At 45.5% G+C, this 71650-nt stretch overlaps 1 protein-coding gene across 2 annotated transcripts; it reads right to left on the bottom strand.

Moving 5' to 3' along the window:
- Positions 1-42347: 42347 nt before the first annotated feature.
- Positions 42348-49139, bottom strand: NKX2-1 (NK2 homeobox 1). Of its 2 annotated transcripts, XM_005243852.2 has the most exons (3): positions 49087-49139; positions 43981-44357; positions 42348-43157 (listed from the first exon to the last, which is right to left on the bottom strand). In XM_005243852.2, the coding sequence occupies exons 1-3, from the start codon at positions 49137-49139 to the stop codon at positions 42487-42489; spliced, it is 1101 nt and encodes a 366-aa protein (XP_005243909.2). In that variant the 3' UTR covers positions 42348-42486. The 2 variants fall into 2 exon arrangements, with proteins under 2 accessions (XP_005243909.2, XP_005243910.2); XM_005243853.2 differs by lacking the exon at positions 49087-49139 and having other exon boundaries at positions 43981-44369.
- Between the last annotated feature and the right edge of the window lie 22511 nt (positions 49140-71650).

The raw sequence follows: 71650 nt of genomic DNA, 5'->3' as shown, positions 1-71650 counted from the left end.
GATTCTGAAGGATTCCTGGTAGGATTGTGAAGGCCTTTGTAAATCAAACAACTCCAGGGCTAACACCACCACATGTTCACATGGAAAGTAGTGAGATGTTGGTATATTCCATGATTCTTTTTGTGTTATTTAGCTGACAATAGTAACAAAGAGAATTAGAACTTTGTGACCTGCTGAGTTTCCACAGACTGCCACCAAGAGCTCCACAGACAACCAGTGGCCATGAACCAATGATTGGGAGCCCAACTGCTAAGAGTAAGTCATAGTAATTTTTCCAAAAAGTTGGGATGATCCTACCATCTACTAGTGTAAGAAAGCCTTAATACCTTCACTGTGGTCCCAAGCTCTCAAGTAAGATGAGAAGTCCTTACTCTACAGAAGAATCGTGTATTTCTTGAACAATACAAAGTTGAGAATAAAAACAAATTTGTTCCTTAGAAATTGCCTAGTGAAGCAGTTGTTTCATACTGCCTGTTGAACATTTGGGTAGACTGATTCAAATGTTAAAGCTGTGTTCAAACCAGAAAAAATAAAAATAATAAGCTGTCAGAATAATTACTAAGAACATACAAGGATTATACAAAGTAAACTGCAGCCTGCAAAAAGAGAATTGCATGTTAGCTAATTGTTAATTTTAGCAATTGCAATGGCTAATTACTGTGGCACACATTGACTATTAGCATGATGCCCCAGCACCTGCTTTCTCCAATGAACAGATTTCTTCATTGCTCGTGCAGGAGCAAAATGTGTAATTATTGGCCATCATTGGGGCGATTTTTCAGTGATTCTTTTGTGTGATGTGAATGACGCATAATGACATATTTTATTAGAGGGCAAATAGCTGTTTGTTAATGGAAATGATTCGAAATCCAAGAAACTAGGAGCTAGGAGCATGTTTTCAGTATCAGCATGAATTCAAATGTATTTTCTTTTAACTCTTTATAAAAGAAGCATAGAAATCAAATCTAAACTTAGTATAATATATTTAATGATATGTGCAAACACAGCATTGATTAATTGCCTCAAATGTTTTCAATGCTACACCATTTCATTTGTTACAGCAGTCTGCTAAATTTATGCATTTCTTATTTAAACTCTTCTTTCCTGGGCATATAGTGTTAGCAAGATTATGTGGCTTGTTCCTCATTTACTGGGAAAAAAAATCATCTTTGTAACTTAAGCAACAATTATGGGCTTTATGAGGCACATTTTCATTGCACACATTGTAGAACACAGTGCACTGGCATTATTATTCCTCAAAGTACATGCTTGAATGTATCTATCAAGACCCAAATGTCAGCTACTGAATAGATTATGCATAGTTATCCAAAACAGAATATAGATACATAAAATCTCAGCCACAGAATACTCAATTTCTGAGAAAAGATTTTTATTAGATAATCTGCACGACACTTCTGAAGAACAATGCAAATGAAAAAATCACATATGAACCTTAGACCACAGTGGTGGTTAAAATATCAAACTGCTTTGTCATTCTTGAAGGACAGGTTATGGTTAGAATAAGAAAGCTGGCCTTTTCATTTTGCTTTTATTTGAATGCTGTTCAAAGTTGGAAAAAAAAAAAGGTTACTAGGGGACACGGTTTGCTGAATTCCACTGACACAAATCTAGACTAACTTGATGAAAAACAATGAAGTAACTTTGGATATCCAAGGAAAGTATCCTTGTGAAATTCTGTAAAACTTTTAACAATAAGTAGGAAACCTAAGCCTCTCCTAGACTCTTCAGATAACTAAGCCAAAAATTTAACACTACCTTACAAGTATAGTAATAAGAGATTTTTTTGGCACGACTGCTTTCGTTCCATCTTGACAAAGAACCAGTCACTGAACTTTGCTTAAATTTGACCCAATTTACAAACACATGGGTTAGATGAAGATTCAGACCTAATGGATGCATATGAAAAGACAGATTGACGTAAACTCGGTTTTAAAAGCATGTTCAAATAAATAAATAAATAAATAGATAGATAGATAAATAAATAAATAAATAAATAAGACACGCACATAGTAGGTGTAATAGGAAAATATAGTAAAGGATGATATCTTTTACATTTATTCTGCAGTTGCATATGATACAGGTATTGCATTTTAAAACCACAGCTTCAAAGGCCACCATAAGGAAAAATTAAGCCAGCGCTACATACACTGAAAATCTGGCTTGTCCCATATACTGAGTCTGAGTTATTTACAAACTTGAGGAAGAAACTATGAATGGGCACTTCCTCCTCTCACCCAGAGCCTATAGCTTCTCTGCTGTTGCAAGATGTAGATAAGTTTGGTATTCAGGTTCACTGTTTGACCCATTAAACTGGTATTGAGGTATAATTTGTGTGTTTTCCCAGTACGGTTGCACATAGAATGGGGTTCATTTCCACAAGTTTGAATAAATTTATCCAGTTCAGTGAACCTGTTGTTAAGCTTAGCAAAACTCAGTAGGTGGCTTTAAAGTCCTGTAATTAGCCCATTACATAAAATCTGTACTTTAGATTTTTGCACATTGATTAATAAGTATAACGTGCTTCGTATATATAAATAACATTACATTAAATGATGCAATATAAAGGAATTAAAGGCCAAAGTAGTTAAATAAAATACTTGAAGGAGATCTCAAATTAGCATGTTTAATTCCAACTCATTGAACAGGAAAAGGCTTTAGCCTTACTGTACCAGTTCCATACAATGTGCAAAACAGCAGATATTTAGTCTCCATTTTACATAAGGTCGCTGTCATCCCTGACCTCTGTGTGACTTTGGAAAAATGTTCTAATTAGCTTGTTTCTTTTAAAATCTAATCATTACAATGTCTAAATATAGTCATGAATTACCAAGACAGCACTTGCCTCAACAATTTTTCATAGTTTGTACATAGCTAATTAATTCTTGATCCTTAATTTTTGCTTTCCAAATGAAATATGTGAGGAAAATGAAGTCTACAGCTAATTAACCCATGCAATGCTTACTGTTTCATAGCAAAAACCCTTACCTTAAAGTTCAAGCTTTTTAGTAGCTGTAAAAGTAAAACACATCTTTGAATCCTATTGCAATAGGTCAAAGTTCCACTAAAATCTGACAGATGATTATGTTTGCTATTTTAAAAGTTGAAAAAATTATGCAACCAAAATCCCAGACTTCAAGTTTTCTTCAAATCTATTGATGAATTCCATATGAATTAGTATATTGAAAGGTAATGTTACATATATAACCATCATCTTTTTATATTTTTTTCCTGTTTATATATAATGAATACTATGTAACATATACCCTCTTCAAAGATTCAGTTATCAGCGCATGAAGAAATACATTTGAGAAGTTTTGTATAAATGCACATATGCATACATACATCTAGTTATCCATATATATATATATATATATCTACACACACAAACACATATATATATGGGGAAAAATAGTATTTTGGAGTTATATGAACTACTAAGAGTTAGTACTACGGCTAAAGGAAAGTTGCTCAGATTTGATCTCATGAAAAACTCAAGAGTCTTGGATAGTTTGTCAAGGTTCATAAATACACAGATTCTAGTGGATGAACCTGTCCTTATTTGTGTGTAAATTAATAGTAAATCAATGGTTTCACTTGATCTCAACCTAAAGCCAGATCTCATTCAAAACCCAGATCTCATTCATTTGTAATTTTAGGATTCATCGGCAAAATCACAGAAAAAGCCTGGATAAACATCTTTATGATGCTCCACAAAAAGAAAAAAAGACTGAAAGTGATGAATTTCACACATCTTATGCTTATTGGGACACGGCAAATAAAACTACCCCAGTTTCCAGTTGGGTTCTGTTTATCTTATGCCGTTTTATACCATCATCTTTGAGTGCCTTTGACTTTTTTCCCCATTTCATTTATTACAGCTGCCCTCTATACTGCTCTACAGTTGTTGCTAAATTTTTCATTTTACTGACAATCTCAGTTTAAAACTAATGTGATTGCTTCTTTATATATCTCTCTACATTGTCTCCTTTTTTCTCATATACGTTGACATCCAGAGGACTTTTGTCCTTTGGGACATACCCAGCCTTGGAGCTAATTCTATTCTCCTGTCATACAGATACATTTCCTGCTGGTTTCATACAGAGCTGGCACCGTAAAATTGGAGCAAAATTTGACCTTTGGTATAAGCAATTATATTTCTCATAGAACTACCTGGGCTATGTTTGGGGGTAACAGAAATGTTGAAGAAAATACCACATACGGTATTAATACATCAGAAAGTAAGACTAGGAGTGCAATGACTCACATTGATTGAGTCTTCCATACCTCGTGAAAAATGAATCAATCCAACAGTTCAATGGTTAAAAAAAAAAGAAGAAGAAATTGCAGGAAGGAAAACGATCAGTAGAAGACACAAGACAAGCCAGGTGGATCTTCCTTCAACTTGTTTCATCCTGATATATTCCCAACCCTCCATGCTGCCTTGTACAACACATGTCCTTTGGTTACCTCTGAAAGTGGGTTAATGTCCTGTTATGCTGTTTTCCAACACTTGTTTAGACTTTTTTTTTCTGACAAATTTGAATTGAATCTGTTAAGTACACCATCAATTACACTTCTTTACACTATGGATCTGCTTGAGTGAAAGAGTTAGGAGGTCACAGCATATGGGTTATTTTTGTGAATGGAATACTTGATTCAGTCTCTTAATTGGACATGTACATGAAATCTACTGGTGGGGAAAAGTTACACATGAGGGTGAGACCACAAGAACACTGAAGGGAGGCAGTTATGGACAGCAATTACAAAGGTGTCTTTTTCTCCCTCTAAATTTAAAATTTCTCATTAATACCTAGCACTAAGTTAATGAACCAAAGAACAACATCTTGCCTACCAGCCATAACTCTTTTTTACAAGAAGCATGAGCCACTAGTGTATAGAACACACTGAATCAAATATTTTTCTACATGTACAAAATTACTAGATGGAAGATGAGGAAAACTATTTCTGTTTCTAAGTAATTTTGTAAACATACTATCAGGAAATGCTTGACCACATTCATCCTTGCATCATCATCAGTCCTTGGAAAGAAACTCAATTTAATTTACAAGATAGACAGATGTGTCTTACCATAGTTGAAGAGGGTTGGTTTTTTTTCTCAGCAAAGAAATTGACCTCAACAGAGGACATAGTTCTCTCTTTCTCTTTCTAGAAATGGGTGAGCAATACTACCAATGGCTGTTAGGGCTTGCTTTAGCTAAAGCCCTTAGTTTTCTTACATACATACACTGATTTGAAAGTATGGGCTTTTAGAAATCCTTTACTACTTTTCCTTATATACTGCATTAAAGATTAACAAGCACAACAAAGCAAAGATGCTGAAGAAGTGGTATGTTCTCTGTTGCTCTATTGATTGTGCTTTCCCAAAGCTGATGAAATCAAAAGTCCATTACAAACTTCCTCTTCATACTGGACCTTTTGCAATATATATTGAAAACATGTTACCTAGAAGCATGTGTAGAACTAACACCAAAGACAGATTTTTTTCTTATAACTACTTTTATGAAAGCACTAGTCACGACTGGATAATAAAAATGAGTTGACCTCATAAGAGACTACAGTGCTCTAGTATAACCAGTCATCATCACATTCCCCAGCAGCTGGCAAAGAAAAAAAGTAAAATACAGAAGATAGGTTGCATGAGTTTATGTGATGTAGGTGATCATTATTGTTTGATCGTTTGAATTTTTATTATGAATTGTAGAAGTTTTAAGCATGCTGGGGAATGTTGAGTAATTTACTGAGTCTGCTGTGTTCCCTATCTTCTCCTGCTAAGACAAGCTTTCTTTATACTGTGAATCTAATTATGTATACATTGAAAAATCGAATGACATATAGCTCACATAGCAATTACCTCACCTGATTTCATCTCATATCTCAGGACAGTTGAGAAGCTAGTCCCATGGATTCCATTGGAGCAACTAGAATTTTTACTTTCTAGTAATATAAATCTCTGGAGACAAAAGTTTGCTGGTGCAAAGTAATGGGCTTCAGAGAATATAGCTCAGCAGAGAACCTAGCCAAAGATTTTTTTTCTAGACATTTGCACAATGTGAGAACTGCAGGCTTCAAGGCAACTAAACAGTCCTCTCCAACCCAAATGAGGACACACTGGTACTCAAAGGAATACAAAGCTTGAGTTAGAAAGGATGCTTCTGTGGTAGGTAAGTTTCTTTCAAAAGTACAAAGCCCATCAGAACTTTCACAGAAAATATGATGGTAGCCAGAGAGCATGTCAGGCTGACAGAAATAGGTGGTTAAATATGACACGGCAGTGTAATATGTTATTACTATCACTGATGTGGAGCCTATGCTTCTACCACGACATAAACTCAAAGAATCTGTTTCTAATATCATTAAGTAAGTTAAGAGGAAAATTTAAGTATACAGCATTAATAGCAATACTTTCGATTTACAAAATAATCATTCTAGAAGCTGCTCAAGATCTAAAACTACAGTTTTGTTCATTGTTAATTTCTACATTTGTTCTACTCATTTTGTGGGCTAGTTGTTAATCTTCTATCTAAAAGATCCATTAAAAAATAGATACTAGAGGATAAGAAAAAAGAAAGGTTACTAAAAAGAGTATGACTCCTTAACAGAGAATATGATGTAACTGTATTTCTTGCAGTCACCAGCAAATTTTATTTTATAGTAATTCCTTCTAAAGGTATATGAAGTACAAACTGACTGCATTTTGCTCAGGATTGCAACCAAAAATCCCTGCAGAGAAGACACCTTAATGAAGTGGAAAGACTTATGAAACACACAGTGACTGCAGGATCAGGCATAAATACGATACCAGGATGGCACTATTAATTTTAACCTATTATTGCATATAATCAAAAAGAAAATATATTTATTGCAAAAAAAAAAAAAAAGATCCCCAAACACTATTAAAGTATAAAAACTGAAGAAAATATTTACCATTATTATGAGAATATGAACAACTTCTGTGAAACAATGTATTTTGGAGGGCCATTCAGTTTTGTGGACTGGGTAAGAGACCAGTGTTTGTCTTCAGATTATGTCATTCCACTACTCAAGCAACATTTCAGAGGCAATCCTGCTAACATGCAATTTAGAGAAAGGAGACTAGGTGGCTAGGGGGGATAAGGGTGCAGGGAGAGAACTCACACAGCAGAGGAAAGTTTTAGATCAAATAGGAAGTTACATATTCTAAATTAATTATCTAAGCTTTTTTCTCGGTCAAATGTGTAAACAGTTATACTGGATGTTCCGTTATTCAGGGTACAGACTTCCAGTACTGCTCTAGTGAAATGTGCAATGAAGCTTATAAATTTTTCTGAAACAAACTGTTCCTAATAGGTTCTAGCTGTCGGAACTTCCCATGCTTTCTCTGAAAGTGTTTTAATTTCATATTCACAAAACTTCTCCCACTTTAGCAAGTGAAGCACAAAAATTTCAATCCACTTCAAACTCAATGTAGGAATCTGGAAGGCCCAAGAAAAAGAATTTTGCATCTCTTTTTTCAGAGCACAAAACCTTTAAAATGTGTAAATAAAGCCCCAATTAGGTTTACCATTCTAGAGGATAATGAGAAGTACCCATGAAATATGCTACATTCTTAAAATGTTTTGATTTAGCAGGCTAAATTCAAAACACCGTAGTAGCTTCCAGAGTAAAACCTGATTGCACTTACATGTCACATTCATTAAAAAAGCAACTAAAAAAAAAAAAAAAGAAAAGAAAAAATAAGGAATTAACCCCCCCCCAACACACACACAACACCCCACACCACCCAACCATAAAGCTCTAATTGGAAAGCTTCCATCATCTGAGTACTTGCTTCCTGGCATACGTGAAATGATCAGTGGGGAAAGCAGGGTCAATCGAGACAGACTGAGAGTGAAATTAAAATAATAAAATGTCTAAACATTTAACTGCAAATAGGAAATCTTTATACCCACCCACACCCTATTCTGTAGCATAAAACTAAGGCGACAATTATTCATATACCTCCAAGTAATTTGCAGGCTCCATACAAAAATCTCATTTAAAATAAGAAATTGCTATTTCTGCACATTTATTCTCCCCAAATGCTGGCTAATTGCTGCAATGGCCATTATAAAGAATAATTTTCGCTTAGTGAAAAAAAAAAAAAAAAAAAGGAATGAAGAGAACATTTTCTGGTTTTGTTCCTCTGCGGAGGCTCTATTCAGCGAATCCTGAATGCACAGCGTTTCACTGCTACATTTATTATGCTGAGAGGTCAAGTATTACACAGCATCTTGTATTACGCTTTGCATGCTAAGTATTTCACTTCACAAATTGACCCTTCGGTGTACTTACTACATAATGCTCTAAAAACCCAGCTAAAACGCAGGACAATTAGCAATACTTTGGCTCCCGCTTAACAATGGGGACACCAATGTAGGTGATTGCATTTACAGTGTTGCTTTCTTCACAAAACATTTTTGACACATTAAAGGTACTTTGAAATTGTGCAGTACCAGTCGCCTCTCTCCTGAATGGCTTTTCCAGCGTGTACCGAAAGAAACAGTTACTGTAGTTTAGGGCTTAATTGAAAAGAATTCAGGCACGGCCCTATGAAGCACCAATTAGAGAGATATTATATCATAAAAAGCTGTAATATCCATTTTCAGGCTTGTTCAGCAGCCAATACAAAGTAGGGCACGGCTTAAAAAGGGGACGGAGCCGCAGCGGCGGAGCGCGGGGTGTTCGGGGAGGCGGCAGCGGCCGGCGGGAGCGGCGCCAGGTGCGGCCGCCGCGGGGGCGCGGAGCCGGGCACCGGGCACCGGGCACCGAGCGCGGGCGCGGCGCCGGGACAGCAGCGCGGCGGCGGGGCCGGCCGGTGGCGGCGGCGCCGCGCACCGGGAGCGCTGCCGGGGAAACCCCGGGACGCGGGGAATGAAAACACCCGAAGTTGTCGGGGTTGTGTGGTTTGGTGTTTTGTTTTGTTTTTTTTTAAAAAAAAACTATTATTATTTATAGCTGTAATCATGGAAACAAACAGAACCCTCCATTAGCGCCGGCGGCTCGGCGCGTTCCCGCGCCTCCCGCTCCCACCCCCCCGCCTGGCAATCCCGAGAGCGGCAATTTCTTTGGGTTCATTGTGAGCGGAAAACAAACAAACATAAACTTATCGCCCCGAAAATTTTGGATTTCTCGCGTCAAGCTGCTAATAAAGCGACATTAATGGCTCAGCCCCGCGAAGTGTCTCTTCACCGCCTTTAAAGTATCTCTCGAGTGCCTCGGGGAAGCCGAGGCGGCCCCGCTCCCCGCCGCGGACACCCCGGGCAGCGCCTGCCCGCCGAAAACGCCCATCCGCCGGGGTAGCCCGAAATTCACTGCCCGCCCTCGCCGAAAAGGCTTATTTTATTTTTAACTGGGAGGAAACGGATCGCACAGAAGGGGAGGGCAGGCGGACGGCAGCCTTCTGCGGTGCCCCAGCCCCTGTACTGCCGCAGCCCTGCCGCCGCCCCCGCTCCTCCCCGGGGCCCCTTTCCCGCCTCCGGCGCGGCCGGCCGCTGGGCGGGGGCCCGCCGGGCGCCATTTTGCTGCCCGAGGCAGGGCAACACCTCACGGCCACCATTTTGCAGCCCCACAAGGGTGTCGTTCCATTGCCTTAGAGGCAGGTCACAGGCCTGCCAGGCGCCAACCACTGAGTCTGTCAGCAGATGAAGCAATAGGAGCCCCAAATTTTCTGTGTCCTGCCCAGGAGAGAGTGCCCTCCCAACATTTCCTTTTCACCTACCTAACAGTGACACTCTTTGCTGGCAGGGTGGGCCCTTTGCAGTGCGTTGTACCACTCTGTGAGTCTGGGAGCGAGCACTGGAGGAGCCTACACACAGCTGTAGACAAACCGCCGGGACACACTGGCTTTTCAGCTAAGCTGTGGGTAGGATGCGGGCTGCTGATGAGCTTCCCTTCGTTCAGTCCCGTACCACTCCTCTGCACCTGGAGGTGCTCAGAGGGCACCCTTGGGGCCAGCTGCTCACAGACCTGCCTTCGGCCTGCGAGACACATGTCATTGCTGCAGCTGCGCGATTTCCTAACCTGACCATCTCTAAGGGTTGCCAGAGAGTTTTCTAACGTAAATCTCTTCATAGTCAATGAAAAGTAAACATAGGGGAGAGAGAAAACTCGGGTGTAATAGGATTTATTTTATGCACCGGCAAGCATGGATTTGGCTGGGGCATGCAGTGCATCTCTTCATGGTCACAATAGCCTGTTCCTGGCTCCTTCACAGCCAGCAATGAAAGGATGAAGTCCAGTGTGAACACAACTGGTAGAAAAAAGATTTTCACTGCGGCTTCCAGAAAACATGGTGAATGTGTACCTCAGGTTGTGTACCTGTGAAAACACATGCCCTTGAGAGGAACAACAAAGACTGCTGTCAAGGAAGACAGCGCAGAGTTACAACACATCTGATGCCTCTACTGCCAGCTTTTCTCCATCTACGTAGTCTCTTCCTTTCTCTTTTTCCTGGCATCAGGTCTTTAGCACTGTCCTAGCAACACAAGTGGTGGTAGGATCATGGTAGGAGGGAGGAGGAAGAGTAAAAGCAGGAAACTAAATCTAAATGGTGCAGAGGGAGGGGACTGCTGGGGGCAGGGAGCGGTTGGACAAGTGTACAGTCTGGGGAGCGCTATCCCCCTGCAATCCCAGCTCCTGTTACGTGTGCTTCATGTGCTTAAGAGACATCCTGTAAATGATAAAACAGAATTTTTCCTCTGAAGTGAACTGATAAAATAGCACATTTCTATGGAATATGGTTCCATCAGAGCTCCTCTGTCTTCCTCTCGAGACAGTCTTCATGCATAAAGAGCTGTTGTTTGTGAAGAGGAAGAGCTCTGAGGGCTCATAGCAGCTGTAAACTCTAGAGTGGCCCTGCTTTAGCAAGTGCAAAGTCACATGTTTTCCTCTACTAAGGGCTTTTCGGAACTGCACATAGCAGTGAGTCATGCTTTTTTGCCATACTTAAATTTGTGACAGCTCACTTCAGGTCAGGCAACTTAATACTTCCACATGAATGGCCTGTGGTTCAACTTTGGCTGTACATCTGACAGCAAACCTTTGAGCATCTGTGCATGGCCCTACCTGTCTTAACCCCGAATTAAATCCTTTGAAAAAGCTATAAACAAACGTAAGGAAGCAAACCTACAAGACTGACTGACTGGCTGAATGTCCTTTCTCTGTGGGCAGATGGTATTAGGTGATGATACCGGTGGGCAGCGTGTGATGATGGTTTTCATACTCTGCTTAATTAGAAATCAATTAGAAATTAGGGATATTCACCATGGCCACAGACTGCAGCTGTTTTAGTTCGTTCTTCTTGGTATACTATTAGATAGACTGTTGCAAGTATGCAGCAGTTACGTGTTTCATCAGCCAAAGCAGCACGAAGCTGCTCTGCTGCATGTGCAGGAGTAACCAAATGTGCAGCAATCGGCTAAAGCCAGATTTGAGGGGTATATGTATGGTACAAAACACGTATTTTCAGGGACCTGCTACAAGACACTTGCTGGGAGGGGCTATGTGACATGCAATGATCCAGTGTGGTTATAAAATGTGGCAGAACAGTCATTAACCAAAACATGTTTTTCATATGCCTTCCTGAGGAAAACATTATTCTATAGATCGGTTAATGCCATCACATAGCTGATGAGATGTGGCTGGTCTTGATAGAAAAAAAAGTATTTGATACTACATCAGTACACCTCTATCAATCTGATATGGCATATATCTCATTGCACCTTGTCTGTACTTTTGAATCCCTGGTTTAAAGTTACTCTAAGATTTAAGGTTAACTTTATTCCTAAGAGAAGAATTACTTAAACATTGGGAGAGGTTGGTTTGCACCATGACAAGCTAGCTACATCAGTTGGCAATAGCTGCAACACGGTGTTGAATAGGTAAATGCCTTAGCAACACAACATTTCACAGAATGATGCCACATGCTGACGAGTCCATTGAAAATTACAGGCTAGTTGTATCATAGAGCTTGAGGAAACCATGAAGAAATATTTTTGAGACACTATTTTCATGCCTGCCATGTTACAATCAAGTTTTAATGCGCAAGCAAGATAGGTGTATGCTAAATGGTATGTAGACTTATCTTCCCTTAGGTGTTTTGCAAATCCCAAACCAAACAAGCTAAAGACACAAAAAGAGGAGAACAAAAATATCCAAAAAAGAAATTATAAGAAGGAACAAGCTTGTGACAATCAGCAAAAGTGAAAAAAAAAGTCAGAGAATTAAGTATCATTGTACAGTCAATCAAACTTCTATATTATGTATATATTGTTGGTTGCTAAGTTTGCGATTTTTATTTATAAAGTATTTCAATTACTTATAAAGACTAACACAGCTAATCAGTTAGAACTGACATACATTTTGGCTAAATACCTATAATTACAGTTGTTTTATACCTGAGCCCCTGTTACTGATGTTGTGTAACAAGCAGTCCTGATTGCTGACATCAGCCCACTTAATGTTCCTGCATTTATGTGATAATTAGATAAAATCAAATAAAGAGTTTCTAGTAACTCCATAAAATACAGTAAATATATTTACTGAGATTAGTGTACATCTAAAATATTATTTATGGTTTCATCTTTTTCTGACAGTGAAAAGGAGCATGAAAATACGTGTTTTAGCTAGGAAATGTTACTTCTTAAAAGTATGTTTTCCAGTGTAACAGTGTACAGGTCTGTGATATGTGAAGTGGATTTGTACAGATGGTATCTTCGATTAGACCCACTATTAAAAAAAACCCCAACAATTCAAGGTTTTGTGCTTAGAAGCTTTCTGCTTTTCCCAGCTCCATCACCTCTCACTTGAACCCTTAGACCACCACTGCTTCAACATGAACATTACATGTTTGTGTTGGCCTAAAATATACAGAGGACCAAACTAACATGCCCTTGTAAATGAACATCTGGAAATAATGGTCTGTATAGCAATGAAGTTACAAAGATATTGTAGAATGTCAGCTTATTCAGAAGATCCTTAAAATGTGCGAGGTTAGAAAAGTTAACAAAAAGATCCTCCAGTCATTTTAAATAAGGCATGACTGAGCGGCAGATTTGGACTGAGTTGCAGATCTTTCTATTTGAGTGGAAAACCTCGCAGCATCGGTTATTCAGTACATGCTACAAGTAAAACATGTGGGTAGTGTACGTGTTACAGAATATCAATTTTAACGTTAGAGCGATGAAAACACATTTGTTTACTCCAAGGGGAAATTCATTGCAGAGCAGAGGGTCTGTGGAGTTTTTTCCTACATTAACCTGACAGCCTGGATGCACAGGGAGCATGAGCAGAGTGACTGCTCTGCAGCGGTCATTCCGTGCCCAGTGGAAGCCAGCGGGGAGGGTGCTCTCTTCCAGCATTGATCATGCACACCGAGGGTGACCACTGAATCCAAGAACAGTTAGTAATGGCTTGCATTTTCTCCATCAGTCAGTAGGCTAGAGGAGATTAGTGCTGCAGCCTGTCAGGCTGTATACAAACAGGCAGTTGAATTCCAGTCCTCAAAGCTTTCTGCTCTCCCTTGTTCAAATCTTTATTTCACTAACTCTGTCACTCAGTCCTGCTAAAGCTCATCCCGCTAGACACTCTGTGATTGGGTCCTAGCCTTTTGGATCAGTTTGCTCTTAAGCTTCCCTTAGTCTGAGTAAGCTGCAGCACTGCTTCTTTCCTTGACATCTCTGACATGTATCCTAGGCATCTGCTTTCCGTCTTTAATCCCTTTACAAAAACGGGTTCTTGCTGGCCAGCTGCCATAAGCCTGCAAGAGCAGCTTTGGCTTACCAGGCTTCTCATTAAAGTGAGTACCTCGAGCTCCAACTTTCCAGGCTCTGGTTTATCACTTCCTGGACATATGTAACAGTTAAAGACAACACAAAGTTTGTGAAGATTTCAAAATCATTCACTCTATACCTGACCTAACACAGCTGTAGACAAAAATAACAAACATTTACAGGTGTTTCTTCACCTCATCAGTCTTGTGTGTCCTCCACATTCAGATGAGAGTACCTCTACAGAAATCTTTGCCTTTCCTATGCTGCCCTCATAAGCTTTTCCCTGTACTGTAGAATTTCCCTTCTGTATATCCAACTTCTTTTCCCTTCAAATGATCTTGCAGTTAAACAGAACCATTCTGCTTTGGAAGTATGCCCATCTTTGTCTGTCTGCAAGTTACCTTGGAGTGATCCTGCAGTCTTTCTAACAGTGTGGTGTAAAAGTAGTCCTGTTAGCTCCTGTTCTCTTTCCACGTCCTTCAGAAAGGCTGGAAATAAATGCTTTCAGCCAGGATACAGCCATTCCATTGCTTCAAAATTACTTTTGATTGTTTCTCATTAGGTAGATGCATGGCAGAGCCATGATGAAAAATAACCAGTTCTGCAGCCTTTGAGGTAAAGCAACGGTATAGTGGCTTAAAAAAATCAATGAGAATTTTTACATTCTGTACAGATTATCCAGGCTGTCACATGGACATTTTCACATCTTGTGATTTTATCAGGAAACTCCTAATATTTATGTTTACCCTAAATTTCTCTTTCCTGGAAGCATGTGGCTACATGAAAATACCAGCTATCATTTTTTTCAGAAAATTCTCTTGTGAATGTAACCAGAGATTGTCTGTGTTGGATCAGATCTAGCTAATCCAGGATACAGTGACAATGTCCAATAGCAAACTCTCAGAATCTAATAGATAGCACAGTGTGGTACTGCTGTGGTGTCATTGCCACAGCTAAGCAATCAATGGTTTAATAATTTCCTGAGCAGAAAGTTGCACTGAGGTCATGTTGTGGCTAGCAACCACATGAAAAGTTCCTTTCCATAAATCAGTTTAGGGGTTTTTTAACCTCTGTGTTTCTGGCCCCACAAAATCCTGCATCAATGAGTTCCACAATAAGATTATGCAGTGTTTCTTCTTGTAACTTTTAAACCTGCTACTTCATGCTGTCACTGAATGCCCTATAGTTCTTCCTTATTCACCTTCTTCATATCATTCTTTACAGGTATTGGTTTCCAGGCTGAAGAGTCATTTGTTAAACTAAGACTTGGTAGGAACTATGTTATCCTTCTGACAATTCTGACTCCTTTTTTCCTGCTCTGAATGTATTGTAGCCTTGCTATATTCCTTTGTGGTGGGTTCACAGTTAATATGTGGCTACAGTATGGATTCTTTCGTTGACATGAAGATATTTTCCATATTCTTCTTTATCCCCTCCAGTAATTTCTAACATAATCATGTACTGCATGTATCATTACTGACCACTAGGCTGATATTTTCAGACAACTATACAAAAAGAACCAAGAGCTCCTTCCTGCACAGCTAGTTAATTTGGAGCCCATCTTTTTGTATGTAGAACTCTCTGTAAGGGGATTGTTTTTCTTCAGGTCTGTTACTTTGCATATATCAACATTAGGTTCATCAGCCATTTTAGTGGCCACTTACTAAATGTCTTGAGATCTTTCTACAACTCTCCATAATCAACTTTAGTTTTGAAGAGCTTGACTATTGGCAACGGTTTTTCTTTTCTTATGGCAGCCCCCCTTTTCTTGTCATTTATGAGTATTCTGGACAGAGAAGTAGAATGTACTGGTAACCTACTTCCAGATTTTTCATTAGCATGGTAAAAGCTAGGCATGTATTCCTGTCCCTTAAGCAGAGAATCTACCTTCTTATGCCAGGACAGCTTCATTTTAGAGTCTTCAGTGAAGAACCTTATCAAAAACTTTATATAAAACGTGCCATGCACTGTGTAGCCAATATACAAGCATTGATTTTTTTTTTTCCCCTCAAAGTAATCCTGGAGTTACTAACTGCTGTTTGCTTAGAAAAACTGGGGGGAGGGAAACCAAACACTCAAAATTTGGTACATGCAAAAACAGGATCCTACACATGTATTAAAAATTGTTATTTTAAAGCCTGTTTTGTAACTTTTCAATGATTAGTGTTGGCAATGCAACTAATTGCATGTAATTGGTAGTACTTTAGTATTTATTTCCCTTCCCATTCTGTATGGCTTTTATTATGCATGGCTACTTGTAGTTAGGGAGGAGGTGCCTCACTGAAAACCCATTTCACTGAAATAAACCCTAAGATTTACTCTGAAATTGAAGGGGATTTCCAAAGTTCCTGGGCTTTGCGTTAGTCTGGTGCAGAAGGCAGAGTATCAGGCACTGTAAGCCAAAGCTATTTTTCCTATGCAAAGAATCGAATGGTGTGGAATGCTATCATTAATAGGCAGTCATAGTATTGGAGATAAATGTGGAGTGGGAAATTCTAAGCATACTTGCACAGAAAGCTTAACTGTACCATTAATCCAGTCACCAACAAAGGAACTGCGTTGAATCAGAGAATGTGCAGATACTCTACTTCCAAAAGTACCAGGCAATATAGCAGCTAACCATTTGACCTTCCAGCAAGAGATCCTCTCTGTGTCCATATCCTGTTCCAGATTTCCTGTATGTCTTGTGTAACACCAAGTGAGATGGACAGAAGTATCACGAAAATGCAAGGACTGAGATGGTATCTGCTACCCATATTGAGTCACCGATGTGAGTAGTCTATGTGCCATGACATTCATTAGCCATTGTGTCCTGGCTATGGAAGTGCTGATCCTGACATTATTTTAGTAAGTGGAGGTGCACAAATGTCATAAGAGCTATACCATATGTCTTTTAGAAGCAGTCCTGAAATTAGGGCTATAGAGAATACAAGTTTGCTTTCTTAGTGTTTGTGCCTTCTCTGCTATTGCTTTTGTATCGCAAATTTAAAATACCAATATCTATACTTCACTACAGCTTGCTACTTTGATAGAGAAATGTACTTGACTCCCTACAGTTATTGCAATTGGAGGGGGATCTGATTAGGATGCTTTTCCTAATTAAGTGATATCACCTAAAGTGCGTTTCCCTACCATTGTCTCACTGCAGTGTAAAAATAACAACAGAAGAGAATCATTTGGTTATTTTATTTTGCTGATTCAAATGTCTTCACTCATTTGTATTTTATAGGGTAAAATTCCATCTTAATGAAAGACTGAGGGTCAGTTTTCTAACACAGCTAATTATGTGTCCTCATATCCCAATCACAGTTAGAGCTCAGTTTCATTGAATTCAGGAGCAGCACATCTCAGTAGATCCATCTATAAGGAGAAAGCCTGAGGTGGATACTCAGCCACCAGAGATCAAATGAAGGGTCCTTCAGAGGGGGTTTTGTCCACAGCCAAGTCAGCAAAAAAGCTACGTATCATCCTCTCCCCAACTAAATGCAACATAAAAGTGAGTCTTCACAATGTGCCCGAACTTCTTTGACTTCAGCTGATTCTGTAAGATCTGTGTATTTCAGATTAATTTTTTGTGTTTCTGCTTTGGCAATAAACCACTCTGTCTCTGGAGGAAACACTTATCTAGAGTTTTCTCCTTTTCTGTGCTTTTTTTAAAGGGTCAGCTGAGCCTATATTTGACCATAATTCTGCTCTCCTAACCAATGCAGGTAGTTCCATTGCACTGGTTGGCCAAATACAGGGGGTTTGGAGCATCTTTCCATGTGTTTTTTGTTAATAAATACAAACAAGGTAGCTGAGCTCTGTATTTCATCAGTACACTGGCTTTGGTTCTGCATCTTCTTTAGGCATCTGTTGATGAAGTTGCATAAGAAATCCTAAAACCTTAACAGTTAAAATGCATGGTCTTAAAAGAGATGTTTCTCCCAGAAAGGGAAATAGTTCATTATGGCAAAAGACCTGTTTTATTTAAGCAGATTTAAAAAGTTAAATATATTAATTTGTCTTTTTAATTAAAGAATTGCAGGCACAGCTGTTGGATCCAAGTCCTGCCGTTCTTACAGCCGAAAACCGTATTTACAGAAATCTTGCCCGAAACAGGCTTCAGGATCAAGCCCAGTTAGACAGATTTTCTAAACAGATTATCATGTAATGTTCAGTCATTCATTTATTGATGGTTTACTTGTAAAACTAAAATATATGTTGCTTCAGTTTCTTCTCATAACTGTATTCAGCACACTTTAAAAAGCACTTTTCTTTATACTAACATAAAATTTGAAGCAGGATTTAATATGGCTCACTCATTTCATTCTGCCTAGTAGTACCCTGTATAGAATATTTCATCCCTGCGCTGCTGTCTTCTGCGCCTTTGTGCCTGCATGCTCAGCCATTAATGGAAAAAGACTTTCCTGCAGTTCTGAGTTTTCTTTCTTCTACTTCCTTTCCCAGTTCTGTTGTTTTTATTGATTCTATTACAATAAGTAACACACAAAAGAGAAGATTAGAGCAGAAAGATTTCCCCAGACCATCAATAAATTTCCTAGGCTTCATTAGCTGTAATTTCATGAAAAGCCTTAGTGTTACATTTACATGATGTAAATAAAATGTATAATCTAAGGGATCAGCTCTTTCACATTCAATAATATGCACCAAAAATAATTCAGCTGAAGCCAGTGGCTTAAAATTTGTACGAGAGAGCAGAAAACCAGGCTGGTGTACAAAATGGCAAATTCTTGTCACTTCTGCTTAGGCAAAAATCTAGAGAAAGACAGCTGTGAGAGTTTTGTCCAAATAAGAATTTTGATCCTCAGCCAAGGAGCATGAAGAAGACCAGAATTAAGTACCAGTATTTTCTAGATAGAAGTGTTTGATAGACTGCTTTGTGCTTGCGAATTTTTTTTCTTCAACTGTTTTTTCTTTTCAGTTGTACACGCTGCACCAGTTTCTCTCCTCATTAGCAGAAGACAGTTTCGCCTGTTGAAAATGGTAAGTGATGTGGTTGAAACTTCTGTTTAACAAATTGCTCATACAGTATATCCTCTTGAGCGAAAGTCTAATCTCAACTTTCCAGAAGTTCACACCATTCCCTTTACAACTTTGTCTATCCAAAGGATTAAAATATTTTTACCTAAACCGTTTGACCTTTCCCTGAGATATATTTGCTTTAAGAAACAATGAGTTCAGAGACAATTCTGTGACTACTTTAATATTCAGAGTTGGCATTATGGCACTGACATTGTATTTACTGAAAAAAGGTGTCAGCAATTTTTCATTGTGCCCTCGGTGTTAAGAACACTGGGGTCTTTACAAGCAAGCAGTGTCACGTTCACAAATGTTTAATTGAAATATGAACATGAATGGCACAATTGTCCTGCTGGTCAGTTTTAGTATCTCCTGTAATAGGAACGTTAAATAATTTGAAGGCATATGCTCTATTGTAGTACTAGTTTATTAAATACAAATGAAACTTCAGGGAGGCTAAAGAGCAGTCTTTGAAAATGCATTTAATTCTGCTTTCAGCTTTTGTTGCAAGGGGGTTTGGGTTGGGTTTTTTGTTTGTTTCTTTTTTCTTTTTTTTTTTTCCAAAAACAAGCAAACTAATAATACAAGGTGGTTGCCTCTTAAAGTGGGAGTCCTTACATTCCCTCCTCCTAATTAATCCCATCCCCAAACCCCATTCACTTTTGCAATAAAGGTGGCCCCTGTTTGGTTGAGTCTGGTACATTTACAACTGACGGGCAGAAAATGTCTTAGTACTACTTATTCGCTGTTACAACGTCAAGAGCAACAAACAGTGAACAAATAATAAATAATGTCTGAGGAAAACATTTTACCAGGATTCAGAAAGTTCACAAGGGAGCTGCTCCACTCAGCATGGCTTTTTAGACAAAAGATTTTTGTCTTTGACATTCCTTAATATATATCCTGGTTTAAAAACAAGCATCTGAGCTTGGAAACACTGCTTCTGACCTCAAAAATAGCATATATTTATAAATATGTACACAGTGAGTAATAAATCCCAAATTTTAAAATAATACATTTTAAAGGAAATACTATATTCTGATGTATTTACATTAGTAATCCATGGAAAAGCTTTGTTGTTATTTACAAAAGCGAAATTACAGTCACTTTTTTTGGAAAGAAAACATTTTGGGTGGTTCATCTCAGCTGTTAAGTAAAATGGGAAGATGTTTAGTGCCTTTCTGAGACTGTAAAAAACAGCAAATTTTACATGCCTGTTTGGAATGCATGATGCAAAGAGTCTTAAACTTTTAAATACATATATTGTACAATCAAAATTAATAAAAGAATTAAAATGCATTAAACAGGGTGCTTCTCCTTAGCAAGTCGCTGGCCTTATACAAGTAAACTCTGCAGCCTCCTCTGGGCCAGAACATTAGTTGAATAGTTGCAATAAGAAGAGAGAATCAGATGCCATTTAAAGGCATTAAGCAAAGTGTAGATGTTTAATACAGGTAACGCAGCTTTGCATTCAGTTAATATGGAAATAATTATTATAATATAACACTTCATTATTTATAATGCATTAAATGGAGATTTTTATATGACACCTTTACAAAGCAGGCAGTTCTCTTGCATAACAGATAACTAAAGTACACAAAAATTACGATAAATAGAGAAAGGCTGAAAGATCTTTTAAAAAGCAATATGTATGATTTGATGATTAAGAACAGATATTAACCTCCCCAAATGCTAAGCAAATAAGGTTACAAACCGCACTGTTCAGTGGTTTAATCTCTGTTTTTATGGAAATGATTTAAAATCTCTTCTCTGGTGCAGGAAAGATCTCTGAAATACCTCCATATTTTGAATGACTAAGTTATATATTTTCTAGTTATTTTCTGCATGCAGAGTGTGGGAAATGTTTATTCTGAAGCTCAGATGAAGCACCAATGTGAGAAATGTTGTAAAGCATCTCATGTTGACTGGAGCTAATTAACTGTGATGCTCCAGTGTTGTTCTCAATTTTAAGCAGGAACACACAGCACAATACCTTTTATTTTGCTGTTCAATAGATTTTTGCTTAAAAACAAATGAATTCAATATCCTTACAATTTTAACCCTTTTTTTCTTAAAATGTTCTTAGTAGATACACTAGAAATATTTCCAATGGCATGTTGCTTTTTATGTTTTAAAATAAAGTATAATTTGATAAACTTGCTCTACTGTTGTGCCCTTCTATAAGTACAGTGTACATGCAAAACATTCTACTCTGTGATTGCATTTTCAAATCAGAGCTACATTTTAAGATATATATATATACAAAGAAAACAAGCCTAGACATAGAAAAAACTGTAAGAAAAACAGTGATTTATTTCCCCTTTTTCTCTCATATACAAGCTAACCTTGAATCAGAAGTAAATGCTGTTATCCTGCACATCCTACATCTGCCTCTGTATATCTGTGGAGATACATACATTCAGGGTGTTAGAAGCTGGAATACTAAAAAGCCGTTTCAGTGCTGGAGAAGCAAGCATTTTGTTATTGTGCAAATTGGATTGGTTTAATGTTGATGTGTGGAATACGTAAGAATTCATGATTTGCCTTTAGTTGGTGCCACTGAAATTTTAATATCCAGACAAGTTCAGTGCAGTTAATTTTATTTAATATTAAAACGAACCACCACTTCTAAATAATTTGATTTAAAACACCTCATATTTCCCATTAGCTACACACAAACACACACACAAAATCTCTAACTTTCATCTGACTAACTGTGAATTTCCATCACCTCTTCATGCCACTTCCCAAATCCTTTATACTTGTTTCAAAAGTGCCATTTTATTTTTCCTACAAAGTTCCTTCATTCCTGCCCATACTGATTCTAAGAAGCAGAGTCAGAACAAGACATTCATCTAAAAGCAGAGGATCTGAAGCAAGTTATCTGAAGATTTGAAGCTCGAGAACAGTTCAGCTCTGTCACATAGGAGCCTGTCTCCTGTCTGCAAAGGGAGCTCTACCCCACTTGGAATCTTATCTTCTGAGGCCGTATCTCATGATCAGTCTGTGCTCACCGCTCTCACTGCCCCTCTGGGCCACCAGATTTTCCCAATGCTTAGGAAGGCTGCAGGCACAGGAGGGACAGACAGTTTGGCTAAAACACACAAAAACAAACTCCAGAGTGAAAACACCAGAGCGGAGGCTGTCAGCTGTTGGGCTACAGAAGAAATCAATCCCAGCTGAAATACTGTGAATATTATATGCTAACAGTAAGTAGGACCTAGCTGCTCCCCCGTTCTTTCTCTCTGTCCCCTGTTATGCTTCTCAGGCAACCATGACATATTCTCGGACCCCTATGAAATCACACTTCTATAAAGTGGAATTGGAGCTGAGAGGCCTCTTCAGGCTCGGGGTCAGTGAGAGCATACTACATCTTTTGTTTCTGTTATGCTGCTCCTGCTGCTTCTAGGGATTTGAGTGCAAGAAGAGGAAGGAGAGACTTGTGACTGAGGTGTTAGCTGCACAGTTTGGCAGGCTGCTTTCCCGATCCCTGTCGTGCTACAGACTTCCAGAAGAGTATTGACCCTGTTTCTTCATCTCTGTCCAATTCGGTTTTCCCATTAGGGTAAAACTTTTTCTCAGTCTTTTTCTCTGTTTGAAGCCAGGGCTGTTTCTGGGGTTTAGGCACTGCAGTGAGGTGATTAAGCTCCCCTTTGATGTATACATCACTGTCACCTTTGCACCAGAAAGTAAGAAACATCCCAGGCCCTATGTGTGACAGTGGTCATCTACATAGTGGACAAAGCAGAAATCCATGCCAGTTCTGATCACAGTCGGTTTTTTGGTCTTTTTCAGTCTGCAGAAGAAAATGCAGTGAAATTGCACCTTGTGGAGGTTTCCACAGGCATTAAGAAGATAATAGATACTGCTTGTAGTAAGTATTCAATCATCTGTTTACATTAATTGCCTTTCTATGGTGTTAAATAGTCAGAAAGAGGAATTTCCCCCTTCAGGACAACTACTATATTCCAGTTCTTCAGTATCCTTCAGCCTCCTCTCTATTTTCTCTGGCTTCATGCTTTTCCTTTGTTTTTCCATCTTCCTCTTTCTCTGCAGCCATTTGAGTTCCCATTACTACCACCTGCTTTTTTTTTTCATCCTGTCTCCTTCCTCTCATTATCTTACTAAGGTTTTCACAAAAAAGTAGCTAAAATTGAAATGCTCTCTGCAACGGGAAGAGAAGGTATGCTTAGTTTCATGTTTTCTGAAGGCATTAACTAAGGCTTCCTTGTTATATTTATACTTGGTTGACTCTGAGAGTTGGAGGCATTTGAAAAATGTTACTGTGGCTCCTGTACAGTCTGAATATTTCATCTGGGTCATTGAGATATGTTATATAGGCTATATCTTTGACATCTCAGGTCTCCAAACCATGTTTTTTTGATTAAGATGGGGCTACCTTGAAGGCAGGCCATACCTTTTCCATGCAGCTCTTTTCTAGAAGTCTCCTTATTGGAAGTGGTGTTGTGTAGCAAAGAGATCCAAAAGCAGTCTTCAAATATTATTTCAATAGTATCGTTCTGGATGTGAAGCTACAATTGAATAAGAAAAGGTAGTCTGATTCTTAGCATAAAAGGCTTAAGTAAAAACCAATTTTCAGAATAATTGGGATTTCTCCTTCCCCTGACTGTGTGAGTCTGAAGATCCTGTTTTACTGGTGGTGTTGAAGCCTCACTGCAGCAGCCTGTCAGAATTTTCAGCCCCAGTTAGCTCCTGATACAGCAGCACGAGCTGCCAGCAGAGCTGACTCCTGTGCCCTCTCCCTCCTTCTTTCCCTGTAGAAACGCTTAGGTTGGAAATCACACAGAAGGTACACAGGGAGCAGAGAAGTGGGGCAGCTATAACAGTGAGCAAAAAAAGTATTAATTCTAGCAATAGACAGGTGGTGAAAGCTCTCTGGAGGCCTCTCTGTCTCTTGGGTCATGCACCCAAAGAGCCCAGACTACCTGTAGCTTGGATAGAGGCTATGAAAGACGAGTTGCCTGGTGTTTCCATCATGTGTCTGCTTTCTCCAGGTAGACCAAGACCACTGGGGAACTTGTCTGAGGACTGAGCACAGGAGCCCTGTAACAACTCATTATGGCAGGCACTGTGGATTTATGGGGATTTTAAAGTGGATTTTTCAGTGGCAGTTAGGGTTTCAATAGCTTCGTGTGCCTGGGGGTGGTGGCAGGTTTGGGCTGTTTTGTTGAGAAATCCATGTTTGGTTCCTGGGATTGGAAAGGCCCCAGGATTTCACATGCTGTGAAATACAGGTAGATGGTAATGGTGGACTTGTCAGTAGAACACAGTGAGGTGAGAAAGCAATGTTTTTCCCTGGGAAGAGAGGTGGCTGGGAATTGATTCCACTGGCTTGTTGACCCTGCGTGTGTGGTGGATTACAAGTATAGAGAAGTAGTGTCCCTGTGTATACCGAACATTAACATGCGGACATAATTATTTTTCTTATGAAAACTGAAACATTTCTTCCTATTCACTGTTTCAGAGTTTTCTGAAGGTAAAACCTTTGCAGACTTCTCTCTATGGAGTTCAAGTTGGGTATGGCATAAATGCAGATCTCAGGTTATCAGTGTTAACTTTTTAATTCAGTGCTCAATACTCTTGGTTTCTAGCAATACCTTTTTTGAACAGGAGAGCACTGAGTCCTTGCAAGGACAAAGAGGCTGTGGTCTAGGATTCCCCAGAGTCACAGAAACAGATGAGAAAAGGCCACTGTATATCTCTTGTCTTACTGCCCGCACACAGCAAGCCACCATACGTCATCCAGTGATTTCTACATCATGGTTTTGTTCATGCTCCAGAAAGACATACACACTTGAGTTAAAGTGGTGGAGGATCTATCATACAACTCCTACACCTTCAGTATTTGTTTGCACCTCATTTCAGCTGGACTTTGCCTAGCCTAAGCTTTCAGCTGTAAGGTGTCATTATGGGTTGGAGGGGTTTTTTTCTACTAAATTAAAAAGACATCTAGTATAGGAAATCTTTTCTTAGTTACATGTAGACTGTGACTGTGTCATCTCAACCTCTTTGCTACTGTCCTGGAAAAACATACTTCATTGATTTTGTATACTGAAAAAGCCTCTCATATTCCTAAATAAAACTGAAATGTCACTTCTGGATTGGGGTAGAAATGGAGCACATTTTTTAATTGAAGGCAGTGTTTGCATTTGCAAGGAGTTAAAAAAAAATACATTCCTAAAAGCATCATGTAGAGACAGAAAAGAGTTTGGATTGTGGCACAGACTTTTTATTCCAGTAACTATGTGAATTAAACAAGCAGATGTTAATTCTTCACACTATGAAACAACTCATAAAAACTTGTGATTCTTTTTCTTCAAAGGACGTGCTGACTATTCAGGATAACATTTGTACTGGTCAAAATAGTGATGTATAGCTTGTGCTCTGAACTGAAATAATAACAGCAGTGAGGACATTAGAAATACAAGCAGATCTTTGGATCTTACAGCATTGCTTACGGAGTCAACAGGAAGCAAAGTGGCTTCTCCAGGTCCCCGTCCCGCTGCCCCCCCACTTTCTATAGCTTCTGGAAAAAAGGTTGCATTAGAAACTGCACAGGAAGATCATGGTAGAAATGTTTCCAAGGTACAAAGTGCTGGGAGAAAGGGCAACCCTAGCTTTAATACAACACCACGAAGAAATTTGCCCTATGGAGGCTGTCGGTTTAAGAGCTCAGGAAAGCAGGGACCTTGAATTGCCAAATGTGAATCGTCATGGATTAGTGGTGCAATTCATTTGTGGTACCCCAAGCAAAGTCCAAGAAGTAATGAAGTTCAGAAAGCTACCAGACATGATTCAGAAAGCTCTCTTCTGAGCCAGTTATTCTATACTTACCCACTCTGAGCACCTTGTTTTAGAAGCAATAGCTAGTACTGTTGTCAGAGGAAAGGGTACTGAGTAACATGAGCTACTGGTCTGATTCAACTTTGCCCTTTCTGTATTACCTTTTCTCTAAGACTAACCATTGTTTTATGAATAACGTTCTAGTATCTGTGAACTTTTGAATAGCCACACCATCCCCATCTCTTTCCTGTACCTGCAGCAGTACCAGTATTTTTGTCTAAGCTGCAATATCCTCATACATCCCCATGGGCCTTACCCCTTCATTACAGCCTGGTTTTTCTTGCTGCAGCTCACTTTTGGAAATTAATGGCAGAAGCTTTCTTCACTTCAGCCAGTGAAGAAATCTAGGCAGAGAACTTCCAGAATACACCATCTCCCTTTCATAATTCCTCTTAGCTTTGGGACTAGCGTCTATTACAGTGCAAGTTCTTTTTTGCAAAGCAGACTCTGGATAACTCAATTTCCTGACTGTTTGGAATTGCACTTAAATGGGTGAGACAAGACACCCAAAAGAAATGTGACTGCAAAGACATTTTTGAAGTCTGTTGTCCTCTGTAGAGGCACCTAACTTTCACGCTATTTGCCAAAATTCAGGTTGTGACCAAGGCATATTTTTTTCTACTCAAAAATGTGGAAAAACAAACTAAATTCATTACTCTGGGCAAATTACCTTAAAAAAAAATCAATAATAGAAGTTGGATGTTGGAAAGTAAAGGATTACAAATAATGTGTTTCCATTATATTGCTAGAGGACGTGCTTGCACTGCAGCTTATATCTTGTGAAACAGTCTTGAGATCTAGGTTTGGCTTAACTAAATTGTTAGATAAGAAAAACAGGAAAAAATATTTAAATGCTTTTGTCACTGAGGTCTTCCTTTCTACGGACAACTTGCTCACTGTTGCATAAGAAATCCCAGTGTATTGAATCTATAAGCCAGCACTAGATGGACCAGGTTTTACTGTAGATAGCAGATATGTCCAAGTGGCAATATCCCTAGCAAAAAAGCAGTGAAACTCATAACTTGGCTTCTTCACTGACAGATCCCTGCAACACAGAGGACTTCAGAGTCATGCAAAATACAAAAATCCCCGTGTTGTTCCACATGCAGCTTTGTTGAGGGTTTCTGTAACTGGCCTTCACTGGCTTCTGCCATTGCCAAATCTGTTCTCACCTCTGAGCTTCCCTAAAACACTCACTAAAGAAGTGATGCAATTGCTTCTTCAGAAGGCAAGAAAGCTTTTCCTTTAACTTCAGCATAAGTGAAACAAAGCTATTTCTGGGTGTTTTGAAGCCCTATCTCAAACTTTTCCACAGATCTGTTGTTGATAACACCAGGTCCACCCTTTCTCTAGATGGAAAGAGCTTCCTTGCAACCTAGGAAGCTGTTGGTTGCAGGTTGTGTTTCACTGCTATCACCCATGACCCCTTTGGTCCCTCCTCAATTTCAGCACATAACTTTTCTGCATTACTGTGTCAGAAAAACCTGTCCTTCCTCGGTGACAGTGGACTGCCAAAATCATCCATACAGACTGTGAACTAAGCTCACTTGCATACAGTATGATCAGCCGCCCAGTTTCTAATAAGGACTGGATAAAGAGTCTTTGGAGAACAGGATTATTGTTCTGTTCTTCCACACTGTTTTTGCAGAGCTTTGCACATGTTAGCATCGCTCTGTCTTGTTTCTTCATGCTTGCTCTCCATTCTTAGGGCAGCTCCTCTCATTATCCTAATCTTGCGTAAGATAATGGTAGAAGAAAATGCTTGCTTCTCTACATTTTTTCCTTGCCTATAATCATTTCTCAGTACATGCATGGATTTACATACATGTTGAGAAAAGTATTAGCTCTACCTGCTAGCTTTGGTCTCTCCTTTAATGCTTCTCTAGTCCTTGGTTCTGTCTCAAGCAAGAATAGAACTGTACATTTTAGTTTCTTTTGTCAAAGAAGAACCTTTGCTGTATGAAGTTTGCCTTTAGTTCAGCAGTTTCTGCCTTCTGTTTTCTGTGAGTATCCCACATACAGACATCCACAGGCACTGCAAGCAGGGGCAAGAGGAGAGGCAGCAGAGGTACTGGGTGACTCTTGGACTGGTACCCCCAAAAATCTTGTAATTCCATCACTCATTCAGCCCTGTTCAAGCCTGATTTAAAACAGATTAAGTTGTGGACTGAGCTGCTTTCATCTGTAAAGCAGCCTTTTAAGGCAAGAAGAATTGCCCATTCTTTCAGACTGCAGGAAGAGAACATATTTGCCTGCATGACACCATTTTAAAAAGAATAATTTTCTTAACATTAAAATCAGTTGATTTGGTGCATCCTACATTCTGCAGAGAGTATCCTTGAGTTTTACTGTTTCATTTTCTTAGAGCAACGATTATTAGGCGAATGTATTTGCACATTATTTTGCAGAAATACAGACATATCATGGTAAATCTCAAGTTTTGTAAGGGAAAAATATGTCTGTGATTATGAACTGAAAGGAAAAGACAAACTATAAATCATGGCAGGTCTAAGGAAGGAGAGAAAATCTGAGGTTTAAAAATATGCCTGCAAAACTTCTGCAAAGTTGTCATTCCTGTTACAAAGAAGAAAAAAAAAATCGAAAGAAAGTCTGGCTCATATCCCTCTTACAGTCCCGAAACAAAGTTTTTTAAGGGATAATGCTAGAATACTCCAACACTCCCTGCAAAAAAGTTTTCAGGTCAAACAGCACAAGCTTAGCAGCAAAGTCGTGGAGCTCTTGATGTTCCACTCCAGTGCTCAGCATTGCACTCAGCAGCAGGACAAGGGCTGCCCAGAGAGTAACTAACTCACTTGTAAAACCATAACTTTTTACTTCAGCAGTTACCATCGGGCTGAAACGTTCTGAGCCGTATAGGCTGATGAGGCTGAAAGATGTAGACAGTATTATTATTTTTCACTGCTATTATTTATTAGAGTAGACTTCCGAGGGGAAAGAATGACAAAAGAGCAGTGGGTTATTGGTATCACTGCCTGTGGGTTATTGTGGGTTGTGAGAGGTGATAAAGAGCTGTTTGCTGTCACCAAGGAAATGCAGGATAACTTTAGGAGGAGGAATATCATTGCACCTGACCGGGTCAGGGTTATAATGGTGGTTGTCGGGCATGTGCTGATGCTATTAAACCTCTATTAGCATGGAAGGGCTTGATCCTATTCTGCTGAGAGCCGGAGGAGGTCTCGCATCGTTACTTCAGTGAGAACAGGATCGGGCCCAAACCGTCTAAACAGAGGATAGCCATGGCAAATGTCTCATCTGGGGAGAAAAAAACAGTCTCCAAATTTTTAACGGAATGACCCTAAATTTTAAAGCGTTTTGGAAAGTTTCGGGTTTGATTCGCAGGGACTTGGTAAAGACTTTCTGAAAAGTCCTAATGACTGCGGCGGGGGGAGAGGGGATAAAAAAAATCTGAAAAAAGAAAAAAAAAAAAAAAGAAAATGAAGGAAGCGTTTCAGTTTAAAGAAAATAGTTCTGATGTGATCGGGTGACACTTGAAAATGTAATTATGTGCATGTCAGTAGTAAAAAGCATCCTTCTTAGGCTGGCCATAGGAAGCCTGAGCACAAACATAAACTTGTCATCCAAGCGAGAAAAGAACCCCTCCGAGGACATATTTTTCCCTTTCCACCAGTTTATATCCTGAATATAAAAGTATGGGACAACCGCAGGCAGGTGGGGTGGTTAGGTGTTGCTTTGTTGGGGTGCTTTTTTGGAAGCCGTGTTTCAGCAGCGCTGTGTGGGAGCTGCCCGGCGCTGCGAGTGCCACCAGTGCCACCAGTGCCACCAGCGCCGCGGGCGCAGCCGGGTGGCGGGGCTGCGAGCGGGGCAGTCGGAGGCTTACTTCGGTAACAGACCGAGCTCCCGCAAACGCCAGCCACCCCCGCCGCAATCTCTTTTAATATCGCCGAAGCCCGGGCCCGATCCCGAGGCTGGCTGCCCCCCTCCCGCCCCGAGATGTGCCCACTCGTGAGCAGGGGGGTCCGGCTCCGGGGCGCGCCGCCGCCCCCGCCGGCTCCAGGAAGAAGGGGATGCAGCAGGCATCTCCCCTCCGCATCGCAAGGAATTTCAGCTTGTTTTTCCTTTCCTGCTGTTTCCTCTTCAGCTTCGCCCGCGGAACCCGACGAGTGCTTTGCACTCCAAACCGCCGAGCGATGGGGCGGTGAGGAGAACGTTCGGGGGTTAGAAAAAAAACCGCTAATGCCTCCAGAATATCACTTAAAAACTGCTCCGAAATATTCCGTAGCTTTTTAATTGAAGTAAACAAAGTGCAACAAATCCTAACTCAAATATGATTGCACTGAGATTAGGCTCTAATTGCTTAAGGTTCAGGTGGAATCTGCAGGCTAAAGCCTATAAGAACAATCTGAATTTCACAATCATTCTGTCAAAAGCAAAGAGATGAGAGCCCACACGCTTCCTAACAAGTCATTTTTAACAGTTACAAGCTTCTTACAAAGACCACACAGGGAGTCTAAGAGATGCAAATCTAATCCCTGGTCATTCTGCAGGCCTTCAACAAAGATGTACTAAAGCCTAATAGAAAAGAAATCAGTTCTCTGTCACCAGCTCCTAGCAAAATCTATTAGAGAAAGTGCGGATCTTGTATTTGCAGCAGTTGCTTTTAAAGGTTAAGGACAAGTACATATAAAAGGTATAATTTTTTCATGTGAAATATTTAATAAAATCCATGATCTCTTCTTTTTTTGTTCCTAAAGATGCTTTGGTATTTAGTTTGTATTCATTGAGCAAAAGAATTATCCATCCCTTTGTTCTTTGAAATATTAGCAACAGAATAACATTGTTTTTAAATGTTAGTCATTTGGAGGGCTGCCGTTTCGCTTTATCTTTTCTTTTCCAGGATCCCTCATTTAAAAACGCGTGCAGGGACTCCAGAACAGCGACTGGTATCTTGTCAAAATACCTTGAAATGTCTCCAGCCCATCGGTAGTTTGACCAGTGCCCAGGAGTGGTTATTTAAATCAAACGAATATCTAAATAAAGAGGAATAAAAAGTCCGGCTGCGCATTGGCAAACGACACACAGATGTAGCCAGCTTTTTCCAGGATACTGTCCTCTCCTAAATGTTGTTTATAATGAGATAATCTCCCCCACCCCACCCCCCAACTCGCTGTATACTGAATTAGCTCTAGCTCCCGGCAAATCTCACCCTGATTTAGTGAGGCTCTCTGTTGTACATTTGAATAATTCAAATTAACACGAAATTCATCGCTTTTCTACACGAACACACCGATACGCAAACACACATGCACGCACACCTTGAGGTGTATGCATGCACCATGCTTTTGCGGGAGGTCTGCGTTTACATGGGGGATACAGGGACACGGTTGTAGCATCACAAATTTTTAGGTCACTGTTGTTCGGAAAATGTTCCCCTGTCCCTTTGGGCAGGGACGGCTGCAGGCGGGCAGCCCAGGAACGTCAGTCAATGAGGTCGCAGTGCTGCGGTCTCCCACTTGCGAGGCGCCGGCTGGGTTAAGTGGGAATCTCGCCCGCCTAACCGCTCTGGGATCAGACCTTCCCCGTCTCCCCTGAAAATCAGGGCTAATAAAATAAACGGGTCACTTGTTGATGGGCTGCGAGTTTTCCTGCAGTGCAACGTGCATCGGGGGAGCCGAAGTGCGGCGGGGGGTGGGGGTGGGGGGTGTCGTTCTTAAATGACAAGGGGAACTGGAGACTGTTTGGGGGGATGGATGATCCTTCTGGGGGTGGCTGGTTAGGGGCTGTGTTACCGATGCAGGTAAAGATCTGGCCCCCGCCAACAGGTAATGTATCTCCGTATCTTGGTGATCCACACACGGAGACACAGAGACACACACACGGGGGGGGGGGGGGGGGGGGGGGGGGGGGCGGGAGAAGAAGTGGGGGGGAAAAAGCAAGCTGTTCTTTACGCATGAGGCAAAAAAAATCGGATCGGAATCATTTCCCTGTTCTGCTGGGAGCCCTGGGATGTTTCTCCCAAGCGACGAGGAATTCTGCACGATCCAGCGGGGTGAGCAACCAGCGAAGGGGCATGGCTGGAGGAGTGGAGAAAAACTCGTGGGGCCAAAACCTGCTTCTTGCACCCCGCGATTAGCACATGGATTTCAGTGGGACAACTCCTGTGATTAAAACCATCAGTGTCTGGGCTGGGAAATAACTTTTCCTAAGCGAAACAGGCCCCCTTTCTTCCTCCTTTTTCTCCCCGCTATGCTCACCTCCCCACCCCGTCATCTTCGTGGGAGAATCGCTCCAGACACGGCTGGAGGCGAGCTGCTCTCCCTCGGGAACAGCGGCGGCCGCAAAACCCTCCGGCAGAGCCAGCGCATCGCTCCGCAGGCGGTGGGGGCTGCGCCGGCACACCGCCGGCCTGGGGGGGGCCCTTCCCTCCTCCCGTCCAGAATGTGTCCTGCCGCTCCCCCACCCCAGATTCTGCTTCACGAGTGTGAAGCCAGCCCGGAGGAGCCCCCTGTCCCCGGCGCCCGGGTGGGCGTGGGAAGGGTCCCACGAGCGATCAGTGCCCACTTTTTTTTTTTTTTTTTGGGGGGGAGAGGAGGGGCAGAACAGGTTTGTCGCTGTGGTACCTCGGCTCGGCTTAGAAACATTTCAAAGCCCAGAGCGCAGCCTTTCGGGGCCACCCGCACCCGGCCCCTTGCCGGGCCACCTGGCCCGAGCCCTAATTAGGGCTCAGACCTAATTAGCTGGCGCGGAGGGGGGAGTGCGGGGTCCTTCCTTGGGGGCCTGCGGGGAGCAAGGTGGAAATGCCAGTGGAAAGAAGTTTCCCTGCTCTTTCTTTCTTGCCGAGGAAAGGGCGACTCGCACGGGGGGCGGCGCTGCGGGGCGCAGGGGGAAGGGCCCGGGGCAGCAGCGGGGACCGCGAGCCCTGCCCGGAGCGGCCCCTCGGGCGCGGCCAGCGAGCGGGGAGCCCCGGGACGGCGCCCCCGGCCGCCCGCGGGAGACCCCCAGACGGTGCCGGCGGGGGACACGGGGCTCTGCACAAACCCACCTGTCATCCCCGTCGGTGTGCGGGTGGTTTGCAAGTCGGTAATAACAGTTTGTACCTTTTATAGGGCTAATTCAGCTTTCTATGACATTGCCTTATTTATTCAAATATTTGTTTATTTACTCCCTTCCCCCCCCCCCCCCCCCCCCCTTCCCGAGAGCTGATTTGGCCCTTTTGAAGTGGAAGAGAATAAAACAGTGTGGCGGAGCCGGGAAAAGCAGGGCTGCTGTGACTGGGACGGGCCACGGTATTTAGCAGCCCAGAAGCGAGCGTCTGCTTTCAAAATCCCGGTGGCAAGCGGGGCGGAGGGCTGGGACCGGGGCTGGGGCGCTGCCTGCAGCCGCAGCGCGCCGCAGCGGCGCAGTCACATAAGCAAGTAAATGAGGGAAATCGGAAATGCCAATTAATGTGCTCTGTGCGGTGTTGGGAGAGCCTTTATTTCGCTATTGGTTACCCGCAGGCGAGCCTCAACTTCCCTGCCCGCTCCTCTCCTGCAGGATGATTACGATGGAGGATGCATAGGCCTCCTGGCTTTCTCCTGGCTTCGGGCACTTGAGGAATAAGAAAAACGCTCTCGAGCAAGCAGAGGCGGGGAAGTGCGGTGCCTGCTCCGAGCACGAATTGCTCTGGGGGGCGAGGCGAGGGGGGGTGTCTGCCTTCCCTGAGGCCAAATCATCCCCCAGGCTCAGCGGTCTGGCTTTTGTGCACCTTCTCCCCACCCTCCCCAGCGAGCCAGGACGCGGCTCCCGGGGGCCGGGAGCGCGGGGAGTCCCGGACTGCGGCGGCGGGCAGGGAGCCGGGGCTGCCCCGTGCGCTGCGCTCCAGCGGATGGGGCTTCTGCGGGGCAGGGCAGCCTCTGCCGCCGGGCTGTGGGCTCGGCGGGCGCTAGCCCCTCTTTACACCTCCCTGCAACTGTCCCTCCGCCGGGCCTTACTTTAAAAAACAAGTTACCATTTTCTAGGGATCATTTACCCGATGTATTCTTGATTGAATGACTGTTAACCCTAAGAGAGGGATAGGACAATCAACATGCTTTTCCAATCACCATTCTTTCCTCGGTTGGTTTGGGGGGGGGGGATGTTCCCAACGGGGACTTTCGCTGTAGGTCAAACCCTTGTTTTCTAAAGCAACTAAGTCGTATTTTCAATGAGATTATTCAATTAAAAATACATCGTGATTAAACCACCGTGTAAAAGGTCTGCGGCGGGAAGAAAATATTTGGTGCTCGTCTGTAGATTCTCTCACCTACCACCTACTCTGAATGCGTCCTGTATCTTCCAGCATGTCCGTCCCTCATGATTGCAAATAGGCCTGTTTTCAAATGGAAATAGGACTTCCAAACTGATTATGTGTATTGAATCGGAATCACTCGCTAGATCCTCTTGTTTAAAATGTATTGAAAAAAGCATGATGGTAGCACAGCTCTGAAACTGGCTCCTTCTCATCTCAGGGAGGTCGATCTATTTTGCAACTTTTTGCCATTTGTGAATGTTTCAGCTAGATAATTACGCTGCCATTGTGGAAGGGCGATGCACTGACACACAAACACCCCCTCCCCCGCTACACACACACACACACCCACCCTCCCCCGCCACCCCCCAGCGCATACACCTTCAGCCACCACCGCCGAGCCTGCTCCGTGCACAGCCCGTGTCGTGCCCGGACTTCCACGACGAGAACCCTCCCGCCCTGCCCACGGCAGCGGAGCCTCGGCGCCTCGCCCCTGCCCCTGCCCCTGCCCCTGTCCCTGTCCCTGTCCCTGCCACTGCTCCGCACGCGCGGCGTGTCCCAGCGCCCCGCCACCGCCACGCACAGCCTCCCCGTGACACCAAGCACAAAATACACGATCCGCCAGCACCCTCCCGAGTCCCACGGGACAACGCGGTTCCCACGTCTGGGTTCTGCTTGGTGAGCCACTATGTAAAGACAAGCGGGCTGTGTATGTGTGTGTGTCCATGGAAAAGCCAGAGCCAGGGAGCAACAGCTATTGCTCGCACGCTGAAGAATGAGGACAACCTCCATGCAAAGGTTCCGTCTATTGATATGTAATGAGAGCTTTAAACCCTGTCATATCTTCCAAAGAATAATCCATTCCAATTCAGAAGGGTAATTAAAAAGCCAGGAGAGAAAAGGGGGATCTGCACTGGGCAGAAAAAGCAGGCAGCCCCCCGCGCCCGGGGGAGAGAGAAATCGGCGGCAGGAAGCGGGGTTCCCCCGCCGCGCCCCCCGGGGCGGGGGAGGGGGGGGGCAGCCCCGGCCCCGCACGCCCGGCCCGGGCTGCCCCGCTCCCACCCCCGCAGCCCCGCCGCTGCTCGGGGCGAGCACGCCCCAACTTTCTCGGGTGCTCCCTCGGGTGTTGCTTTCCCCCCACCTAAACCGGCCAAACGAAACCCGAGGGGGAGGGGGGGAGGCCGCGGCCGGGCACCGGGGCCGGGGCAGGGGTCGGGCCGGGGCCAGCGCTCCGCCGGGCACCGCGCAGGGGAGCGGCGGCCCGGTACCGCCCAGCTGAGTCCCGCGAAAGTGGCTGCACGGGAAACGGACAGCGCAGAATATGCCAGTGCTGGGACCTGTCCGCCGTCCTTCCCCGCACTTGCACAGTACCTTTGCGAAGACGCAAATTCATCCGGCCGCATCCCGTCCTCGATCTTTTTTGGGTTACTGCGGAGGTGCCACGCACTTCCCTGCCATTACCCCGCTAGGCAAGTGTGGTGTATGTTGCAGTGACGGGGCAGTACCGGGTCCCCGAGCCCCATGCCACTCGCCCTAGCTATGGCAAGGCGCCATAGGCGGTCAACACCTTGTCAGGGCGTTTGGGAGCAGCGTTTGGACGAAAGTCAAAGGGGTTCCCGGCCCGGCGCTTGCAGCCCTCCCGCCCGGGCATCGCCCCGTGTGCCAAGGACGAGAGAGGCGGTGGGTGCGCACAGCTGGATCTGCCCGGGAGCACCTGCAGCCTGGCAGCCTGGCAGCGCAGGCAGGGGCTGCCTGAGCTGGCATTTGGCAAATAAAGAGCGAGAGAGGCTCTGCCTTCGGCCGCCGGTAGCCCGCGGGCGGGGAACTGCGCTGGGCTGCTCCCAGCGCCCGGGGCCACGGGGGACCCCGTCCTCGGCACGCAAGGAACCCCGCGGGCGGGGAGCCCGCTGGCGACGGGCAGGATCAGGCCCGTTTCCCTCGACGGAGAGCCGCGACCTGAGCGCCGGCGGCAGCTTTGGCCGCGCCGGGTGGTTTCCGTGGCAGGCGGCGGAGGCGGCGAGGGAGCGCAGCGGCACCCCGGCGGGGGGCTGCGGCGCGGCCCCGGGGAGCCCGGCCGGGCTGCGCTGCGGGGCAGCCTCGGGCGGGCCGAGGCGGACAGTCCCGGGAGGATTTCCTCGGTGTAAAATAAAGAGCGGAGTAGGGGCACAGGCCGGCGGGCAGCGCTTCTTTCAAAGTAAGAGTTTTCCCACTCCTGCCCGCCTCTGCTCCCCAGACCCCACAACTAATGCCGGGCACACCGACTTCTACATACACTGTCAGGTGCACACATCTATAGGTATAATGCGTATACAGACGCACATAGGTAGACTAAACACTCCGCATCGGTCATCCACTTGTTTGGGGTTTGGGGTTTTTTTCTCCCCGTTGCGGTGAGCTAGTGCAGAAAGAGGTGCAGGGACGGGGAGCTTCGCGCACTCCATCTCGCAGCAGCAACAGTGCGTTTCTTCAGAAACGCGGAGGTTAAGATCAAAAGCCGAGACCAGGGAAGTGCTCAAGAAAAAGGTAATATTTTAAAGGGCTTCTCTGAGAAGCAGCAGCACCGAAAACAAAAAAGTTTAAGGAACAAAAGCACCGAGAGAAACTCCGAAAGAACCGTGTCCTAGAGTCACATTATTAGGTCAGTAACACACTGAAATGAACTCAGCCACTTCAGCAACACCTTTGATATGAAGCAAAAATCTGTTCCCTCCAAGATTCCAGGTGTATGTAGGTTTGTCGCCTTCTAGCACGTTATTACTTGCCCAATTTTACTTGATCAAGAAGAAGGACTTCGTTGAAATCCACCAGAACAGTTGGAAGTGAAGATCTCATACCTTGCTTAGTTTTCTAAGCATTGCAACTATCATTCTATGATTAATAATAAAATAAAAAACCAAACCTCAAACCCCTAAAAAAACCCAAAAAGCACCCAAACAAAGCCCACCCCCCCCCCCCAAATCCCCAGCCTCATGTGTACATGAGCTTTATTCTTTTCCTGTACACTTTAAGGAGCCCCTGTATCGATGAAGCGCTACTTATGATATTATGGGAAGTTCTCATCGAATTAATGCAATAAGTCGTATACGTTCAGTAAAATCTGTTATGTAAATTCACCTGCTAAAGAAGCGCAACCTACAAATTAATTTAAAATTAGTCAGAAAGTCTCGCTGTGTTTAACGAATAGACAGATATCTCAGAAAACAGTAGCCATCTTACTCAGTTTTAGTTGTTAGCATGAGATATGGAGCTAGCCAGTAAACCCAGACATAATTATCGCTAGTCACTTGGGAAATATTTTTGGAATGTACATTTTTAACTTTTTTCCATGTCTATAGGCCGGCTTAGGACAGTGGATACATACTGTCTTTCGTAGGTAATGCATTCGGCCATTTGTAGATGTTTTTGCTACTTCGTGTCTGTGTCATTGTAAAAAAAATACCGATTTCCCTCTTCCCCCTCCCCCTAACAAAGCCCTTTACATCGGAAATTAAATGTCATAGTTAACGTTTTCATCTCTAGGTTTCCCAAGAAATTTTCTGCATAGTAAGTTGTTTTAAGCATCAAAACGAATTTCAGTTTCTTTTTACATCAATACATCTTATTCACCGTCTTATTTATATAGCTGACCAGAAGCCTTCGACAGAAAGACATAGGATATAGAAAACTTTGACCTTACCTGCTCCCTAATGTGCTTGCAGCCAGAAAAAAAAAAAAAAAAAAAAAAAAAAAAAGTCATTTCGTACTATTCACCACTTTGCCAGAGACGGTAATCTCTCTGCCTCATAGGAACAGCCGTACTGGGTCAGATCTCTGTACACATTTGATACATATAAACAGTATTACCATTTACTCAGGGTTTGGAGGGCTTTTTTTTCCCTCTGAAGGGGATCATGAGAGGAACTGCGGGTCAGACAGGAAAAAAAAAAATATTTCTCAGCTTTGCTCCCGACACGGCCATGAAAGGACTGAAATTCTTCAGAAGTCACTCAGTCTTTACCTCTAGGTCCCCTTTGTAAATGCAGCCGTCACGACCAGCTGGACCGGGGCTGCCTTCCCGGCGAGGCCCCTCTACCTGCGCTCCGCCACAAAACTCCTAAAATACTTTTTTACACCCACCCCCCCCCTCCCCGTGGCAACTTCTTTTGGTGTCATCTCGGAGCTGTCTCAGATTACATTGTTTGGGATCTCCACTTTGAACACTGTCTTAGGGCCCTGCACTGCCTTTTGAACCCAGATCGGGCTAGATACTTTCCGAGCCGTTCCCCGGGGCTTTTTTGCCCCCCGTAGGTCGGGCAACCGCCCCTCGCTGCCCGTTAGCCCGCGGCCGGGCCCGCACAACGCCCGGGGCAGGCCCCGCGCCGCCGGCTCCTCTGAGCCTCTCCTGCCAAGCATCCCTCTTGCTCAGAGGCAGCGGTGAAACAAACAAACAAAAAAAAAAGCAAGAAAGAAAAAAGAAAAAGGAAAAAAACCCACCCAACCCAAACCACACACACACAAAAAAAAAAACCACCCACAACAAAACCAAAAAACTCAAACCCAAAAAATAAACCACAAACCAACCCACCCCGCAACCCGTTTGGATATGAAATAGAAAATATGAAGAAGCCTTTTGCTATTGTTGCTGCTGTTGTGGCGGTGGTGGTGGTGGTTTTTTGTTGGGTTTGGGGGTTGTTTTGTTTTTTTTTTCCACAGCCTGCTGTGCCACTACACGCACACTTCATGGCACTCCAGCATGAACTCCTATTTACAGCAGGAAAAAAATGCCCTCCGCGAGTCTCCTACATTGACAGGCAATGCCAAGCGGTGGGGGGGTGGAAGGGAATAGCCATTCTTCACTAGATCCCTTTCTCTCTCAAAATACTGGGTGCCCACGGGCTCACGTCGAGAAAGCGGTTACACCGGGAAACGTGCATTTCTCCCATCGTTTCAGATTTGAATCGTGCTGCCCCTCCCCTTCGCCATCCCATTATCCAAGTTCTGCATTGATTACCGGGAGACTGGAAATCAGCGTATTGGAAGAAGCAGGAGTTTAGACGGAGGCACATATTTTAATTTAGAAAAGCTACACAGTGACTAAGTTCTCGTGAGTGTTCTCGAGGGAGACTGGAGATTCAAATGTATCTCCCCCCCACCCCCCACCCTGCCGAAATATCTTTATCACAATCAAAGCGTAACTGGTTTATACAAAGAATTTTATGATAAAAGGTAATAACACAATGTCATAAAAAAACTTCTATAAAATTGTTGAAGGGCAGTTTGTTTGCATTTCTCCTGATTGATATGTAAATACAGTTTGAACTGTGTTTGCTCGGTCTCTAGTGCTTAATAAAGAGATGAATTCACCTTTCTGTGGAACAAGTAAACAGACTTTAAACTAAGCCGACATCAGACAAAGTGGAAACGAGTTTATTTAATCGAAACTAAATCTAGTTTAAGAAAGATAAGTCAGTGTACATAATAATCCATTACAGTAATTACACCCACCACCAAATATGTGTTTATGAGGTTGTCGAGACACAATAAAATTCATTTATTTCCCCCGAAGTCTATAATGAAAAGTCACTGGCTGGATCTCTATGGAACATGCTAACGCCAGTGTTGGGGGGGGGGGGCAATAATTTTTCTCATCTGTATTAACGCCTTTCGGTGCTCCCCACTTTTGAATGTTCCTGTGTTTGAAAGGATGCAAACATTAATTACATCTGAAGGGCAAAAGTGGACTTAACCACAGCACTTTCCCCTCGCTCTTGTATATTAACTGGGAGAAACTAATCCTAATTTTAAAAATCCTTAGAGTTAACCCTGCTATCGCTCCCTCCGCAGGAGCTGGCAGCGCTGTACGACGGACCAGGAATTCCCAGCACTTTCTTCTTTTAGCAGAAATAACAGCACTAAGCTCCAGGCAACACCCCCACCCCCGCCATGCTTAACATGTTGTTATAGATCTGAAACGAATATTCTGCGTAGAGAAAGGGAACAAAACAAAACAAAAAAAAGGAATATTCTTTGGGTTAGTTGAGAATGTCGCTGTGTAAAGCAGGACATCATATAAAGAATGAAAGGTCTCGAAATTCCTGTTGACAAACGTGATGTTTTCTAGTTAGAAATAAGGGAAGGGGGGAGGCAGAAAGAATCCGGTAATCTTTTTTTCCCTTCTGTTTCCCTTTTTCTCCATCCAGACTAGCACTTGGTGTCCAAGTAACACGGGCTGTCTTGTATAAATAAAAGACCGGAGCTTTCGAAAGCTGTTACTTAAACTGGGGCTGAGTTGTTTCCATCCCGGGCAAGCTGCTGGCTTTCTCTTCAAAAATATGAACATTTCATAATACCTCTGTAATTCAGAGGTCTTTCAATGACTGCGATACGCTTCCGTGATTTAACTGAGGGGATCTGGAGGGGAAAAAAAAAAAAAAAAAAAAAAAAAAAAAGCCGACACCGAGCAGCAGATGCGAAGGAAAACACGCTACAAGGTCTTTTAGGATGGGGGACGTCCTATTTTGTTACACTCACAAAAGGGATATTTGGGACCCGAAAAATAGCGAATTATATGTATTTCGGGCTTGTCCGATACGAGCTGCTTAACTTGATATGCTTTATATATTTACAGCGAAGTTAATACCTAACTGCCTTGCATTACCCATAATATTTACCTTCCTACCCACCGCCCCTTGGTGTCTCAGCCAGGCGCGCACCCCGCGCACCCACGCGCACCCACCCACCCACACGTGCGCGCACCACGTACGTTCTCCTCATCTCCTTCTCTACAAGCTTCCCAAATCGCTACACACATAAACAAAACAAAACAAACAACAAACAAACAAACACAAAAAACCACCCCCAACTCCCGCCCCCCCAAAAAACCCATCCAGCCCCAACCTGCGTTGCAGCGGGATGAAGCCTGCGCTAACCTCTGCCTGGGGGCTGGGGGGGTGCGTGGGCACCTCTGTGCGTGCAGGCTGCCGGGGGCGGGCACGTGTAGAAAATTAAATACAGCTGATAAAGAAAGTTAATTCAAACTACATGTCGTACACAATAAACTATCTTTTTATTTTTATTATAAATAAGGTGACTGTACTTCCCTTAAAATACAAGTACATAGGAAAACCTTGTAGAAATTATTCTTTTTTGTTGTGTGGTTTTTTTTTTTTACAAGGTATTAAAACTGGACGCTCTTTAAATCGGCCGCGTGTTCTATACTGTCAGCAAGTTCTTCGTTAATTTTTTTCTAGTGGCATTAGACTTTTACCTTCTTTCTCCTCCGTGCCTTTGGCATTTGAATTTCTACTCCCGGAATACTTTGCTTTCTCTAGCAAGACGTCTCTGAGGTACCCCCCGCCCCCCCAATAATTGGGCTAATGAATTTGGACTCGATCCCTTCACTATCGAGTTTGTGAATCTCATGCGTTTGCTTGTCACTTTTGCACGCTGAGGACTGATCCTGTATCCCCTTAAGTCCCTGGAGCAGCTCCCCTCTGGGAACAGGGTCCGGGCCCTGGGAGGGGCAGGGGCCTTTCAGGATTTGGCAGCATCCCGGGTTGTTTTTCCATCAAGAAAAAAAAAAAGAAAAAAAAGAAAAAGAAAGAAAAAAAAAAGATGCGGGGAAGGGAGGGTCGGGAGGAGGAACCAAAGGGAAATAAAAAAAGAATATTCGTAATGTGTATAATTTATTAGAAGCTTCTGAGGAACTATATTTAAGCCAAATATCTACATAAGTTACAACAGGAAAAGGCGGCGTGCGCAAATAACAAACTGCCAGAGGATTTACGACGGGGCGATCAGTGTCCATAAAAAAGGTGGGGGTTTGTTTGGTTGATTGTATTTTTTTTCTTTTTCTTTTTACAACAAAATATACAGGCTACTAAAAACTATGGGTTTAGTCCAACTTGTGACAGCATTATACAGCTACAGGTTCACATCAAACGTAAGGAGGAAAATAAAAGCCAAGCCTTTGATGACTCCACGTCTCCATCCGCTGGCCCTGACGGCAGGGCTGGGAGAGGAGACCGGGGGAGGGGGGAAGCTGCTTCTTGTGTCTGGGTGACGCGAATGCGTTTTTTTGGGGGGGAAAACCACCCCATCCCCCAAAATCTCTATATTTACATGCAAGTCGTAGACGCTGGCGAAGTGTACATCTGAAATCCAAGCCTTCGGACCATGCCTAACGATGGTTCCCTTTCTGCAGACTGCTCCGTGGTTATTAGTCAGATTTTTTTTTAACACCCCATACAACAACCTTGGGGAAAAAAAAAAAAAGAAAAAAGAAAGACCCAAAACCATCAAGAGTAACAGGAAAACTGAACAAAAAAAAAGTCTCTTTCTCTCTCTCTCTTTCTTAGAGGTCCTCAGAGAACCACTCAGTCAAACGAGGGGGGGGGGGCGTTCAAAAAGAAAGAAAAAAAAAAAGAAAAGAAAAATACCCAGTAGTCTGGACAGGACAGAGATTTGTGTGACTGGGAATATCTGCTTTTTTTTCCTTTCTTTTTTTTTTCCTTTTTTTTTCCCCTTTTGCTTTGTTTAATCCTTTCACCAGGTCCTACCGTATAGCAAGGTGGAGCAAGACATGGCAGTGCCATAGTCAGAAGTAGAAGAGTTTAGGTGAGACAAACTGGAGACTTGGCTCTGCAGAGAGGAAGGGCTGGCCGAGTGCTGTCCCATGTCTGGAGACTGCCCCGCACTGTTTGTCTGGTGGCTCTGATGCTGTCCGAGGCTGTTGCCATTGGTAGCCACTGTGATCGTTGTAGCTGCCTGCTGCTGATGGCTCTGGATAGCTGCTGTGGGTGTGTTGGAGCCTGCTTGGCAGGGCTTGCCATCCTTTACAAGCACTGGCACGGCCACCCTTCTGGGAGACTGCTGCTGCTGGCAAGAGCCGTTCTCCTGTTGCATCTGCTGCTGCGCAGCCTTGTCTTTGGCCTGGCGTTTCATCTTGTAGCGGTGGTTCTGGAACCAGATTTTGACCTGAGTCGGGGTGAGATGTATCATGCTGGCTAAATGTTCCCTCTCCGGGGCGGAGAGGTATTTCTGCTGCTTGAAACGTCTTTCCAGCTCGTAAACCTGGGCCTGGGAAAAAAGGACCCTCCGTTTCCTCCGCGGCGTGCTCTGGAGCGGGGCCATGCTCTTGCTCACGTCTCCCAGGGAGCCGAGGCTGCCCATGCCGCCCATGTTCATGCCCGAGGACGGCGCCATGAAGCGGGAGACTGCAAGGGAGAAGGCGGCACGTTTTAGGCGGCTCGGCTCGGCTCGGCTCGGCTCGGCTCGGCTCGGCTCGGCTCGGCACGGCTCGGCTCGGCTCGGCCCGAGCGCGGCCCCGCGCTCCGGAGGCCCCCGCCGCCGCTCGCCCCCGGCGGGGCCCCGCAGCCCCCCGGCAGCCCAGCCCCGGCCAGGGCCTCGGGGCGCCCACGCTCCCGAACCTACGATCCCCGTCCCCAGGGCGAGCGGCGGGCAACGGGACACCCCTCGCCCGGCCCGGCCCCGGTGAATAAAGGCGACCGCTCGCCCCTCGCCCTGCCCCGGGGGTGACACCCGAGCAAGTACCAGATGTGACAGCGCGGCGGGAGCGGCCGGCGACAGGGGCTCCGCCGGCCCCGGCCGGGGCGGACTCGCCCGCTCCCCCCCGCGCCTCCCGGGACGCGGCTGCCGCGGCTCCGGCATCCCCCCTCGCCCGCCCGGTGCCGGGCGGCGCGCAGGCGGACGGGCACCGCCGACTGCCTCCCGGACCCCGGGCCGTGCCGCCGCCGCCCCGCTGGACGGCGAGCCCCGGGCTCCCACTCCCCGCCACCGCGGGGCTTCCCTCCCCCTTCTCCCCGCAACCGCAGCCCCGGGACGCTGACACGAAACCAGCCGGGGTGGGGGACCGGGCACGATCTTCGGGCAGGAGGAGGAATTGGGGGGGCCGGGGGGGTGGGGAGCGGCTGGGATTTGGACCGACTTTCGCCCTGGCGCGGAGCCCCCGGCGCCCGCGGTGCGGCGGGGCAGGTGCGCGGCCACCCCCGCCGGCCACCCAGCCCCGGGCTGACTTACTTGTGGGGAAGCGGGGGTCCGGGTTGGTGCCGTACCATCCTGTCGCCGAAGCGCTGTTCCGCATGGTGTCCTGGTAAGGCGGGAGCTCGCTCATGTTGCCCAGGTTCCCATTGCAGTAGCCCCCCATCGTAGCATGGGAGAGCTGGGGGACCCCTGCCGCTGTCATATGGTAGGCGGCAGTCACTGTTCCGTTGTGGCCCATGGGGTGCTGCTGCATGGCCGGCTGAGAAACCTGAGACTGTCTGTAGGCTGACAAGGGAGCCCCCAAGTTACTGCCCTCCATGCCCACTTTCTTGTAGCTTTCCTCCAAAGGACTCAAGATGTCAGACACTGAGAAAGGAGTCGTATGCTTTGGGCTCATCGACATGATTCGGCGGCTGGGGAAAAAAAAAAAAAAAAAAAAAAAAAGGAAGGGGAGGCAAATCTTTTTTTTTTTTTTTTTTTTTTTTTTGCCAAATATTCTGGTGTTGCCTTAACGCCGATCTTGTTGGATGTACACGTAACCGAGTGGACGAAGTCCGCCTTAATTGGATTGAGTGGAGGCTCAGGGCTGCCTTTCGTTTGTTTTAGCCAGACGCCAGGTTTTAGGCTGCCACCAGAGGCGGGGCATAGGCACTAAAGCAACAAGACAATAGAAGCCTACATCTTGCCCAAGATAATTAGCTTACATGCTGATGACAAGGTAAACACCTTTAAGTTTTACTTGTCAGGATTTTTTTTTTTTTAATGTCTTAAAAAAAAAGAGAGCGAGAGAGCGGGAGAGAGAGGGAAAGACAGAGAGAGAGACCCCGTGAGCACAACTAATTTTCTTTTTCCCGGGGGTGGCAATACGGTGGACGGGAAATGGAAGGCAAGGCGAAAAGACCCCCATCTGACTAGGTGAAAGGATTTCAAACCGGCTCCCGGGTGGCAAGGCTGTCAGCCCAGCCTTTGTGAGAGCTGGGCAGACGGGGCTGAATGCCGGTGAGCCGAAGGAGCGATCCCCCCTCTCCCCCCACTAAGTTTGGTGGGGAAGGAGCCCCGCCGCCGGGAGGGCAGCTCGCCGCAGGGCAAACGGCTCGCCCTGGGCCACCGTGCCCCGCGCTCCGCACGACCCGCACCGGCTTCTCAGGTCCCCCGGCCGGCTGCTGGCTGAGTAGCGCCTGGAAGATTTAGCACCTCGGGAACCTTCTCTATGTCCGCTAAGACCCCCAGTGCGAAACCCCCAGTGCGAGGACCGTTTCTCTCCCTAAACCCACAACTTTCGTTCACCGAGGATTTTTTTTAATTTATTTTTTTTTAAACCTCAGGGAGAGGTGGAAGATGCAGGTTTGCGAAAACAAGCAGTAATTTAATTGCCTGGGGCGAGAGAGTGCTGGAAAATAGGTTAGCACAAAATGTCACTCGTTATTCTCAAAGGCGAGGACTGTCACAAGCTCTCGTGGTCCCTCTGAACGTGAAGCTGCTTTCTAAGGTTATTTATACAGCACGGGAGCTGGATGGAGAAGACCTCTCAGGTCATCTGCTACACCACCTTGCCAATGAATTCCCTGCAGTTTCGAATAAAATGCAATTTCTGGCACTTTCGGATCTGTTCTCGGATCCGGTGCGAAAACAAAAGCGAGCCCCTTCACAGCCACACACACGTACAGGCAGCCATCAGCTGATGTCACTCGGGTCTTTGAAGAAATCTCCCAAGTTGTCTAGTGTCTCCAGAGCTTATATTTCGGGGTGTTCCCTGGCGGAGGGGGGAAACCTCCCCCGAGTGTTTCACACCCCGGCCTACAGCCCTGGCAAACCCCAATATTAAGAAAATTACAGCGAAAGTACAGTTAACCCAGTGACTTTGAAGTGTCAAGTAACTATTTAGTAATTGCACTTGTAAATATGTTTGTGCTCGGCTGGTTCGTGCTTAAAAATGCAAAAGTGCACTTGCTACCCGGGAATAACTAAATATCTTTGTCTAAAGTGGCAGCATAAATAGCCAGTCGCTTTGTGACTGTGCTTGATATTAGTACATAAGGATCATTTTGCTTCAATTGGGAGGCTCTCATTCACTAGGCAAGAAACCGTTTAGGAGAAAGTAGGTTCCCGTATAAGAGTTAACATCCTTCAAGTGTAAGCCTCAGCCTTGATTACACTTTAGAGCTCTGCAAGAGGTGAGCTTTTCCACACAAATATAATCGGGGGAACTTTGCCTCAATCAGGCCTCCAGCTCTCCTACAGCATCTCCGCTGCCTCTTTCGGCACCGGCTCCCTCAGGGCTGTATACCCCGAAGTCACCGGCTCCCTCAGGGCTGAATACCCCGAAGTGGGGCTTGTGAGTCTGCTGGGTCACCAAAGGCAGGGAAGGGCGACTTTGGGCTGCTTTTACCTCTTTTCTTTCCAGAACTTTAGATCTTGTCTTTCCATATCCCTGGAAAATTTCTCTTCCCTCCCGCCACCCCCTCTTTTTTTTTTTTTTTTTTTTTTACCCTTTCTGCGCGTGTTTTTCAGTACGGTCATTGGTTTTGTTCCTACAGAGAGACACTCGACCTTGCCTTGGTGATTTGGTTGGGTTCTTCCCCCCTTCCCCCCCCCCCCCCCCCGGATTTCTCAGGCACATCAGCTCCGTGCCTGTTTTATTAGCCTTAAAAAGGAGGGGATGGATGGAGGGGGGCGGAAATTAAAGACCACAGGATCCACCAAAATGACGCTGCGGACGGCTCGCATCTGAGACGAACGACAGCGAATGACCGCGCAATTTGTGGGGCAGGAGCAGCGACTCGGTTTCTCTCCTGGGAGTGCGATGCGGGGCGGCCGGGGAGGCCCCAGCGCCGGCCCCGGCGGCGGGGAGCGGGGAGCGGGGGTGGGCGATGCGATGCGCCCCGCCGCCCGCCCTGCGCCTCGCCGGGGGCGCCGCCGGGCCCCTGGCATACCGGCCGCAGCTGAGCGAGCTGGTTCACCCTCCCGCTCGAACGAGCGCAGGTTGAATCGCCCCCCAGCGCTGCCCAGTTCGATTAACCCGGGCGCGTCCAGCCCCGGCTTTGCGCGGGGTCTCGCAGGGGGAGGCCAGTGCGAGGGCTCCTCATTGTCCCTTGGCTGGGGAGCGGGATGAGACCCTGTGTGGGTCTGACCGCTGAGTTAGGAACACACCGACCCGCGGACAGGCACAGCTACACCTCACAAGGTCCCGACAGCACTTTTTAGCCCCGCTAGATCGACTTAGGGAAAAGGAAGCAGGACAGCCTCTGCCCCTCCTTTCCCGCCCCAAATGAGCTATAACGGGGCGAGTCAAACCCCGGACAAGTGGCGAGAAAGCTTCTTGGTTGCTGCCCTGTCCCGTCCGCTTATCCTTTCCTTTCAAACCCTCAAAACCCGTGTGTTCTGCCAGAGCTGGCTCCCGCAGCCCCCGGGGAGGGTGGCCGCCCCGGCTGGGTCCTGTCTGGGCTGCCTCTAGTGATGTGTTCGTTTACCTGGTGATGCTGCTTAGTAAAAAGCTCGAGTTAAAAAGAAATGCTAAGGAGGAGAGCAAGGAAGATGAGATGCGTTTTGCTTGGTGGAAGCATTTTCATGAGAAAAGCACGGTCTTCACCCCGTGTTTGCAGAATGCGGCTACACGGTCGTCCCTTCAATAGCTTCTGACCCCACACAATCCGTTTGATAACACTCGAGAGGTGGAAGAATGGGAGACTTTGTCAATCAAATGGTGCCAATCCCAATGGAAACGGTGCCACCAAGACCGCAGCGCGTTTCCTCATCAACTGGATTGCGGGGGCTGGGAACTCAAGGATCAGCTTTTGAAAGTGCACACAGGGCTCTCCAAAGACAACAATGTCTTTTTTATACGAGCTGCTGTGCCTCCCCAAGGGGAATCGAATGTGTTTGGCCAGCCAGAGCCGCCGAAGGGCTACGGCTCTGCCTTGCCACCCATCCCGGGTGGATGCCGGGAGGGGACAGTGTGTGTGGCATTTCTGCCTGCTCCGGCGCCTGACTCGGCCCCTCGCCCCAAACTGTTCTTCCCTCCTCCAGGCACCCCCAGCCCCGCGCTGGCTCCGCACCCTTCCTCCGCAAGCGGAGCCCACGCAGCAGCGCGGCCCCGGTTCCCTCAGCGCTTAAGCATGTGCTCAGGTGTGACCCGCCGGCTGCGCTGGCTGACAGCCTCGGGGAACTGGGCTTGGAGGGGAGACGGGAAGGGTCCCTCCAGCCCGCAGGAAAATTCTTTCTCAACAAGAGAGACACTTTCTAAGCCTAAACTTTTTGATAGAAAGGCATGCGGTGCTCCGCGCTCCCCGCGGGCCGCCCCACGGGTACATGCCTGGCTGCGTCAAGCCACCCGCACACGAAGCATCCCCCTCCCTGCCCAGCCCTGCCGCCCCCGTTCCCAGCGCCGAGGGGGCGGCCCTGCCTGCAGCCCTGCCCGCAGCCCTGCCTGCCCTGCCGCGGGGAGCGGGGCTCGACGGGCTCTGCGGCGGGGCCAGCCGCTCCCAGAGAGGTCTGAGCTAAGGGGGGCAAGAGCAGAACTGGGACAGAACTCTTCCTTCTCTCTTGGTCATCAGCACAATTCCAACACATCCATAGAGACATTCACAGTGCCGTCCCAAAGCCTGGAAAAGGGGCACCACCGAGGCAGCTTGCTGTAACTCTCCATCCACCCTCGCGAGCTCACAGAAACTTCATCACTGATTTCTTGTGCATATCCCCCTAGATCCCCCCCCCCCCCAATGGAAGATGTGCCCCGCACACCGTGCCCAGAGCCCACGCCGGGAGGAAGGGAGCGGAGCGGGGGTTCCGCAGTGATCGGGCAGGGCGGACCTGGGCAGCTGTCCCTGCCGGCCGCAGGCAGGGCGCTGGGAGCCGCTCCCTGCCTAGAGCACATGCTGAGGCGTGCAAGGCAGTCCTACCCAGACACGGTCCCTGCGAGCGCTCCCTAGGCACAGCGCGCTCGGGGATAGGGGCTGGGCGGGGGGGCAAACTCTTGCTGTGGCCGATGGGGACAATTCCCCGCCGTGGGAAAGCCCCCGTGGTCTTGGTTGTCTCGTTCGGGTGGGAGAAACCCCGCAATACAGCGGTCGAAATCTCTTCCCCTGGCGTGGCAATCTAAAGAAAACAAGCGAAACCACCAAAGGCTAAAGCGAAAATCCTCACCCCTCCACAGCGCACGCACAGTTGCTCCTCCAGCTGCTCAGGGCGTGGAGCATCTCGCATCTGGGGGGTGCTCGGGGCCCCCTCGCCACCGCTCCTCGGCGGCCCCACTCCGCCAGGCTCCGTGCGAGGGCAGCGCTGCCTCCTCGCAGCTCTTTTCCCTCCTTCCCCAATTCCTGGCGGACGGCTGAGCCCTCCTGCCCTAATCCTCCGACACCCCCCCCACCCCCGTCTTCTCTTGTGCCGGGCCGTTCCCGGCCAAGAGGGCCAGGGTGGGGCCAGGGACCGGGTGCCAGGGCAGGGCTCCCGCAGCCGCCGTGCCAGAGCGGGGGGGCCCCGGGGCACGCTGCCCCGCCTGGGGACCCGGGGGAAAGGGCTATGTGTGGCGGGGGTGCCCCGCTGCCTGGGGTGGGGAGCGGCGGGGTGAGCTGTGGGCTGACCCCCTCCTCCTCGTGGCACCGTTAGTACCAGCAATTAATGCAACGTCCGGCACATCTGGCTTCCTTAACGCCAGCAGGCTGCCGGCGCCGCAGCACGTTGGGTACACACGTACAAGTCCTATCGTTGCCCCGAAGCGCCTGTCATACACCCAAGCCAGAGGTGACTTCTGCGGAGGACTGCTGGAAGGTGGCGGCGGAGACAATTTGCAAAAAGTTGTTCTACAGAGAGAGAGTTAAAAACACAGACATGCCTGCGCGCGCGCACACACACACACACACACACACACACACACACGTGTGGGGTGCATACCTCCGGCAGCAGGTATGCATGAGTATATGTTTACGCATACAGTCATAGTCCTCAAACCTGTCGTCTCTAAGTGTTTCAAAAAGGAACTCAGCTTTTAAGTGGGTCCCCCCGCCGCCCTCCCCTCCCCTTCCCTCGCCCTCCCCGTGGGCTCGGCCGGGGCCCAGGGCGGCTCTGGCAGCGGTGCCGCCAGGCCCGGGCCGCGCCGGCGCCGGGCAAAGGAGCTCCCGGCTCCCGGGTGGGGCCGGACACGGAGGCGACCGACGTGCGTGTGCCCGTGGGTGCGGAGCGGAGGGGCGGGCTGGGAGCCGGTACCGCCGTATGATTTACCGTAGCCCCTTTCGGCGGCCGGCTGGGAGGGGGCGCGTTGCCCGCTGCCCCCTGGTTCGGTCTCAAAGCTCCCCCCATGCCGCCCGCCTGCCCCGTCGAGGGGCTGGGGGAGCTGCCGCCTGCCCTGGGCGCGCTGCGGGGCGGGGGCTCCGTGCCCTTCCGCGCCCCCGGGGCTGCGCGCAGGGCGCACGGCGGCGGGCCGGGGCCGGGCTCGGGGGCTCCGCGGCGCTGGCGGCCGGGCCCGCAGGCGCTCCCCCGCGCCCGCCGGCAGTACGTGCGCTGGCGGCATGGCGACCTTTCCCCCTCGACCTTTCCCTGGGGGTAACCAAAGCTCCCTTTTATTTTCAATGTCACTTCGGAGTTTGCCTTTTGTTCCCCGCTACCTCTCGCTTCCAGGGATACGGGCGGCTCCCCGCTGGCTCGGGGAGGGGCGAGCGGTTGCAAAGATATCTCATTTAAAAACGACAATAGAGCCCTTTCGACCAGCCCGGGTAGTGCCCGAGCTTTATTTTCGGGCTGGGGGGAAGGGAATTGTTTGCTTTGCTTTTGTTTTCACAGCAAAACTCGAGGGCAAGTTACAGGAGGGCTGCGAGGCGCCCCGGCCCTTCCTCGTTGCCCCAAGGTGGCGGGCAGGGCCATCCAGCCGACGGCCCGTGCACCCCCCATGCCCGCGGCCTCCTGAGCACCCGCGCAAACGGCGGGCGGGCGGGCGGGCGGCTCTGCCCGCGGCAGCCCCGCTGGCACTTAACTTGGGAGTGACCCAGCGCCGCGGTCATTGCCCCCAGGTCCTTCCCTGCCTCCCGCTCCGCTCCCCCGTCTGTGCCTTGGGCTGCGCTCCCCTCCGGGCTTCAAGGGGAGGGATGCTGCAGCCGCCCCGTCGTGCCCTCGGCTGCTTTTCCTTGGCAAGGGTGCCGGCTGCAAGGTGAGGCGCTGCCGTCGCGCCGCCGCGGCGGAGGCTGCCGGCCGTGCACCGGGAGGGAGGCGGCGGGGCCGGGCCCCCGCGGGCCCTCGGGGCCGAGGCGACCCACAGCAGCCCCCGCTGGCCGCCGCGGGAACTGCAGCGCCGGGCCCGGCCGTGGGGGTGGCGCTGCCCTGGGCCTGCCGGCCCGCGGCTGCTGCCGCTGCTGGTGGGTCGCACTAACCAGGACAAAAGCAAGTAAATGAGGAAACGGAACGGGATTCTGCCCGGTCGTCCTCGCAGGAGACCGACGTGATAAGGTGGGTATTGGTCCCTCTTTGCTGTGCGTTGCTCCACATCTAGAGGGAAGGAGCAGCTTCTTTCAGTGGTGTTGCTGCTCTTCCTCAACACCCTGCCGTGGGCATAGCTCCAGCTCTGAGCAGGATTCTTCCCCTTCTCAGGGAAAGTATCTGCAATTCGTCCGTTCCTGGATCGAGAGGACCTGTTTGATAATTCGTGTCTGCTCCAAGTGTTCGGTTTTGAGCAGTACAATCAAACAGTTTCAGGGTGTGCTCTTGAGAGTTCATGGTCACATACACAAAAGATTCTCGCTCAAAACCTGCCTGTTGGGAACAACTCTGCCCCTTCCCCACCCTGAGCCTGCAGCCCATGAGCACATCCCTTGAGGGCTGAGCTCAGCCCCCTGTCTGCAGGGGCTGCCTGGCTGCCCCATGCTCTTCTCCGAGTGTGGGGCGTGAATCTGCTGTGCCATCAGGGGCTGAAGCCCCCATGGCAGAGCTGAGACATGAGCTGGTAGGGCCAGGCTGACCCAACTGCCCACTGGGAGAGGCAGGTGGATTTGTGTATTTCTCACGTGAGCCTTAAAACCAACATTTCTCCTGAGTCTTAAAAAAAAAAAAAAAAATCACGATTCACTCTGCCTTGATTTTCTTCTGTTCCTTTCCAGGGAGAGAAGACACAGAGGTTTCCTAGGCAAAGAGGACCATTTCAGAAGCCCAAGGGCAATTCTAGGGATGTTTCAGAAGTCGCCTTTTCACTTCATGGGAACCAGAGTCTCTGGGAAGATCATGCCCTCAGTCTGGCTAGTACAACTGGTAGGTCTAGCTAAAGCTGACGTAAAAAGCTGCAGCACAAAGGAAGCCATTTGTAGGGAAACTCAACAATGAACTTTATTGGTCCTGCTACCAAACCCATTAACAAAGCTATACACTCTGCAGCATTGTTTCCAGGCCTGGGTTTTGTTAACCAGCTACTGACATATATATGGCCCAGGGCACTGATGTAACAGGTGCATTCCTCTTGCCAGGAAAGGGTTCAGTTCAGTTACCAGTTTCAGCTAGTTCGGTTTCTAGGTACCACTCTTTCAAGAGTTTCCTGCTGTAAACGGGGTCTCAGAAGTTCATTGTACAGTGGGATGTATGCATGGCGTACATGGCAGGGAAGCCCTGCTCAGGCCACGAGAGCTGTGTGCCAGGGAAGGAATTTCACTACCCTGACAACAGCTCTCACTGCCTCTGAAGTGATGGGCCAGACATCCTGGAGGCCAGATGAGGCTCCGTCAGCTGGATTGCCCTGCAGTGCTGTATCTTTCAAAGAGTGCTGTAAAACCAGCATACGTGGCTCTCTCTCTCCAACACCAACAGCACCTGTATTGCCAGAGATTGCTATGGAAGCTAAGGTCCTCTATTTTGTGCAAGAAATGGAGACAGGCAATAGTGAATTACAACTGTTTGCAATACTGAATTACTACTAGGAGCAATGGGTGTCTGTGCTTTTCTGTTACTGCATGTACCCCACATCCTTGCTCACACGATTCTATGTTTTTCACTCTCTGGCATTCATTCTGCCAAATATGTTTGTTTATATAAGCTGCACAGAGCAAAGTGTGGGCTCTGCCAGGATGTTTTTCTTGCCAAGGAAGGTGAGGAAAAGGGTTCATCAAAATGTTTCTTCTCCCAAGAAGAACCGGTAACCTGGCAAAGAAAGGACCCAATTGGAAAGGGTCTTTTTGCCCGCTCCTGCAGCAACGTAAAGAGCAGAGCTGCTCCTAAATGAGCTGCTCGTATTATAATCAGCTGATGTCCAAATCTTCCTCTGTTTCCCTTTGGACATGTAATTGAATTGAGCAGGGTTCTTTGGCTCTCATATTTCTAGGGAATGGGTATCACGGTTCCACTTGCAACTGAGTGCTGACCAGAATGCTTCACAGATAAAACAAAAGATGGGCTCAGCTTTGCAGAACCTTTCTTCCTGCAGAAGAAAGAAGGTTCCTGCAGAACCTTTCCTTTAGGAAGAAGAAAAGAATAAGGTTTAGCTTGAGGTTCAGTTGGGTTGAAGGACCGAGAGTTGGAAAACAAAACCAAAGGCTATTTGTATTGTAAACTAAAAAAAAGATGCACCCAAGAAATTTTCAAAGGTCCAGAAGTATTTTGCTGTTGAATTAGAACAGTACTTTCTATTCAAATAAAAATCCTAAAACATGTGCTAAAACAAGTCCTTGCTAGCAACTCTATTTTCTGTTTCCTCAGACATTAGTCATTATTAGCATTCTAGTGCAGAAGAGTCTCCATGTAGCAGGACTATCTTCTAAATTACTTTGGATGATAGATATAATGAAGTTAAAAATTTCACTCATCTTTGCCCTGTCATAAATGAAAGCACATATTATACTCATTCAAAAAATAGCTAACCATAGAGTTAGGTTCAAGTTACATTTTCAATGTAGAAATGTTTATGCTGAAAAAGCCTAGATACTTTCTTGGAAGTAGTTTAATGATGTAAAATAGTCCATTAATGGATTTTGACTACTGTTCAGTTTTTAAAATAATGTCCCTTATAATTAGTTGTTTCATCATTCCTTTATGTGCCTTGCTTATTTCAAATTCCAGGGAAAGAAGACTGCTAAGCTGATATAATGAGATAATATCCTTCGCTGGCATAAGTAAGGCTATGAGATGGACTGCTACCCACATTGGTAATTATACATGCTCTATTTCCACAACTGGAACCAGAATGAATACTCCACAGCATTTTACTGTCTCTGAATAACATTAACTGAAAAAAACAAGTGAGTAACTTGTTTACATATTAGTATTGGAGGAAGCAACCTGAGTTGGCTGTCCTTGAGTCTGTGGAGTCAAACTCATTCAGTGAGCACTTAACACAGGACCAAGGAGGAAAGCCATTTTGACATCTGCGTGCAATACTTGCTGTGCTGGCTCTGCCACCCCACAGGGGTGCCAGCTTCGGGTTCTACATGCCCTGGGAAGCTGCCAGAAGGCAGGGAGAGCATCACAGATTTGTCCAGCTGTGAGATACAAACTTTATAGGTGAATGAACTTGACACTTCCACCCCATCTTTCCTGTAGGATCTCAAAACACTCCGTGAATATTAGAGGTCTTAGGGTGAAAGAAGGAAGCATTTTATGCCCATTTTAACATGGCATAAGAGGCAAAGATTTAGCTCATGGTCATATGGGAAACAGGGGGGTCCAATGTCATCAGCATGTCCTTCTAGAAACCTGTTTTGCCTAAGGAATGGAGGCAAATCCCCCCACTGCCTACCCTGTTGCACCGCCCCGTCCAGCAGCACAGCTGGCACAGTTTGCTGTTGAGGCTGAGGCGCGATTGCACAGCCAGAGCAGCTCGATGAAGCCCCCAGTGGTCCCTGTGCCTGCACTGGCTACAGAGCCGCTAAAAACAGGTCGAGAAGAAAAACGTCGGGGTGGCCCAGCAGCAACACAGAGGTTCCGTTCCTCCTTGTGGGGCTGCAAACAGGGCTGCAGGCTGTGCCACGGGAGCCTGTGCACTCTGCCATTGCCTCAGGCAGGGGTCATCCTGCCACTTGGCCACCTGTGGCCCAGGACTCCCCCAGGGTGAGAAAGAAGGATTGCATTTAAATTCAGTGGGAAGAGTCTCTGGTACTTACAGCCTTTAAAGCTTGCACTGCAAAACCTATCAACGAGTACTTGCTTTTCATTATTGCATTTTGGTGCTTTTTCAGTAAAAAAGCTTTGTCCTGAATGCAACCTGGAAATATCAAATGGAAATACATATTACATGAAGCAGGGGTTTCCAAACAGATCTTGCTTTGGGTATTGCTCGCTGCAGCAGCAACCCTTGCTGCTGGCAGGGCTGGCAGCTGACCAGGGCTCCTGACAGCAATGGTGGCTGCCAGCACCAACTTTGTACCAGCCGTACGCCTCGGCCTGTCCCACCTCCAGCTCCCTAGCCTCTCATCAACCCTCCCTCAGCCCTAGGATGCCAACCATAAGCTTCCTAATCCTTCCTCAGCCACACAACTCTTCCTCCTACCCCGCTTTCAGCTGCTGGCCACCGCTGGCAGTGTACTGGCAAGAGCTGGCTTTGGTGGCAGAGGCTGTGGGACAGCTTGTGTGCAGGTACCAGCCTCACAGCTGAGCACCTTCCTACACAGCACAGAGCAGGCTGAGTGCCTGCAAGCGCTATGCAGGCTGCAGGATCTTCATACCTAGGAAAATTGTCAATTACAGCAACCAAGTGCTTTGGAGAAAAGAAAAAAGGTGTCTGAAATGTTGTACCTCTGTGAAATTCTTGTTTCTGTAGAAACTTTTCAATGAATTTTGGATGCTCAGCTCTCTGTGGCCTGTTCCTTGCATGGCATAATGCTTTGCTGAATATGCAGCCCCTTGAATTGATGGGCTTCTCTACATTTTCCTTTTGTGACTAAGTCATTATGCATCCTGCATTTATCAAAAGTGGCTAGAAATGCAGGACTTTGCCTTTCCCTCAATCTGCATGTCATTCCTTCACAAAGCTTGAAAATATTTTTCCTCTGGTATTTATTCATTTTGCTGCGCTGTGTATCCAATTAGCGTATTCTGCTGCAGATTCAGAAATGAGAACAGTTCCACCTCCCTTGCATGCAGCTCCATTTCTCTCCAGTTTCATTTCCCTCAGGGTCACTGTTAGGTGATGATATGCAGTAATGTCCCCAGTGAGGTGCTGTTTCCATTAACTTTCCCCTTCAGAGGTGGTCAGAGGTCTGAATTCTTATATGGTTTGTTTTCTTGGTGACTTAGAAAATAAGGTTCAGTTTTGATCCCTCTTCTACACAGAAATGTTTCATTTTCAGGTATCTCTTCCTTTTCTAATAAGACAGTGTCTTTACCTCTGGTTTTAAAAGAAGAGGTATGCTTTGGTGGGTGATTTTTTAAATTGGCATTCAGTACTGTTTATATAAAAAGGGTTATAAAAGGAGGAAGAAATCACATGGCAGAACACAGTATGCACATCCATACACCCCTATTAAGGAGACCACAGAAAATGCTGTCAGGCACATCTACGTGAAACACAGTGAGAAACCAAAAAAATACCTCCTCCTGTGGAGCACAAAATGTTTTCTGTAGATGGGTAAATGTATAAGCTCCATACTAAAATGATGCTGTGAATTCAGTAGAAGTAATCTTTGCTGAATCAAACATGATTTGACATCCACCGTGCTTGTGGTTATGCTATTTTGGCAACTGCCTTTGGGAGAGGCGAGGGGATGACAAACCAAGTACAGCAGGTTCCCATTCTTCCCTCAGTGAGGGGTCGTTTGGAAGTTTATATTATTTTGAGCACTGAAATGGCTTTTTTCTTTTTTTTTTTTTTTTCCCTGAACCTGAAATTCTGACATGTGGGCACACTTCAGTGCCTTGCTGCACTTTAGCTTACAAGTGTGGTTATTCCCTTAAAGTTAATACTACTCAGTAGCCTTAGATCGGCTCTTCACGCCACTTGAGGCCCATGGTAGGGCTTTGCAAGAGAAGCCAGAGACAAATGGCCTTCTGCTTCACCTTCATGGACCTTGAATAAACTCTTGTGGAAGTGGGTTTGGAGACAAATTAGGGCTAGCGTTGCAGGGGAATCTGTGACCCAGAAGTTTGGAGGAGGGGGTTTAGGCATGCAGTGACTGTTACTGGAAAATCAGAATTGTTGCTCATATATTCAAACCTATAAATAAGCATCAGAACTGGGGTGAATTTCAATCACCAGGCCTATTTCTTTCATCTACTTTTGTTGATCTTCCCATGTTTTCATTGTATATTTCCTGCAGTTATGTACATTTAACTAGGTGAAGAGACATTGGTAGCTATTATGCTGTAATTAAAGCTTGCAAGTTTAAAGCTGGATAAAACTGTATCATTTTCAGCAGAAAATGTATTTTTTTCTGAATTGGCATATTTTTCTCTTGAGCAAATCTGATTGAAACTCCTTAGGGGTGTTGGTTGCCTGCATTTTTCTCTGTCGTCCAGCTCCTTAGGTGGACGCCATCTCCAGCTGTATTGTTCATCACAGTCTGACGTTATCAGAAGTTGAATTTTCTCTCCCACAGATCTTCTTTTCTCTACTTCAATACGGAAGCAAAGCAAGTATCAAATGTCAAGGTTTTTTTTCAGAGACAGAAATTTCACCAGAACTCCCGATGTTTTGATAAATGGTCTAGATTCAGGAGAAGTATCAAATTCTTCTGAGGGAGAGAAATTTCACTTGGCAATCATCTCAAATTTAAATAAAAAACCCAACTGATCTGAATTCTTAAAATTGGTTTGAGTGACAAAAAGCCCATGAAAAAAACTAATAGTGTGCTTTATTCCGGGGAGCAGAAAGCTGTGGAAAAAACCTCTCAAACTTTACATCCGAACATCAAATGTTTGGCAGAAGCCTGCTCTGTCACACAAGCTGAGTAGTTAACACAAACTTTTTCCTCCTGTATGAATAACTGATGTTTGTTTACGTAGTTTATCAGGATAAGAATGGAAAATCAGTCACACAGGATTAACTGGGACTTATTTAGTATCAGGAATGTTATGACTGGTTTCCAGGCACTGAAAGGTGTCTGACCTTCCTTTGCTAATCAGTGTCCACAGTCGTTACCTGTCAAAGAGGGGCTTAATCTTAGCTGTTGGAGGTTTTGTATCCAAAGCTCAGCATGGCTTAGATTCTTGCCCTGGAAGACATGCAGTTGGGGATGGATGTAGCCGCAAAACAGCTAGAATCAAATTTTAGGCAAACAGCTATAGATACTAGGCACTACCCATCTGCATTTATAGACACTCTTCTGACCTAGACTGCCAAACTTTTTTGAGCAGTACATTCTGACCAAGCCACGTTGTTCCATTGCATTAGACAGCCTTCAGATAATCATTACGCTGAGCTGGCTTCATTATTCATTGCTGTTGTAGCAAGACTGAGGCATTGCCAAAGGCAGGAATCCTGCTTCTCCCAGCTGGGCAATGGCCCTTGTTTCCCAGGCAGATCACCTGTGATACAGCCCCGGAGGCTGTGGCGGCATCCCAAGGTTCAGTTAGAAAATGTGCATGCCACTGCTCTAGCAGGCAAGGATGTGGGTCTTGTCTCTACTGGTTTAAAAATAATTAAATAAAAGTGGTAGCGTTTTCTTTTTTTGCCATTGTTCCCTCCATGCATATGTGTTTCCTTCAGTGTTTTTTATAGTATTATTGAATTTTATTTTAAAAGATGCTCTTCCAAAATGCTTAGTCTTCATCAGGGAATCAGGATGCCTCTAGCATTTTGGTCTTTTATTGAAAAAGAAAATCAGGTGTCTCCATATGAGACATACATATTATCCTTTTATTTGGGGAAATAGACCATTCTGTGCCAACACTTTTAAACAGAGCATTGTGGAATACTTTGGATAAAACAACCCATAGCCACACTATAAACTGTCACAATCCATCTGCCAGCTTAAATTTACTATTGCAGTATAAAGCTTGTTTCTTGTTTTCAAGTCAACAGCTCCAGAGGTGCATAGGTAAACACCTTCTCCTCTCTTTTTTCTGGAGGAGATGTTTTCCACCAAGTTTTACAGTGGGCATTATTCTTTTTACACTATAGTGTCTCTCTTTGGATCAGTTATCTAAATGAATTGTAGGTAAAGCTCTTCACTTTCAAACCTTCCTGTCTTTATGTGCACAAGTGACTTCTGCTGATCTCACAGAGTTGTGTACTCATAGAGAATGAGTAGAGACCTGCTAGCGGCCACCATTGCAAGTGACAACGTGGTAATTCTTTTAGCTTCTTTAACTTTAAATGCAATGTGTTGAATCGTTATTAAATTTCTTCTCTCTGTGATTGCCTCTTCCTTTACTATTGCTAAGCCTCCTCCTTCCCTTGCCATCTACCTGCATTTTCCCTCCTGGTTTGATGCCAGAGAGCTGAGGAGATCAAGTCATAGCCCAGGAGAAAACAGTTTTGTGACCATGAAGGTCACACAGTTGCAAAGTATGTTCCTATTACAAATCCAGCTGCATGTCCACTTGCTGTAAGAAACCCATGGAACTGAGGAACTAGGGAGAAAAGGAGTCAAAGAGTGAGTGGCATGTATGAGTAACAGCCTTTTTAGAAGGACAGATTTCTTTTGGCTGCTCAATGGCTGCATGAGTTGCTGAAAGGACCTCTAAATGGTCTGGAAAGTAGAAAGTACGGATATTTTTCTCCAGGCATTTGTGCAGTGGAAGTGACATTCTGTGCCAGGAGGGCTCCACGTGCCAAGACAGGCTGGAGAGGGGAGGGAGGATTGCAAGCTGTGTCTCCATGGCATCCACTGCTCCCCAGTGTACAGTTACACCTGATGGCCTCGGGTGAGGTGCCTGTTACTTGTGTCCATTCACCTTTACTCCAACTCAGCTGTCCTCAGCCTGGAAAACTGGGTCATAAATGGCTTTGGCTCCCACACAGCTGAAAGGCATGTGGCAAGGTGAGGAGATGCTATAGCTGACCCCCGCCAGCAGCCTGGTGAAATACAGCTTGCAACAGAGGCGGCTGTGGGGATGTAGGGGAGGATGCTCCTTTTGCTTGTTGTTTGTGGAGCCAAGGTTTTTGTAGGGCACTGGGAGAAAAATGTGCCTTTTCCATTGTTCTGGGACTTGACTCGATGTGACTGAAGCTTTCCCTGAGTGTTTGATTCCAACACACACACAAACACACACACACACACACAAATAAATTAAACTCCAGTATCCACCTACCGAGGAACATGCAAGCTTTATACTTCAAATAATCTACATTCACATGTTTCAGGGTTAGTTTCTTTCTGGTAATAATGTCTTTAAAATTCATTCCTGCCATATGTAATTTCTTTTCCACATCATGTGCTTCATTTTTCTCTTCAGAAAAAGGCAGGTTTCCTTACTCTCCATCTATGTACATAGCAGAGCCAAAGGGCTGGAGTCTGAAGGGTATGTGGCTGGAATATAACTATTGACTTCAGTAGTTACTCCAGGAGTACTTGAGAGAAAAGTCAGGGACAAGTTATTTTTAACAAAGCAAAGCCTATTGTCGCAATTGTTAAACCTTTGTGGCACAATATAGGATGACAGACAATGTTCATTTTAAAAAAGTACTCTTTCATTGTTTGCAACCTCCTGCTAGGTGTGAACTTTGATATTTTGTTGGATTTCTCCTTCTCATTACCCAGTTTTGCAATTCTTTTCTCCAACAGCCCAGACTAAGAAACTCTTTAATCACTGCATCTGGTAGCTCCAATGGTCTCTTGTGACTGCCTAATTTATTTGTGTACTTCTAGATGAATCATGAGTAAGAGAAAACAAACTTGAACTCTGCCATTTCCACTTGCTCAGATATATAATTTTAATGAGCAGTAAATTTGCTGGAAAATGCAGTACCAGTTTTCTTGATATTATCCATGTGTGAATTGCACAAAATAACAGGGCTAGGCAGACAACTTGACTGAGTTGTCTCCTTTTTAATTGGAGTAGAGAACCAAAATTCCTGAGGGGATCTGAACGAGCTTACTAGCCTCAAAGACTAGTGTCTCTACCTCATCATGCTTGTTAGCCACCACCTCACTTCTTCATTGGCCTCCTGAGAGGCTGTTGCTCTGCTGAAGCTGATAAGCTGGCTGGAGCAGGGTGTCATGGTTTAACCCTGGCCGGCAACCAAGCCCCACGCAGCCGCTTGCTCACTCCCCCCCACCCAGGGGGATGGGGAGGAGGATCAGAAAGGAATGTAAAACTCAAGGGTTCAGATAAGAACAATTTAATAGGTAAAGCAAAAGCCTCACACGTAAGCAAAGCAAAGCAAGGCAAGGAATACATTCACCACTTCCCACGGGCAGGCAGGTGTTCGGCCATCCCCAGGGAAGCAGGGCTCCGTCACGCGTAACGGTTACTCAGGAAGACAAACACCATAATGCCAAATGTCCCCCCTTCCTTCTTCCCCCAGTTTATATACTCAGCATGACGCCATACGGTATTGGCATACCCCTTTGGCTAGTTCAGGTCACCTGTCCTGGCTGTGTCCCCTCCCAACGCCCCGTGCCCCTCCAGCCCTCTGGCTGGGCCCAAGGAACCAAAAAGTCCTTGACTTAGTACAAACGTTACTCAGCAACAACTAAAAACATCAGTGTGCTATCAGCATTGTGCTCACATCAGAGCCAAAACACAGCACTGTACTAACGACTAAGAAGAAAACTAACTCTGTCCCAGCTGAAACCAGGACACAGGGGCAGCCAGAACCCAGTGCAGCAGACCCTCCACCAGACAGCATGATCACCATCACCCGTGTCTGACTCGGCTGTGTGGTTTACACCCAGTAGTGTAGCTCCAACAGTGGAGGACTGATTCTTCCTTTTCCAGTGCTTTATCTTGTCTTGTATGGGTTTTTCATTGCTTCTCCTGAGGGTTTGCCCCCCTTCAATTTTTCCAATGTTAAAACTACTTTTTTCTTTCTACACAAGCTGCTGCTTTTATTCACACATGTAAATTATTCCATCACTTCTAGCCATGAGTACTCTGACACACTTCTATGCTACACATGTCCTGTTTTGCCCTGTTTTACACACCTACATTGTAAGGAGTTGACTCACCCTAGGAATACTTGCCTGCTTGTATGACCTACAAAAAGCAGTCTATATAGATGTCTCTGAGCAGAAACCTGCATATAAGGTATCTCCAGGTAGGTGTATGGAATCTAGGGTTTTTTTGTCATCACCAGCATCCTTGCACAATGATTGGTGGTGGGCCACAGTAGCGTTTTGAAATTCTCTTTCTCAGAGCTAAACTGCCCAAGGACCCAAATGCTAGCCCCTCGGTCCTTTCTCCCTGCTCATCTCTGCCTCTTTGCTCACGATTGAAACTCACTGCCTTTACTCACATGCCTTTATTCAAAGCTTCCTTACCTCCTTTTTTCCCCCTCCATCTAATAGCAATGTAGCTTTTGAAATTATATTAACTGGTGTGGTATATTGCTGTGAAAACTCACATCTATCCTCCCCACTCTTCTTACCTGTTCTTTGAAATGAGAATGCAAACCTAAAAAATAAGATTCCTTTCCTGAGTTTTTACTTCTTAATTAGCACATTTTTCCCTAGCTTAGATGGCCCTCCCGCTGTTCACAACATCAGTTAGACAGTTGCAGTATTTCATTAGTCATATAGCATAAGAAGTATTTGTTGAACAGCAAGTTTCAGTGAGTACTTTCTGTCCAGTGTTAATGTTTTCAACATCAAGGAGGACAATATGATTCATCATGCCCATAGAATAGCCTTCTTCTGGGCTTTCCTTCCTCCCTCCAGATTCTGCACCTTCTATATTTCCTAGTTCAATCTTGTGTTTTTATTTCTATCTCCCCAGACTCCTTTAGTCCTTTCACATTATACATCCTTATAAAATGATGTCCCCAGTGAAGGATGGGAACATTTCCCAAGGAAGAATCACCTGCAAATGCCATCAGTGTGTTTCTAATCTTCTTTTTTTCTAATCACGCTAAAGATATTAAATAAAATCAGAGCTAGCTTCGGTCTCTGTAAGAACCCTCTAGGCACCTTCCCCAGCTTGTCACATTAGTGCTTATCATTTCAGTCCAACAGCTAATTTATAACTCATGTGTTAGTGCTCTTGAAGAAAATTACTGTAACAAAACACAATTCTAGACCTTTTGGAAGCCAGGATGATATTTGTTTTAAAGAAAACTGACTGCTGTCTCTCATGCTCCTTCTCCCACAGATTTCACTTGCTCTTGTTCTCACACCCACATACTGGCAAGAACAACAGTGCATGTGTCCCCAGGATCAATTTTGTGTGACTGGGAAGATAAAGAAGACTGGCTATTGAGTCCTCACTACATCTCTTGGGATCCTCTTCATCGGTGACAGCAGGCAGGATTTCGGATAGGCCTTTTACACCTTTTAGGGGTCAAGCTTATTATGATATGGTCCCTCGACTCCAAACCTTGCTTACTTCATCTTGCATAAACATAAGGTTGATGTCTGTTGTCTTTGGGTATCTTTAAGGCTACAGTCCACCTTCACGCCGGGCAAAAGGAAGGACCTGTGTTGTATACCATAACTTTTTTACCCCACTCTCCTGCCATCGGAGGTCTGTGCTATGGCTGTCAAATCTTCATGTCAAAAATTCTCACTCCTCAAGGGTTACCAGTCTGACTGCAGCTGATAATGTCCTTGGTGATCAATGCAGGTACCTTAAGGATTGTTATCTAAGTGGCCTGTCGGGAATTTTCAAAATTGCCTCAAGTAGTCATTCAAGGGATTTCCATTTATTTCTTGCATTGTGGGCTTATTTATGGGCTTTGGTTTATGTATAATCCGCTTCCTTTTATGGAGCTGGTAAAAAAATGCTAAATATGGTTTGTTTACTCCTGATGGATTTTTAAAGATCTCAGCCTGAATACTCAGTTATCTCAGACTCTAAGTTAATGTGGCACATTAGCAAAGCACTCAGAGAAGGTCCCATCCTGTGCATTCGATTTTGGTAGAGTGACTGAAGCATACTCTAAAGATAGGACAAATAAGTTCCATATCTCAATGGTGTTAGAGTTGCAGTCTGTTGAGCTGAATCAATTACAAATGGAGGGTCATTCAAAGACAGCAAAACATTTAAACTGTAATTTCTCATTTTGCAACAATGAGTCAAATAGCACTGCACAAGCTCATCTTCTGCATGTTTTGTTCAATGTCTATGGTTTTTAGCATTGGTGGTGTTAACTATGAACACGCAAACCCAATACACATGTTACATATTTATTCAATTTCAAGGTCAAGATTCCCTGAGAGGATGGAGATATACAAATAACTTACATTTGATATGGCTGGGTATTCAAGCAGCACTGCTATTGTAAGTGATAACAAAAGATAAAATGTAAGTCTGATACTTAAAGCCAGAACATGTTGTTTTTCACATCTTTTGTAATAATATGAAGGAATAGAAATTTTATGTTTCTTGAAAAAAATCTTTATTTCTCTGTATGTTTAGTTCATGATGTTGGCTTTACAAGATGATTCAAGCAGCCTTTGCAATAAAAGATAATATTCCTACAGTATTAAATACTATTTCTTGCCGTACATTGGTATCCAGAAGTCATTGCTTTCTTGTCAGAGAGAAATCTGAAGTACTGTTTTTTGTGTTTAATTATAAGGTCCTTATGTTTCAGTAAAAAAATTCTGACCTCACTTAGGTGCTGGTTTAGGGCTCTTTTTGTAAAAATGTCTGTTTGGGGGTTACCACTGCCATTTTGTTCATTCTGTGTGTATGCATTGGCATCTCTAGTTTGGACTGTAAAACTTGAAGTCTAGTACATGTTGATGAACATTAGTGTGCACATGCACTTCTAATTTCTTTGTCTTCTGCTAAGTTTAGAATTTCATAGACAAGCTAAGATAATCTGTACTAGAAAGATATTGTCCTTTTTTTTTTTTTTTTTGTTCTATCACATAATTGTAAGCTTTACTTGAAACCATTATATAACATTAACTATTTTAAAGGATGTTTGCATCATTTCCTCCATTAAGGGCTGCATTATGGCCTCAAGTAAAACCCTTCCTAAGGGAGGGGATCAAAACACGTTCATGGGGCTGCAGTGCTCATGCAGCCATGGTGGATGCCATTATACTGGCCTCATATTGCTCCCAAGCGTGCTGGGAAAAACAGTCATCAGTGGAATTTCATCCAGGTTCGTGTTCAAAACCTAGCACAATGCATCGGAAACAAAGGCTCCCAAAATCTTAGGGCTCAATTCCTACCCTGTTCAGCGCGGAAGGATAAAGAAGGAGCCAGTTTTTCTCCTAATCCTTTTCCTTCACCTGTACTTCCAAGAAATAGATTTGTTGAGAGTTCAAAGGCCAGCCAGCCTGCGCAGCACCTGGAGGGTGCAGGGGAGACATGGTGGGGCAAATCCTGCGGGAGGGTGCCAGGGGTCGGAGCAGCCTGCACAGTGGAGCGGGCACACAGGGCTAAGGGGCAGAAGGTGAGTGTCAGGAGAGGAGGGAAAAAGAAAGAAAGGAAATCAGAAAGGAAGGAATGGACAGCACGTGTCCTGATACCAACCTGCTCTCCAGCACCCCAAAAGCAAAACACTGGCTGCTCCTGCCCCAGGGGGCTTTGCCTTCTGCTCCTGCTTCCCGCCCAGATCAAAGGTCTCTGCTCTCATCTTCAAATCACGTTTCAGGGACAGGTCCAAACACCACCAAGATGGTTTCTGCTTCTGTGCTACTGATTGCCCAGCTAGATTTCAATCAGATCTTGACTGCTTAGTGGGAACTGTCACTGGGAGAAGGAGCCATCGGTTCTGCAAGGAGTGCCTTGAGGCTGCAGAGCTTGGTCTTGCAAGCAGCAAAGAGCTGACTAGAGACCTTAATACACTGGGAGCTTGATGCCAAGTGTCGTTCATCAAGTTGGTGCGTTTATTTCAGCCTGCTGTAGGCAGCCGCACACTTGTCTCAAGTCCAGCTACAGTCTGCCACAGGAGAGGAAAAAATAATGAGTTTCCTTCCCCACTTCCCCAACCCCAACCCCCATATTGCTTTTTCCATTATCTGGAATAAAGAATTCAGACTCTCAGCATCATCCTAACATGAGCCCTCTGATACCTGGAGTTTTGCAGAGACCCCAAGGTCTCTTTAAACGTATAATTGTCTCAGTTTAGTCTTCTTTTATCTTCTTAAGGCAAGGTTCTTACTCTCACACCTGCAAAGGACAGAAAGCTTAACTGAACATGTAAGGCTGAAAGAGTAACAGGCAGAAAAGGAGCTGAGGATTTCCCATTTTTAACAAGTTCATCTTCTGAAGGCAGCTTAGAGATTTTGGAGAGACTGATCCTAAATTTTTGGACTTTTGGTGTTGGCAGTGGCACAAATGTCCAGGGTTCTTTTCTGAAAGGTAAATTACCCATACAAGGGAAGTTAGCTTGTTAACCAAAATATGACTTATTTTGCTAGTCTCTGACAGGATTGCACCTCAAACTTCTGTTGTTCAGGAAGATTTCTCATAATATAAAACCTTCAAGCAGCAGGCAAAAGAAGATAATCAGGGTAAAATAAAGAACAACGAGAATCAAATCTGTGTCCAGTCAGAATGGACAGTATGGAAAGAAATAATTTCAAAGCAATGAGCCTAATCAAATTATGCCCTTGTTCAGTTCGTGTTTTATAACCTGAAAAATTCTAGGGAAATCCAGTTCATTCTACTGAGCATTGCAAACCCCACCAAATATTAAAGCAAATCCATGGAAACCCTTGCATATAGTCCAGTGAAATCTTAACCACAGGCTGCCTGATTTTTTATTGAGGTATGTTAGTGAAACAGGTACACAGATGGTAGGCAATTTCAGGGAAAATTGTTTTGGTTGTTTGGTTTTTTTTCTCTGAGCTTTGCAGCAGTAGCAGAGCAGGTTCCATAAATCCTTTTTGCGTTTAGCTCCAGCTTTATTCATTTTGCTCTGATCCCTGATTCCACCACAGCAAGACTTACGTCAGGTGGTTTCAGATCCCAATGTCAATGGTTTGTCCTCTAGGGCAAAGAGAGGGTATGAGTCCTCAAGGTCCTCAAGTCTCTTCTCTACTCTGTGCAGGGAAAATCATTCCATCTTCTTGCTTCTTTTTCCAAGCACTCAGGAAAAACCCAGCATGGCTTCGGATCTTTTGCTGCCAGTTTTCCAGGAAAGAAATTAGAGAAGGAAAATAAACCTTGTGAACCTTTGAGCCTGGGAAACTGGACCTTTTCAGATCTGGATATCTGGCTGGAAGAAGTTCTGAGCAGGTGTCAGGTGGCCTAATTTAGTTGTCAAGCCAGACAGAGATGAAAAGGAACTCAGGGGTGTCACACAGGAAGCAGAGATAACCCTGCTCCTGCTCAGCCCCATAGGAAGGAATGGAAATTCTATCCCAGATCCAAGCAGTCCTTTCAAGATTTTCAGACCACAAAGGTGTGACTAGTTGTACCGGTTTTGCCTGGGATAGAGTTAAATTTCTTCTTAGTAGCTTGTATGGGGCTATGCTTTGGATCTGTGATGAAAACAGTGTCGATCACATAGGGATGCTTCAGACACTGCCAAGCAGTGCTCGTGCAGCGCATAAACCTTTTCTGCTGCTCACCCCACCCCAGCAGTGAGCAGGCTGGGGCTGCACAAGAAACTGGGAGGAGACACAGCTGGGACATCTGGCCCCAGCTGACCAAAGAGGTATCCCACACCATATGATGTCATGCTCAACAATAAAACTGGGGAGGTGGGGGTAGAGGTTGGCCAGGGCTGCCACCGCTCAGGGTCTGGCTGGGCACCAGTCATTTGATGGTGAGCAACTGGGATTTTTGCATCACTTGTTTTTCTGGGTGTTGTCTCTTTTCCTCCTTACTGTAGGTTTTGGGTTTTTTTAATTTTAACCTGTCTTTAACTCAGCCACAAGTTTTCTCACTTTTAGCCTTGCAATTCTCTCCCTCATCCCACTGTTTGGAGCAATCACTGAGTGACTGTATGGTGCTCAGCTGCCTTCTGGGCTTTAAACCACAACATTAGTGAGGTCACTTCAATGACTTAGAAAAAATGGTCTAAACAAAGATAGTGACTAAAGACATTAAATGTAAGCATCTTACACAGCACAATGCTCAATTTAGCATCAAAGACTCAGCACTGACTCAGGGAGGGTGTCTTGGGTTTGGTCAGTCAGTGGTCTCGTATGATATCCATTGATCTTCAGTGGTGCATTGCTTTTCCTATTCCTATAAACACTTACAAAGTACAGGAATGTGAAAAAACATCTCCAGAGTCTTCCAAACGGGAAACAGAGCCAGAATCCATGTTTCATTTTCCTCTCATCGAGAATGAACACCTGCTCCAATAGATCTATTCTCTTATTTCAACAAGCTGCCAATAAAGGGCAGGTCTGGCAGTGGGAGCATTAACATCTATTAATGCAGCAACTGACAAAGGAGACTTGCTGCCTTTGGTACAGTGATGTGTGTCCTTGGCATTTACCAGTCTCTGGCAAATCTTTCCCTTTTGCCATTGGCATGCAACACTGTTGATGTGGCCACACTCTTGCTTCCATCCACCAGCTGCCTGCAGGGCTAGGATTCTTGCATGGGAAGCAAGGAAGGGAATTTGAAAGGATAGGAGAAAATAAAATGTTGCTTGCAGAATTTTATTATGGACTCCTGGTCCCTGGCTCACGCAGGAACAAATCCCAAATCATAATTCTAATGAGTTTTAGTAAGGGAACAGAGTGGGTTCAAGGTTACCATCTCTGAAAAACTGAATTGCATTTTCTAGTAGTATATCCCTACTGCAATTCTTGCTAAACTTACATATTCAAAGAAAGAAAGAAAGAAAGAAAGGATTACTGCCAGTGCTCTCAGACAGAGAACAGCTATTCACGCATAGAAGTGTCCCCTCTTGGGGGTCTTTCTGTTCCCAGGGTGAAAATCCAGGGTTTTTTTGAGAGATCAATATGAACCACCCATGAGTTGCAGGTTCCTTTCCTTCTCCTTAGGAAACATTCAAGAAAAGCTAGTCAGAAGTTCAGAAATAATTTATTTCTTTTTGAAAATGTTCATTCCTTAAAACCAGAAGTTTTCACAAAGACATTTTGTCTTCAGTCAGCTTTTGGCAGAAGCATTCTCAGCCCACTCTTCTCCCAGGAGCAGATTTTTATCCAGAGCCATGGTGCCTGAAACCAATTGCTTTGTTGTCTCTTTTTTACACAAAAGGAGACTCTGATTTGGAAGATGTAATCTTCCTTTTTCAGAGATTCCCTGCAATACTATGCTCCAGAACCACCCTCTCCTGTGCGGAGCGTTGAGAGGCTGAGCAGTTCTGCCGTGTGAGGAAGAGGATGTCCATGCTCTGAGGTACCAGGTAGCTTCTCACATTTGATGTGTACTTCTCTGCTTTGTTCTCCCCATGTGGTACCTTGGCATCCCTGGGAGGCAGCTGCTCAGAGATATCTTCCTGAGTGTCACCGCTGCCACCCAACACCAGCATCAGCTTGTGCTGAAGCTAACTGGCACTGGAGGACTGACAGCCTCTGTGCTCCCTGTCCTTACCACCCCCAGCAAACTGCTCAGCCCCTGCTATTCAGATCAGTCCAAGACATAGCTAACCTTACATCTGCTCCTCAACCTGGCTTGACATTTTGAAACCCGCCTGTGTTATTCATCAAAATGACAACGCAAGAAATATCTTTTCCCCACTGAAAACTCTAAGTTAAAAGCCATCACAGCTGCTGCAGAGGCTTCACCAAAAGCCGTATCAGCAGTTTCTGTTTTAAAAACATTTTTTTTTTACCCAGTCACACTGATGCAGCTGCAGTTTTCGGCAGAGCCCTCTCGGTGGCTGATTTGCCGTTTTCTCTCACTTTCCATTAAAAAACATCTCTCACATCCATTAAAAAACAGGGCTTTCAACACCTCAAGACTTAGTTTTTGAAACTCTGAAAGTGAAGGTTAAATATATCACAGCATCTGGCAAAGCTCTGTTAGAGCCAAGGTCAAGTATTTTGCATTTTTAGATGGAGGAAAGTCTTTGTTCTACTGCATTCCGAATGCCAGCTGAAATTGCCAAAAGTTGCCTGAAACTTGCCTTATTAGTAACACACTGTGCGTACCTCAGTGCTAATGGGTGCCACCTGATGAATCTGAATTGGTCCGCCAAAGGCAATGGCAGTGGGTCCAAATATCTCGTGGTCATGAAGGCAACCAGGAGCCGGTTGGTTTCATAAACAGACAGGAGCCAGTAGGTTTCACAAATGGCACCATGGGAGGTAAAGACTTGCTGGAGTTTGTGCTGCTTTGCCAAAGTGCTTTCCTCTCTCTAGACACTCGCCTCCACTCCCCCCAGGAGCCACCTTACTCAGCTCCTCCCATCTGAAGTCCAGGTTCCTTCAGAAACAGGGACAACTGCGCAATAGCTCAGTTGTCAAAATTGCTCAAAATGTAGAAAAAGAAAAGAGTTTGCTCTCATGAACATAGTGGTAAGAGGGTGTCCCTTGCTGATTTGAGACCTTCTTTAACGGTCTGGGCTGGGCAGGAGCAGGTGGCCAGGCTGGTCCCCGCAGGGCGCTGCAAAGGGAGCTGGCAGCAGACCAGGGAAGGCTGGTTCCATGCCCTGGGAAGTGTTGTAGTCCCTCGGCAAGGCTTTGAGAAAACCTTGTGGAAGAGGGAAGAAAATGACCTCTTAGGACTCCTAGTGATGCAGTAGGAGAAAGGAAGAGAACATATCATCAGGTTAAAGATTTTGTTCTTTTTTTCATGCACCCATGTGCTGTTTCCTTGGTTGTTGTCTTCTGTGAGTGCTGTTACCCCACATCTCAGAAACAAATGGTGGGTGAAAAGGATATTCTTCTCCAGCTGCCCTTGATATCAAAGCAGAGATGAGTACTTTCTAAGGTAAAAGATACAAACACTGATTATCTAACACCTCTGCTTGACATCTGGCTTCTGCATCCATATCTATGAAAAGATACAACCTCTTCCCTATTCATTTCAGTCAGTGTCTGCACTAGTGGATGTGGTAGGATGAAAGTAGTTTTGTGGGGGTTTCTGCAACCAGTGCATGTAATTTAACAACAGAAAATTGAAACAAAAATCTAATTTAAAAAATCACTAATAATGAGAAGACATCAATGACACTGTCCTATCTCTTCATTATTATAGCCCGTATCCAAACCAGTAATACGAAGTGGTCTGAACAAAGAAAGATGAAGATCAGTGATTGGAAAATGTACTGCATCTTCTTCTCTCCGGTGGCTTCACTGGATTTCTGTTAATCTGGACAGATCTCGTCATTTGTCTGAAGGTATCTCTGACAAAACTCCTGCTGTAAGGGCTTTCCCAGAGCAGAATCTCAGCTGATACAAGATTGTGAGAATATAAGAACTTCAGTGCTAAGTCAGATCAAAGGTCCACCTAGCCAATACCTTATAACAGCCAACAGTGGGTATCTGGAGGAGAGCAAGAGGGTAGAGAAAAACATAGAGTGATGCTTCTCCAAAATTACCTTCCAATCTCCAGCAACTCTGGCTCAGAGATTTCATGAGCCAGACAAGGTATTGAATCTTTGATGAGTTTCTGTTACTTGAACTTTTCTAGTCTTTCCCTGAATTCATGCACAGTTTTAATGCCTACAGTGATGCCCACAATGTCTTTTGATAAAGAATGATTTTGCTTAACAATGGTTTTTGGAGAACCATGTCCTTTTTGTTGGCTTATAATCTGCCACCTGCCACCATCGTGGGATGTGTCCTTGCTCTTGTGCTGTGGGAAGGATAATCATCACTTT

This window comes from Falco peregrinus, chromosome 1 (genome assembly GCF_023634155.1).
Source record: "Falco peregrinus isolate bFalPer1 chromosome 1, bFalPer1.pri, whole genome shotgun sequence".
NCBI classification, from domain to species: Eukaryota; Metazoa; Chordata; class Aves; order Falconiformes; family Falconidae; genus Falco; species Falco peregrinus.
The sequence above is the reverse complement of the archived record's forward strand: the minus strand, read 5'-3'. Positions and strand labels throughout refer to the sequence as shown.

What these genes read in the sequence shown, in the direction of transcription:
- NKX2-1 (XM_005243852.2), bottom strand. Translation starts at nt 49,139, where the DNA reads ATGCTCCACGCCCTGAGCAGCTGGAGGAGCAACTGTGCGTGCGCTGTG. An exon ending in TGTGCGTGCGCTGTGGAGGG is followed by an intron (nt 44,358 to 49,086) that starts GTGAGGATTTTC and finishes TTTTTTCCCCAG; the next exon opens with CCGCCGAATCATGTCGATGA. An exon ending in GGACCCCCGCTTCCCCACAA is followed by an intron (nt 43,158 to 43,980) that starts GTAAGTCAGCCC and finishes TCTCCCTTGCAG; the next exon opens with TCTCCCGCTTCATGGCGCCG.